The sequence below is a fragment of the Hibiscus syriacus genome, unplaced genomic scaffold (genome assembly GCF_006381635.1).
Source record: "Hibiscus syriacus cultivar Baekdansim isolate YM2019G1 unplaced genomic scaffold, ASM638163v2 tig00110503_pilon, whole genome shotgun sequence".
Taxonomy (NCBI): Eukaryota; Viridiplantae; Streptophyta; class Magnoliopsida; order Malvales; family Malvaceae; genus Hibiscus; species Hibiscus syriacus.
In genome coordinates, this window is record NW_024062764.1 from 5,776,792 (window position 1) to 5,848,880 (window position 72,089).

At 32.6% G+C, this 72,089-nt stretch overlaps 4 protein-coding genes across 6 annotated transcripts; 1 reads left to right on the plus strand and 3 right to left on the minus strand.

Annotated features, from left to right (window-relative positions):
• Window positions 1–789: 789 nt before the first annotated feature.
• Window positions 790–4,528, minus strand: LOC120129540 (phosphatidate cytidylyltransferase 1-like). Its single transcript, XM_039147006.1, has 12 exons — window positions 4,460–4,528; window positions 3,913–4,075; window positions 3,318–3,571; window positions 3,083–3,234; window positions 2,682–2,823; window positions 2,424–2,580; window positions 2,119–2,166; window positions 1,945–2,034; window positions 1,668–1,796; window positions 1,503–1,559; window positions 1,312–1,395; window positions 790–1,167 (listed from the first exon to the last, which is right to left on the minus strand). Exons 2-12 carry the CDS (start codon window positions 4,012–4,014, stop codon window positions 1,078–1,080), a joined length of 1,305 nt encoding a protein of 434 aa, XP_039002937.1. The 5' UTR covers window positions 4,015–4,075; window positions 4,460–4,528; the 3' UTR covers window positions 790–1,077.
• Window positions 4,529–17,628: 13,100 nt separating this feature from the next.
• LOC120129666 lies at window positions 17,629–22,182 on the minus strand. 2 transcript variants are annotated; one of them, XM_039147120.1, is made up of 6 exons: window positions 21,540–22,182; window positions 20,053–20,395; window positions 18,446–19,797; window positions 18,242–18,355; window positions 18,001–18,148; window positions 17,630–17,919 (listed from the first exon to the last, which is right to left on the minus strand). In XM_039147120.1, exons 1-5 carry the CDS (start codon window positions 21,942–21,944, stop codon window positions 18,020–18,022), a joined length of 2,343 nt encoding a protein of 780 aa, XP_039003051.1. In that variant the 5' UTR covers window positions 21,945–22,182; the 3' UTR covers window positions 17,630–17,919; window positions 18,001–18,019. The 2 variants fall into 2 exon arrangements, with proteins under 2 accessions (XP_039003050.1, XP_039003051.1); XM_039147119.1 differs by having other exon boundaries at window positions 17,629–18,148.
• Window positions 22,183–26,893: 4,711 nt separating this feature from the next.
• LOC120129829 (heterogeneous nuclear ribonucleoprotein 1-like) lies at window positions 26,894–30,271 on the plus strand. 2 transcript variants are annotated; one of them, XM_039147234.1, is made up of 5 exons: window positions 26,894–26,986; window positions 27,094–27,209; window positions 27,446–27,672; window positions 27,967–29,159; window positions 29,819–30,271. In XM_039147234.1, exons 3-4 carry the CDS (start codon window positions 27,451–27,453, stop codon window positions 29,152–29,154), a joined length of 1,410 nt encoding a protein of 469 aa, XP_039003165.1. In that variant the 5' UTR covers window positions 26,894–26,986; window positions 27,094–27,209; window positions 27,446–27,450; the 3' UTR covers window positions 29,155–29,159; window positions 29,819–30,271. The 2 variants fall into 2 exon arrangements, with proteins under 2 accessions (XP_039003165.1, XP_039003166.1); XM_039147235.1 differs by having other exon boundaries at window positions 27,451–27,672.
• Window positions 30,272–39,994: 9,723 nt separating this feature from the next.
• Window positions 39,995–42,381, minus strand: LOC120129830 (40S ribosomal protein S8-like). Its single transcript, XM_039147236.1, has 5 exons — window positions 42,275–42,381; window positions 42,113–42,185; window positions 41,494–41,824; window positions 40,294–40,463; window positions 39,995–40,201 (listed from the first exon to the last, which is right to left on the minus strand). Exons 1-5 carry the CDS (start codon window positions 42,276–42,278, stop codon window positions 40,126–40,128), a joined length of 654 nt encoding a protein of 217 aa, XP_039003167.1. The 5' UTR covers window positions 42,279–42,381; the 3' UTR covers window positions 39,995–40,125.
• Window positions 42,382–72,089: the final 29,708 nt, after the last annotated feature.

Consider the following 72,089-nt stretch of genomic DNA (forward strand, 5'->3'; position numbering starts at 1 on the left):
AACGGATAGTTTAGACACTAAATATGTTGTCATTTTACATCTATATAAAGCTCATTTTAATGTCGTTAATGAGGAAACAACTGAGTAATAAAAAAACCTAATGTATTAAGTTCAGTGAGGACATTGAAAAGATTTAAAATACAATGAGTGAAATATGAGAAAGAGTAAAGTTCAGTTACCAAATTTATAATTTACACTTAAAATTTATATAATATTATATTTCTATTTAAAATAATTTAATAAATTTAATTTTTTATAACTATTTTTATTAATTTAATTTTTTAATTTTTTTATGTTTATTTTTTCTTGTTTTATATTTATTTATTTATTATATTTTAAGTAGAATGTAATTATTTAATCATCGTAGTGATTCGATTGACTTATTTTCTTTAAAAATATTATAAAGAAAAGTTAAATTGATTAAATTTTTAGATATAAAAAGGTAATCAAATTTTTAAAATTAAGATCAAATTAATAAAAGAATATAAATTTTAAAATTAAATATATATTTATCTAAGATAATATTAACGTTTATTACAATTTTAACAACAATAGCATCCGATTTCCTTAACGATTAATAATATTTTAGTTAATTTTTTGAAATAAATATTTATTTATAACCAAACTAACAATGACTTAGGTCAGGTTAACCGTCAATTTACACAGTTCGTATATAACAAGAAACATATTTGATAACAAGAAACATATTTGAAGCACATGTCGATCAAATTCATATTCAAGACAAGTTTGAGGGTCTAAAATGCAAAACTCCAAACTAAAAGGACTGTATTGTGTTCCATTTTTCTGCCACTGAATTTGCATTATAAACATTAATAGATCCATTCTAACCATTGCTCCAAGAACGCCATGTCAAACTAACCCTGAAACCTCTATTTACTTTCATCGAATACTAAATCCGTTTGACCTCGAAGACGATATCGATCGTACAAGAGACCTCCGAAGATCGTAATTGAGTTGTACCGACCATCATCCGAGACGGGAAAGGTGTGCAATTTTCTCCTCCAGTCCAAGAAATTTTCAAAGCAGGAAATTAAAGTGCATTTGTCTAAACTTTGTTCAGTATAGTTCAGGCATTCTCTCCTGCAATATTTGCCCCAACTTCTTATATAGAATTTGCTGCTCTTCCAATGTAAGGCTGCGTAACACCTAGAGAACACGAAAAGAAATCATAAGATCATATTCGGTTTTCGTACGAGAAGATCCGCCATGTTCCCGAGACTAGGAAAGAAAAAAGGGATATGGTATCTTTCGAAAAGATCTCGGATATGATGAGAAGATCGAAGGGTTTACCTCATTCATTATCATCTCAACCGTGTAGTCTTGGGGAACAATGAATGACTGATGATAGATGTATGCGAAAACAGCCATTACCATCTGGAAACAGGTATAGAAATATTTAAACTCGTATTAAGCTGTTAATCAATGCACACGAAATGACACGGTCGTGTTTCGGAAATCAAGTCATACAGCTAGAAGCTTGCCTGGCAATCCATTCTGTCGGTAAATCCTCCATGTCCAGGTATACTATCGCCAAAATCCTGCACCGCCGGAGAAAAGGTTGGTCAAGAAGGTACGAACGGGTATGGAAAAGTGCATTAACTATCCCGTTTTCCACACATTTTCAAACAACAAACGAAGCGTTGCACCTTAATCTTAAAAGCTCTCTTGAAACCACTTGCGAAAAAACCTCCAAATGGTGCGATAATCGACGCAAACAAACTTAGGCATAAAGCATGCCACTGAACTGGCAAAATCGCCACCTCTTTCCAGTGCAACTGCGACATGTTAAAACCAAATTACCAAACTGATCGTGTTTTGTTGGACGGATTAATACATAAATAAAACTAGCAAAAATCGATAACTAAGAAACATTTATGTAAGAGTTAAAATAGAATCAAATTCTCCCATTTCTCGATCACTCACCACCCATCCAGAAATCCATCCTGGCAAAGGATAATACTCCGGCTTAAAAAGTGGACCAGGATCACAGTGAAGCCAACCAGTTGATAAATCCTGCATGCATTTCAGTCATATGGACATTATCATTAGAGTATCCGCCTTTTTTATTTAAAATGAATGCATTCCACGGTGAATTACCTTCCTCGGACATGTCAACCATTGATATCGACCAAAGACATTTGCAAGCTGCATAAAAGATTCCTAGTAAATAACACCGATATATCATGGAATGAAAAGTTGTTCAAAGATTCAATCTATCTCCCTCTGATCTATAGGCTTTCGAACATTTACAAAATTTTGTTTTCAGTTGATGATCATGTACATCGGTTATCCTCGGATAATCGAAGTACTAGATTAAACCGGCTGATTTTTTTTATTCCCTGTATCATGTGGCAGAGTCAAACTACCATTGATGGCGCAAAGGATAGTGTAAAAAAACTTACCACAAATGCCGAGATCGTAGTTGCAACTGAAGCCCCAATGAAACCCTCCCATGTTTTCTTCGGAGATAGCTTGATCAAAGGAGTTTTCCCGAAAAAGAAACCAAAGAAATAAGCGGCAACATCATTGACAGCAATTAGTGATGCCGGGAGAAGGAACCTGAATAAAATCCAAGGCTTGTTTTGATTTCAGTAATGGGAAAATGTATAGCAATCAGTAACCAAGCTGTTAAAGACTAACTAATGAGATTTGCATGTTACCAGAAAATGCCTTCAAAAATGTTGGCCACGGTAAATGCGGACTGCGTGAAGACAACGATGAGAATCATGTGTGTCCATGCAAACTGCCCAAATTGATATTTATACATCTTCTTCTTTAGTGTAAGAATGAACCACATGACACCTGAATCCGAAACAAAATCGAAACCTTCTCAATCGGTGGAGAATATAAGATAAAAGCAACTTAAGACTATCACGAACCGACTCAAATTCGGTGGGAAAGAAATATAACATGAAACTTGAAGTTCAAGACAAACAGACAAATTAATCAACTCCATCATGATTGAAGGTAAGACGATTAAAACGAAATATTTGTTAATGGGCTTAAACGTAGAAAGAACATGTGTGCACTACTTATTTTCAAGGGCAAAATAAATACGAACCTGCTATGTATAAGAAATAAAAGATAAACATCTGATACTTGATGAGCTTACTAACAAGCCTATAGAAAATTTTATCCAAAGTTACTGTGTTCACAAGCTGGTGACTGAGAATGCGACCGTATACAAACAGCATAGCTGTGAAATAAAAGTGCCTGCACGGGCATAAAATTCCACCAGAAATATCAGTCTCGAAGATGCTACCGCAATATCGAGTTTGCGTTACGATTTTTCTTACCAGTTCAAGATCCTGAAACCCGGCAGGCGTTTATCTTCATGAGCTCTTCTGAGTAGACTGAAGAGCTCACTCGCCATGAATATTTGGATAACAACCACCATCGCCAAAATATAAAGGTGCCCCAAATAGATAATCAAGAGGAAGCCCCCCAGCATCCACATAGACGAGGATGCACGTATCCACATCGATCGATATTTGTTGTGATCGTTGATGAGCAAATGATCTCCGTTCGTTTTGCTAATCTCGACATTAAACTGACATCAAAGAACAGCACTCTTTCATATCAAGCGAGCACATCCAAACGTGCCATAGATGTTCAAACGTCGATTAAGTTTCGAAATCCATAATACAAGCAAAAGAGATTGATCAAAGAGCAAGTCACAAAAAGGGAATAAACCTTGATGTTCATTCATTGCTTACTATGTTACTTATCAGTGTCACCAAGACTCTCCATTTTCTCTTAAGGCCCAACTCGACAATTCTGTCATTCGCCGGACATCGAAATCGAGTATACACCAAAGTCCGGGCAACATAGCAACTTATTGGAACTAGATCAAAATCTTAATGAGGCATATATTCATGTAACAATACATACCACATTGGAACGTTTCCGGTGCCGAACTCGGGCGGAAGTAGGCGTAGTTGGTCCTCGGGCGGAAGTAGGTGTAGTAGGTGCAGAACCATGTTCCTTTTGCATTGCTCTTATCACTATACCACCTAATCTAACCAATTTTAAGACAACATAAACACCCCCAGCACTAAAAAAACACTTTTTTTCACATCAAAACAGAGAAATTTCAAGAAAATGATGAAATTTTAGCTAATGATATCATGCATTGATCACCTATTGAAAGACCCATTTCTATTCGTATTGTTTTATTAGTCTGGGATGATTACATAGTGTTATCCGTTCGAAAGAATCTTAACAAATTTACAATGAACGGTTAAACAACCGTACAGTCGTCGTGCTCGAACCCAGAATCCGTATTTTCATGCATAGAAACGGGACCCAAAATCCGACATTCTTCAAAACATAAAACGAAAATGGAAAATTCATACATGAAATGAATTGTTTACAAATGGGGGGAAACGGAAACCCAAAATCTATTGCCCATAATTACAAATAAGAAAGGGAAGCTTACAGTTTCGAATCCGAGAGTTTTTAAACGTCTTTTTGAATGCAACCCCAGAAATGTGAAGGATCGAATTGATTGAAAATAAGAAGAGAAAACAAGAAATGGAAGATTGAAGGATCAACTTCGGGCTTGCACCGATTCGTGGGAAACAAACAGAAAGTGGAGAGTGAAAGAACAATGGTAACTCTGTTTTCTGGACCCGATGAATTGGCACTTCCATGAACTGCCACGTAAGCTCCTCGAGAATCAGTGTAGGTTGTTGCCACGCGTAATCATCTCTCTCTTCCGATATCGTCCATAGTATTATGATAAGAGTAAATTAGAAACTTGGTAGTTAAACTTTAATCTTTCTCCTATTTCCCTTATTATACTTTAAATCTTTTCAATTTTCTCATTAAACTTAATACATCGTATTTTCTTGGTCACTCAACCGTTTCCTCGCTAACAATGTTATGAAATGACTTTTTCTTTATTTTTTAATGGTTAAATTATAAATTTAATCACTGAACTTTTGTAATACCCCAAAATTTGATGAGTGACTAAAATGTAAGTTTTAAAAGTTTAGTGGCTAAAGTATAAACTTTGAAAATTGTAGGGACTGAAATTTATAATTTTTAAAAGTTATATATTTTAGCATGTAAATGAACAATTTGGCCTAAAACAAGGATTTTTGTGTGAATTAGATTTTTGGTACGAGATTTGTGTTAAAAGCTATTTATCAATAAAGTTAGATAAATAATCGGATCGAGCCGAAATTTTATGAAAATTGGAAGGATGTTAGAAAAGGATTGGAAATATTATTTTCATATTTTATACCAGAGAAATTTTGCTCAGAACAGTGCAATTTTTCAGATTCGTCCGAACAGTGAAAATTTAGTGACTAAAATGAAATTTTAAAAAATTGAAGTGTCAAAATGAACAATTGAGAGATGAGAATTTTATAGTTGTTTTAATAATATTAAATTAGAGGGAAAAAATGGCATGGATGAAAATAAAAGGATTCATTAAAGGCAATTTGGTCATTTTGCAAGAAATGAATTTTTAATCTTTTAAATACAAGTGTAAAGGTTATTATATGCATAGAAAATTCAAGAAGTTCCTTCATGCTTTCTTCTTCCAGCCGTGGGTTATGTTTCAAGGTGAGAGAAAGTTTTTTTGTATCCATTTATGTTAGGAATTAAGGTTTGAACATGAAGGATAAGTCATCTACATGAAACCTTCTTTCATTTGACATAAATATTGTTATGGTTTTTGTTTAAATTCATCTTGAGTTGATGAAGGGGATATTGATTTCTTGTGTTTTAGGGATTATGAAGAGTTAAGTGATTTTAAAGAATTAGTTGTAAGAATTGATGAAGAATTTAAGGATGAAGTTAATGAAAATAGTTTAGATTTTGAATTTGGCAGTGAGTTTGAAAATTCACCAGAAATTCTATAAAAATTATTTGGAGGTGATTTTTATATATTATGTTCTTATATAAATATAGTTTTGTTTAAAATAAACGGAGATCAATTTTAATGTGTATAAAAAAGATATGATTTTTTAACCGAGGAAATGTCAGAAAACGAGCAGCAGATTCTGCACAAAACAGGTTATGTCAGTCAACTTTGAAAATTCACCATAAATTGTACAGAATAAATTAGAAGGAGTTATTTATATGGATAGATTCTTATTCGAGTCTATTTTTCAATGGAAGAAATGGAATTAAATTCCAGTGTGTATATCAATACAGAATATTGATTCTTTAAAGATAGTACAAGTTGTTTGAATATGAAAATTTTTAGAATTTAAGTTGAAATGGATTAGAAGATGAAGAGTAATGTTTAAATGTTGAGTATATTGTTGGATGCTTGGAATTAAAGTTAAATGGCAAGAGACCATTTTGAACAAATTGGAAATGTTGAGAAGAATTCTAAAGGAATTCATTTTAATGGTTAGATGGTGGAATTCGAAAGGTTCTAAAACTTTGGGGACTTGTTTACAAGTTCTTAAATAAAGAAGTATTATTTGGGTATTTTATTCAAGTGTTGGAATTTTAGTAATTAATGTACAATTATCATAATGGCGAAGGACCATTATGAATTAAAGGAAAAGTTGAGTTGAATTTTAGAAAGAATTTAAAATATGTGGTTTGAAATTATAATGGAGTTATGAGTTAGGTTGATATCGATTTAGTTATCGATTTTATTTTATAGATTTTCAAATGTCAAAATGAGTTTATGTTAGAATGATACTAATATGTAGTTTAAATATTTTGTGTTATAATTTGGTATTGTCAGATTACAATAAAACTAGCAATCCGAACGATCTGAAAGGAAAGGACAAAGCTTGTGACTAGTATTATCATATACAAGTTCTGTAGTGAGGCAAAGGTGAGTGCAGTTTATTTATTTAATTATTTTGATCGAGGATGACTTGCGATAAGTCAACCTCACATTATTTATTTCAAATATATGAATTATGTTTTGACTATGGAAGTATATCCGTAATATTGTTAATAAGTTTTATGAATGATTTTGGGTATGAACTGCCCATGTCATACTTTACGAATGTGAATTAAATATATTTCTGTTTATGATATGATTTTTTTATCAAATGATTACGAAATGACTAAAAAGCCAATTGTATGTTATATGGAGAGTCATAGGTACAATTGACATGATATTAGGTGGAGTGATTATCTGTTCTGATTTTGATATAATGTGGTGTACCGGAGTGTACACTAGTATATATATATATATATATATATATATATATATATATATATATATATATATATATATATATATAGTCTGATCTGAATGCACTTGGTGTGCATATTGTTATTTCCGATGTGATAGCATTGTGTGTGCTTATCTGTTCCGACTGATGATCTGATATCTGTATTGTGCACACTAGTCTGACTCACATATCTTATATTCTCTTAAAATATACTTTGGGCTATAAAAATGAAATAAGAAAGTTCTGAAAAGTGTTTGACTACAAAAGAATATGGACTTTTTTTCTGTCTGATCTGATTTATTATGATTTTGTGAAAATTATTAGATGATTCTTTTCAGGTTTATGATAAAGTTCAATATGAGATATCTGGTTTGAATGTTCTGAAGAAATTCAGTCTGTTTTATTTTAATGATTTTATATATTTTGATATTATATTTAATTATTCTCACCTTTAGTATTACTGCCTCACTAAGTTATATTTAGCGCGTGATGATTTTCATGCGTAGGTTCTAGTAAGGATAAGTACGATCAGTAAGGAGCTATCGGAGCACTTTTTGGAAAGACATACATATCATCAGTATCAGTAAGACATCTATGATGTTTCCTTTGACTTATAGTGGCATGTATAATTATGTCGGTGATTTCTATTTATCGTATTTATTTCTAATAATCTGTAATAGTAAACTAGAACTATTTTAGTTTATTTTACTTAGATTAGTGTTATCAGTATTTATGCATTAAAATAATATATTATGTTATTATGTTTTTTTAATATTTCATGAAAAGACATGGTTTAGTAAAATTACTGATTAACAAATGAATTTATTTTCTTGTAATAAAGAAATAAATTATAGTTGAGATATACTTTAAAAATAGATTTTTAAAGTTAGAATAAGAGTGTTTTCAAATGAAAAATTTTTTTAGGCAAATTTCAGTTCAGTAAATGTATTTAAGTTGATATGACATCTTTAACTCGTATATTGAGACGTATACGGGTTAAAGGTGTTACATTTATTAGTATCAGAGCTAAAGATTTAGTCGATTCTCGGCCTAAACCGAGCCTATATTATGTCGAAAATATGCACATGCCACTAGGATGTCGAAATTACTGATATGGTATGGTATGATGATTTTATTTATGATGCTGCTCCTTACTAACGTAAATTTGTGCTTTTGTTTAGATGTCGGGTTCGGAAGGCATAAAACAGGCCACCGAACAAGAGGTTCCCAAGGGAACTGGTAGTGGGAGTAATAACGAAGTAGAGCACGTACCTCAACGTCAAGGAGAGCATGTACATCAAGGAGTACCCGCTCCAGATCATGGAACTTTCTTACAAGCTCTAGAGGCTATACTGGCTCGATATCAGCCGGCAGTAGCACCTCCTCTTCCTCCGCCTCCACCTCTTCCTCCAGTTTCGAGAATATCAGTTCCGAAAGAATTAAAAAGTTTAGGAGCTGTAGAATTTAAAGGCGAAGCAAATGAAGGCCTAGTAGAAGCAGATATATGGTTGAATAATGTGAAAATAATGTTGGACAGTCTTCACTGTTCCGATGATGAAAGATTGGAGGGAGTAATTTCATTATTACGAGGTCAGGCTCGTATATGGTGAACGAACGTGACGACATGTGTTCCTCCAGATCAGATCATATGGCGGTTTTTCTTAGAAGCATTTCAGAAGAAATATATTGGAGAGCAGTTTATTACTCAGATGAAGCATGATTTCTTTAATCTGATTCAGTGTGGTAAATCGGTGTACGAGTATGAATGTGAGTTTAATAAACTTGCTCGATATGCCTCAGAGATGATTCCCACTAAAAGAGACATATTTCAGAAATTTATTCGAGGTCTTCGTCCCAGACTCAAGGAACTTCTGTTGGATGCAAACTTGACTACTTTTCAGGAAATAGTGAACAAAGCAAAAGATTTGGAAATGGCACAAAATGAGAATCTTCTGATAGAGCAGAGACGACAGTCTAAAAGATCTGGAGCATCATCATCTTTTCAGTCTAAAAGAGGTCGAGGTTCTGGTTATCAATATCAAAATAAAACTGAAAGTGGTGCTTCTAGTCGTAAATGATTTGAGGCAAAACAAAAAGGCCGACAGACTCATATGACAGTTTCAGGAGCCAGTAGATCAGCTCGATCACAGGATCAGATATTGCCATGTCAGTATTGCGGTAAAAATCACCCTGGAGTTTGTAAAATGAAGACTGGAGCTTGTTTCCGTTGTGGAGATACCAAACACTTTGTCAGAGATTGCCCTTTAATTGGGGAGAGATCAGAGCATACAGAAAGGTCTGTAGCAGTATCTCAGAGAGGAGGTAGAGGCAGAGGTAGAGGGAGGGGATATTCTGAGACAGCCTCCCAGTCCGACGTTCGCGCTCCAACGAGAATTTATAACATCAAGACTAATGATGATTGTGACGACCCAGAGATCATAGTAGGTACTTTCTATCTTTATGATGAGCTTGTATTTGTTTTGATTGATCCGGGTTCTACGCATTCCTATGTTAGTTCAGAATTAGTTAAAAATAAGAATATTCCGTTAGAACCCATAAATAGTGATATGATAGCTATAAATCCACTGGGTCATAGTACTAGAGTCACAAGGATTAGCAGAAATTGTCCGCTAAAGATTCAAGGGGTTATATTCCCCGCGAATATTTTGGAGTTACCGTTTGATGAGTTTGAGATTATATTGGGCATGGATTGGTTATCTCGGCATTATGGTTGGGTAGATTGTCGCATGAAGCGATTATTTATAAATGATACATAGGGTACCGAAATAATAGTAATTGGAGAAAAAGTGGGGTTTTTGCCTAATGTAATATCAGCCTTTACGGCAATGAAAATGATAGAAAAAGGTTGCACAACTTTCTTAGCAAATGTGCTCGATACCCAGACATCTGAAATTCGATTAGAGAATATTTCGATAGTTCGAGAATTTTCAGATGTATTTCCTGATAATTTACCCGGATTACCTCCTGATCGAGAAGTAGAATTTAAAATTGAAGTTTTCCCGGGTACATCTCCTATTTCAATTGCTCCATATAGGATGGCTCCAACGAAACTCAGAGAACTAAAGGTGCAATTACATGAGCTATTAGAATGAGGTTTTATTAGACCGAGTGTATCTCCTTGGGGTGCACCAGTACTTTTTGTTAAAAAGAAAGATGGCTCGATGCGATTATGTATAGATTATCGTAAACTGAATAAGGTAACGGTAAAGAATAAATACTCTCTTCCAAGGATTGATGATCTGTTTGATCAGCTCAAAGGTGCTTCAGTATTTTCGAAAATTGATCTTCAATCAGGGTATCATCAGCTAAAGATAAAAGAGGAAGATATTCCAAAGACGACATTCAGAACTCGATATGGTCATTATGAGTTTGTTGTGATGCCGTTTGGACTAACCAATGCTCCAACAGCATTTATGGATTTGATGAATCGAGTCTTTCAGTCGTATTTGGATCAATTTGTGGTTGTGTTCATTGATGATATTTTGTTGTATTCTAAGACTATAGAAGAGCACGACACACATCTCTGTATCGTACTTCAGACATTACGAGATAAAAAGTTATATGCTAAATTATCAAAATGTGAATTTTGGTTGTCAGAGGTGGCCTTTTTGGGTCACGTGATTTCAGCAGAAGGAATTAGAGTAGATACTAAGAAAGTACAAGCGGTAGTAGAGTGGAAACCTCCGAAAAATTTTTCTGAAGTCCAAAGTTTCTTGGGGTTAGCTGGATATTATCAGAGATTTGTGAAGAATTTTTCAATAATTACATCTCCACTTACCAAACTACTTCGAAAGGATGTATCATTCGTCTGGAATGAAAAGTGTTAAGAAAGTTTTGAGAAGCTTAAAAAGATTCTGACTGAGGCACCGGTATTAGTACAGCCAGAGTCAGGAAAAGATTATGTAATCTACAGTGATGCATCCCATAATGGTTTGGGATGTGTTTTAATGCAAGAAGGTAAAGTGGTAGCGTATGCTTCAAGGCAATTAAAGACGCACGAACGGAATTATCCGACACATGATTTGGAGCTAGCAGTTGTAGTGTTTGCTCTGAAGATATGGCGTCACTATTTATATGGTGAGCGATGCTATATTTATACAGATCATAAGAGTTTAAAATATTTTCTCACTCAGAAAGAGTTAAATCTAAGGCAAAGGAGATGGATTGAACTTCTTAAAGACTATGATGTGATTATTGATTATCATCCTGGGAAGGCTAATGTGATAGCTGACGCACTTAGCCGAAAAACCTTTGCTGCTATGAGAGAGTTAGATGCACGACTATCAATGGAAGATGATGGTGCATTGATTGCAGAATTGAGATTGAGACCTGCCCTATTGGATCGTATCAATGATCTTCAGAATAAAGATAAGAAGTGTTTAGATAGAATGGAGCAAGCAAAGAAAGGAGAAATGACAGATTTTGAAATTAAGTCTGATGGATGTTTGTATTATCGGAATCGAATTTGCATACCCGATGATGAAGAACTGAAGAAATATCTTCTTTCTGAAGCTCATTATAGTCATTTGACTATCCATCCAAGAGGAAACAAAATGTATCAAGATTTAAAGAGTCGGTATTGGTGGGCAGGTATGAAAAGAGCTATCACTGAGTTTGTTTCTAAATGTCTAACCTGTCAGCAGGTAAAAGCAAAACACCAAGTACCTTCGGGGTTGTTGCAACCTATCTCAATTCCTCGATGGAAATAGGAACGAGTTACCATGGATTTTGTGACAGGTTTACCTTTGACACCTAGTAAGAAAGATTCGATCTGGGTGATAGTGGATAGATTGACAAAGACAACACATTTTATCCCAGTTCGAGAAGATTATTCTATGAACAAGTATGCTGAGTTATATATCAGAGAAATAGTACGACTTCATGGAGTAACCATTTCGATAGTTTCCGTTAGAGATCTAAGATTCACTTTGAGATTTTGGAAGTCTTTGCATGAGGCATTGGGAACCAGACTAAATTTTAGCACATCTTATCATCCTCAGACAGAAGGTCAATCTGAAAGAACTATTCAGATACTTGAAGACATGCTAAGGGCATGTGTTATTGATTTTAAAGGATCATGGGAAAAGTATTTGCCTTTAGCAGAGTTTGCTTATAATAACAGTTATCAATCAAGTATCAAAATGGCTCTTTTTGAAGCATTGTATGGAAGAAAATGTCGAACAATACTGAATTGGTACGAATTAAAAGATCGAGATGTAATTAGTCCAGATCTAATTAAGGAGGTGGAAGACAAAGTGAAAGTAATCCAAGATAATCTCAAGATAGCAACCGATAGACAGAAATCTTATGCTGATTTAAAAAGAAAAGAGATTGAATATCAAGTGGGTGATAAGGTATTTCTTAAGGTGTCACATTGGAAAAAGATTATAAGATTTGGACGAAAAGGGAAATTGAGTCCAAGATTTATCGGGCCATACGAGATTGTAAAGAGAGTTGGACCAGTAGCTTATCAGTTGGCGTTACCTCCAGAGATGGACAAGATTCATAATTTATTTCATGTATCAATGCTTCGAAGATATCAATCAGATCCTTCACATGTAGTTACACGGGAGAAAATTGAGATTCAACCAGATTTATCATACGAAGAGAAGCCAATAAAGATTTTAGCACATGAAGTCAAAGAACTAAGAAATAAGATGATTCCATTAGTAAAAGTTCTTTGGCGGAACCATAAAGTTGAAGAAGCAACTTGGGAACGAGAAGAAGACATGAAGAAAAATTTTCCTCATCTATTTAATTCAGGTAGGTAAATACATATGAAAAATTCGAGGACGAATTTTATTTAAGGGGGGAGGAATTGTAATACCCCAAAATTTGACCAGTGACTAAAATGTAAGTTTTAAAAGTTTAGTGGCTAAAGTATAAACTTTGAAAAGTATAGGGACTGAAATTTGTAATTTTTAAAAGTTATATATATTTTAGCATGTAAATGAACAATTTGGCCTAAAACAAGGATTTTTGTGGGAATTAGATTTTTGGTACGAGATTTGTGTTAAAAGCTATTTATCAGTAAAGTTCGATAAATAATCTGATCGGGCCGAAATTTTATGAAAATTGGAACGATGTTAGAAAATGATTGGAAATATTATTTTCATATTTTATATCAGAGAAATTTTGCTCAGAACAGTGTAATTTTTCAGATTCGGTCGAACAGTAAAAATTTAGTGACTAAAATGAAATTTTGAAAAATTGAAGGGTCAAAATGAACAATTGAGAGATGAGACTTTTATAGTTGTTTTAATAATATTAAATTAGAGAAAAAAATGGCATGGATGAAAATAAAAGGATTCATTAAAGGCAATTTGGTCATTTTGCAAGAAATGAATTTTTAATTCATTTTTAATCTTTTAAATACAAGTGTAAAGGTTATTATATGCATAGAAAATTCAAGAAGTTCCTTCATGCTTTCTTCTTCCAGCCGTGGGTTATGTTTCAAGGTAAGAGAACGTTTTTTTTTTTTTTTTTGATCCATTTATGTTAGGAATTAAGGTTTGAACATGAAGGATAAGTCATCTACATGAAATCTTCTTTCATTTGACATAAATATTGTTATGGTTTTTGTTTAAATTCATCTTGAGTTGATGAAGGGGATGTTGATTTTTTGTATTTTAGGGATTATGAAGAGTTAAGTGATTTTAAAGAATTGGTTGTAAGAATTGATGAAGAATTTAAGGATGAAGTTAATGAAAAACAGTTTAGATTTTGAATTTGGCAGTGAGTTTGAAAACTCACCAGAAATTCTATAAAAATTATTTGGATGTGATTTTTATATATTATGTTCTTATATAAATCTAGTTTTGTTTAAAACAAACAGGATCAATTTTAAGGTGTATAAAAAAAGATATGATTTTTTAATCGAGGAAATGTCAGAAAACGGGCAGCAAATTCTGCACAAAACAGGTTATGTCAGTCAACTTTGAAAATTCACCATAAATTGTACAGAATGAATTAGAAATAGTTATTTATATAGATAGATTCGTATTCGAGTCTTTTTTCAATGGAATAAACATAATTAAATTCCAGTGTGTATATCAATATAGAATATTGATTCTTTAAAGATAGTACAAGTTGTTTGAATATGAATTTTTTTAGAATTTAAGTTGAAATGGATTAGAAGATGAAGAGTAATGTTTAAATGTTGAGTATATTTTTGGATGCTTTGAATTGAAGTTAAATGGCAAGAGACCATTTTGAACAAATTGGAAATGTTGAGAAGAATTCTAAAGGAATTCATTTTAATGGTTAGATGGTGGAATTCGAAAGGTTCCAAAACTTTGAGGACTTGTTTACAAGTTCTTAAATGAAGAAGTATTATTTGGGTATTTTATTCAAGTATTGAAATTTTAGTAATTAATATACAATTATCATAATGGCGAATGACCATTATAGTTGAGTTGAATTTTAGAAAGAATTTAAAATATGTGGTTTGAAATTATAATGGAGTTATGAGTTAGGTTGATATCGATTTAGTTATCGATTTTATTTTATAGATTTTCAAATGTCAAAATGAGTTTATGTTAGAATGATACTAATATGTAGTTTAAATATTTTGGGTTATAATTTGGTATTGTCAGATTACAATAAAACTAGCAATCCGAACGATCTGAAAGGAAAGGACAAAGCTTGTGACTAGTATTATCATATACAAGTTCTGTAGTGAGGCAAAGGTGAGTGCAGTTTATTTATTTAATTATTTTGATCGATGATGACTTGCGATAAGTCAACCTCACATTATTTATTTCAAATATATGAATTATGTTTTGACTATGGAAGTATATCCGTAATATTGTTAATAAGTTTTATGAATAATTTTGGGTATGAACTGCCCATGTCATATTTTACGAATGTGAATTAAATATATTTATGTTTATGATATGATTTTTTTATCAAATGATTACGAAATGACTAAAAAGCCAACTGTATGTTATATGGAGAGTCATAGGTACAATTGACATGCCATGAGGTGGAGTGATTATCTGTTCTGATTTTGATATAATGTGATGTACCGGAGTGTACACTAGTATATATATATATAGTCTGATCTGAATGCACTTGGTGTGCATATTGTTATTTCCGATGTGATAGCATTGTGTGTGTTTATCTGTTCCGACTGATGATATGATATCTGTATTGTGCACACTCGTCTGACTCACGTATCTTATATTCTCTTAAAATATACTTTGGGCTATAAAAATGAAATAAGAAAGTTCTGAAAAGTGTTTGACTACAAAAGAATATGGACTGATTTTTTTCTGTCTGATCTGATTTATTATGATTTTGTGAAAATTATCAGATGATTCTTTTCAGGTTTATGATAAAGTTCAACATGAGATATCTGGTTTGAATGTTCTGAAGAAATTCAGTCTGTTTTATTTTAATGATTTTATATATTTTGATATTTTATTTAATTATTCTCACCTTTAGTATTATTGCCTCACTAAGTTATATTTAGCGCATGATGATTTTCATGCGTAGGTTCTAGTAAGGATAAATACAATCAGTAAGGAGCTATCGGAGCATCTTTTGGAAAAGACATATATATCATCAGATCAGTAAGACATCTATGATGTTTCCTTTGACTTATAGTGGCATGTATAATTATGTCGGTGATTTCTATTTATCTATCTAGTAATTTAAATATATATTTATCGTATTTATATCGGAGCATTAAATTTTTTTGTTCAAAAATAAAAATAAAAGAAAAAAGTCACATCATAATGTCATTAATGAGAAAATGACTGACGAAAAAAAAACTCAATGTATTAAGGTCAGTGAGCAAGTTAAAAAGATTTAAAATACATTGAATGGACTAAGAGAGAGAGTAAAATTCAATTATTAAATTTATAATTTACCCTTGCTTTAATTACTAAAACTAGATATTTTATTAGAGTTGCAGTTGTTAATAAATATATATTTAAATTACTAGATAGATAAATTATTACTCTATTTTTCCCTAGTCGATCGGATCGAAGGTTTTTCACCCTCCACTCAAACCTAACCTGACCCGACTTAAACTTATGTAAAACTTTACTTAAATCCAATCTGAACTTAATTTAAAAAAAACCAACCCTATCGGGCTGGATCAAGTCAAAACCCATCAATTTTTAGTAAAATTGTTATCCCTTTCATCGTTAAGTGGTTTCTCCAGTCAAAAAGATAATTGAATTACTCTTCTTCTTCTTTTTATGTTCTTTAATTTAAATTTATCAAAAAAAATCTTCTAATCTCCTCGAACTATAATTGAAGCTAAAAGACAATTTTTTTTTTGAAATCTCATTTTTAATCGTGAAATCATCTAGAAATGAACTATATTAATCTTATAGTTAAATGGAATCTTCATACCGTTAAGATTAATCGAAGATCGTTTCATTAATTAAAAAATTGATTTTTTTAACCGTCAATTTAAACTTTGGAGTTTGTTTGAAAAGAAGAGTTTCTATTTAAATTTAATTATAAATATTTGCAATATTATAACCATATACAGTATATATATATATAATTTACATTTACCATACAAAAGTCGAATGAATCGATTCAGACTTCGACTCAAACTTGATCTACTAATTACTAGAAATTTTGAGTTATTCAAATTGTATTTTACAACTCGATTTGAACTTAAAATTTATTCAAGTTGAGTTTTTAAAATTAAAATTCGAAGTTAATTGAAATCTAATTTTTTAAAATTGAGCAGAGTTTTTCCACCCCTAATTGAACGTGTCACGTTAGATTTTTCTTAGGATAAAAATGTTCTATTATTTAATTTGAATAAAAGTTGAACCAAACCAGCCAAATTCAAAATAACTCCTGCACAAAGCTAGGCACAAACTACCTGTTTGATTTAATTTAAGAGTTACAATTAATTGTAGTAAAGTAAATTACACCATAGGGTCACTCAATTATCAACAAAATTATAAATGTCACTAAATTTCAAAAAGTTATAAACAAATTAATCAATTAATACTCCAAAAATGGCTTGTTTGTAACCTATTAAAATTTAGTAACTCATTTGTAATCATCTAATATTTGAGTGACTTGTGATGTAATTTACCCTTTAATAATATCATTTTCCTTTTCCAAAAATGAGTTCATATAAAAGTAAAGGTTGAAAATGTTTTAAAAGCTAAAAATTATAGCTGAAATGAAGAAATTACTATGTTTAATATAAAAATAAATGCTTAAACTATACTCAAAATTGATTTATGGTATTTAAAGAATTTTTGTTAAAAATAGGTACCTAATATTTTTTCTGTTATACTTTTTTAAGGTTACACGTGTTACTTAACAATTTTTTAACAATAGGCATCTAAAAGTGTTACAAAAAACTCGTTTGACATCTATTTTTAACGAAAAATTCTTTCGACACTAAAAATCAATTTTGAGTATAGTTTATACGCTTATTTCTGCTAATCAAAAGTATCGGGTACACACATCTATCTCTGGGACTACGACTACATATGATAAAAGCAAATAGCAAGCAATGATGCTCAGATGGGCTGCAAACCTTTTATACCTGTGTTCGACATAAACGGTTACGATTCCGGAAAACCACAAACAAAATCGATACGTTACTATGTTAACCTGATCCGAGTAGCCGATATAATTCGCTACGTCAACAAATCATGTCATGCTAAGTAACGAGATGCATAACTGAATTTAACTCGATATCGTCTGAAAGCCTCCTTGGAATTCATCGTAAAGCCATCTGCAGAATGAATGGTTGCAGCGTTAGTCAAATTCCGGAACGTAGTGTGTTTTGCACATGCTGCCGAACGAACACACATACTTGCATAAGAAAATTGCCCTTAATCCTTCATTTGCTTCAATTCCCGACCGACTTTGCCCTCTTCTTTGAATTTGGTAGCAGGAAGAACTTCACACGGGCATTGAATCGAGCTTGCCATTACAGTGCTATCGTTATTAGATTCATATACCTACAACGAATAGAAGGAACGATCGACAAATCATCAGATATTATTTGCTACTATGAAACACAGCATGTAACTTAAACATGCATGAAGGATTACCTCACTGGTTTCAGGAGCGCATGGATGGGCGACACCCTCCGGCAAATCACTAGGACAGTAGCATCTTTTGACGACCACCCACTTCATCCCAGTTTTAGCATCCTCCCACATTGCCTGCAATGAAGATCCAAAATTTTGAAGTTGGTCCGTACGGAACATTGGAACCGGTAGTCCCCTCGTATAAATTCTTTTGAACATGCTTACCTGAAGCTTAGACGGTATCAGTTTATCCTGGCCAAAATGAACAAGAGCATGATCATGAACTTTATATGTTACGCCGTCAATGCAACAAGACTGGTAAAACTTTTTCTCATCCACAACTTGAAGTACGTCACCAGCCCATTCAACAGCACGCAAACCATCAGAAGAAAACTCCGGATGCCTTGAAATCTCAGTATTAGCTTCGTAATTTGCAGTAGGATTCACTTGTGCAGCTGCAGCATCTTGTTCGGTTTGATCAATCTGTTTAATGAAGTCAATATCTCCTTCTGAACCTTTCTCCAATTTTTTAACTCCAGAACTTTCACCATGGCAATCATTTGAAGGAATTTCGGCACTGTTTTGCTTCTCTGTTGGAATATCTTGATTGATATGTGAAGGCTGTGAATGTTCTGCCTTGTCGTTGATAGTGTTAGATGATGTATCCACAGTATGTGATGTTGTAGGGCCATTTCTTTCTTCATGCTTAGATGATTCAGTCATTTGAGAAGGTTCTTCGGCTTTTTGAGTTACCATGCCAACAGGAGTATCACATACAGCCTCCGAAGGTTTTGTTGAGTTCGCTTTTGGAACCTTAGAACCTGATGCTGACTCAACATAGTTGCTGTCAACCGTAGTGGACACAGCAGGAGTCTGCAACGCTGAGCTTCCGTTTTCAGTTACCTTCTCATGATTGATCAATGGACCCAGATTTTCCACTTTCGTCTCTGAAGATGACAGAACTTCAGCTGAGCTAGAAGGCACTTTGGGTACATTGATACTTCTCATGACACGACCGTATTTCAGGGGCAAAGGCTTCCCGTTGCAAAATGACAAGCATCTAGCACAGTGCCACTCACCTCTAGGTATTCCCTTCGGCTGCAAACATTTCAAGTGAAATCCTTTCTCACATGCATCACAAAGCAGCACGTTTTCGACTTCATTAATGGTAAGTTTGCACGTTTGGCAAGTCACAGCCTTATTCGTATACTCTCTAGAAGGAGGAGTCCAAGTAGGGTTTGCGGGAAGCTTAGGTTGTAACAACTTTTGAACAATTCGAGCGATTTCACTGTGATTATTAGTAAACGGAGGAGCTTGCGTAAAGTTCACACCTTGAACTGGCTGGTGCACACTTCGAAAAGTTCCGGTTGCAGTTTGAGTGATGAATGGTCTAAAGGTTTGATCTCTCACTGCTTGAGGAGTCATCTGTGCCATAGTTGAACCAGTACTTCCTTCAACCTTGGTCGGATTATGAGTAAAAACCTTGTTCTCTTGCCCAGATTTAGCTAATGCTGCAGGTTGAGCTTGCATAGACCAAGCGGGAGCATTCGTGAGTGAATGGCTTGCTGAAGAATTAGCTGAAACAGACAAAATTAACATGAATCTGGAGGTGATGCACAGACAAAGACGCTTAAATGTTCAACAGAACCAACTAAATGATAGAATAGTACCGAACTACCGATATAGGAGCAAAATTTTGGGTAAACAAACCACAGTATTATAATTTGCTAGACTATAGCATTGATCATCTAATATCTCCCAAATAATACGCAAACAGGCCCATCAGTTCTTCTGCTACCACGAGACGAAGACCCGGCTGAAGAGAGAATTACCTGGAACATGGGAAACGTAAGAAGCCACGTTTGATACTCCATCCAACTTAATTTGTGGTCTCTCGACCCTGGGATACGCAAACGAAGACAAATTTCCTAGATGGCCACTTGGTACCCCGGTGGACATTGTAGCCATTTTTATGTCGCCGGTGGGCAATTGATGCTGTAATGGAGTTGAACCTGCTGCTGTAACAGAAGATACAGTCGCATGAATTGGTTGATCTGATGGTAAAACGCGAACTGTGTGTGTAGCTCCACGGTTTTCAGCTGATCCACCAACATTAGTTTGCACCGACTGAGGTACATATGTAGCAGGAGTAGTGAATTTCTTCGGTTCTTCCATCTGAAAAGCATTAAGGTAATCGAACACTCAAATTCAAATATATGAACTTTTCCATCATTTAACAAAAAATATTCTTTAGATTAAATCGAGCTACATCCGCATAAACAGCTAAGAAGTTGGCAAGCACATAAATCATGGAAAGAAGCATTCACAAACCGAAATCCAATATTGCATTTTTAAACATCATAAGAATGCTACAAAATTTAAGAAGCAAAGAAAGTGTCCTTCAAATAGCATAATTAATATAGCATTCTTGCAAAAAAAAAAAACGCCATCAAGCTGTTCAAGAAGCTCAATATAATTTTACACCAACACTTGATTTTCTTCGAAGTACCGTGTTCGAGAAATGTTCGGTATAGGCAACCACTTTAAGTCATGTCCATTAACCTAGAAAGTAACAACTATGCCAAAAACAACATCCGACAAAAAACGACTAAAAGATGCCAATAGTTAGTAAAATCCATGTATATATCTACTTACTATGAGCAATTTAAACAAGATTAAACTTTTCAAAGATTCACACAAAACCATTAATCCTCAAGAATTCACTTTTAAGACCAAGAAAGCATCGATTAATCGGATAGATTGAGACGTTCAACTTTCCTGTTTACAAGAAAAACTTAATCCCAGGACAAATACTTATACAAAATATAATGTTACACCAACACTTAATTTTCTTCAAAGTACCATGTTCGACAAATGTTTGGCATAGGCATAGGAGAATGATCCTCCAAATATATGAAGAATCAAATGCAGCTTTCAATCTATACTTAGCAACCACTTTAAGCCACGCCCATGAACCTAGAAAGTAACAACTATGCCGAAAACAATATCCGATGAAAAACGACTAAAGGATGCCAATAGTTACTAAAATTCATGTATATATCTACTTCCATTGAGCAATTTAAACAAGATTAAACTTTTCAAAGCTTCACACAAAACCATTAATCCTCAAGAACTTACTTTTAAGACACAGAGAAAACATCGAATTATCGGATAAATTGAGATGTTCAACTTTCCTAATGACAAGAAAAACTTAATCCCAGGACAGATACTCATACAAATTGCAACAAAGAAGAACAAAATTAACGTCCACCCTATATACTTATCGCCAAAAAATATCTTAAATTTAAAACTTTTTTACCTTCATTTTAGCAAGCAGGACCTTCTGAGAAATCGACATTCCCGTACCCCTAAACCCTAATCTCTGCTCTCTGAGCTTGGAATTAAGCCCCAACTCTTCAATCGCATTCCCTATCGCCTCCCTCCGAACAATATCCTTGGGCGCCATTTCCCCGCACATCTGCGCCAACGTCTCACGCGCCTCCAACATCAACGCCATCTCAGCCGCTGTAGGATCCCTACCTCCTCCCCTCATCTTCCCCATCGTCGACAGCACCAGCACGATCTCGGTCACCCTCTTTAATCCCCCGTGGCAGTGCCGCTTCTTCGAACCTGAAACGTCCCCGTTCTCGATCCCCCGTTTCTCCCCCGCCGTCGGAGAAGGCTCAAACGCCGCGTTTCCGTCAACAGCCACCTCGGGATCCATTGTAAACAAATATTAATCGAAACCCAATGCTGTAGACTCGCGAGAGAGACCGAAACCAGAGAGAAAGGCCGAATGGGCAATCAAGGGAGCTGTGGAACTGACACAAATTAAAATAAAATAAAATCAAAGGGGGGCATTTTGGCGGGTAAATTGTGGGAAAAAGAGAGAGAAATTTTTAAATTAAAAATCTTTACTTTGTGAAAGGAAGGAAGGGATCGGAGTCAGGATTGAAACAAAGAGATTTTGAGAGCGTCGAAAAAAAATGGGGGATTTTTGTGATTTAAATCGAACCGGGTGGCTTACTCGGATCGGACCGGATATGGCCAATTGGGGATTTTCTCTCCGGCTAAATTATGTGTTTAGTACATAAATTATTATTTTTTTTATCCATTTTGGTATCTAAACTTTTAATATTTTTAAAAGCATACATAATATTTAATTTTTATTTTGTTTTAATATCTCTTCGTTAAAAACTTATCATGTGATTTGCACTTAGGGTGTTCGAAACGAGATACCTGAAGTATCAGGTACCCAGTTCTTTGGGTAGTATATTTGTTGGCATGTGACCCGGCCCGTTAAATCCAGGTACCTGATAGTCGGGTAGCCGAAAAATCGGGGTACTCGTATTTTCGGGTCACGAGTAACCGGTTCATATATTTTTTATTTCATTTTTTAAAAAAAAAATCACATACGTAATACATACAAATTTAAAAGTTTAAAATACACAATCCATACACAAAAATTAGTGATTTGAAGTTAGCTTTAAGGATAAATATTTAAATATATAGATATATATATTAAAGTTTATTTTTGAAAGAAAATATTAAAAATATTAATATTGATAATAATTTTTTATTTCGAACCTCATATTGACAAAGTAATAAAAAATTTTTGAAAATTTTGAATAAATAATAAAAACCTAAGAAAAATTTAAGAATTTAAATTTAATTTTAAGTTAAAATATTAACAACCTAAAATAAAAATATAAATTAAGATAATTATATATATATATATATATATATATATTAAAACTACTGAGTCGGGTCTGGTACCAGGTTATAAAAATTTCGGTCTAGACTCAGCCTAATTACCTGATAAAATTATGGGTCTATTACCCGACCTAGTCAGGTGATTTTTTTCTAGAGAATTACCCATTTTTTTAGGTTTGGGTTGACGGGTCGGGTCAACTGGGTTGAATATTTTTTAACAATAAATATCATGTCACAAAAAATATTAATAAAATAAATTAGAGTGACTTGAAAGTTAAGTAATTAAATTGAAAATTTGTAAACTTTATTACGAAATAGGAGTGAGAAGATAGTTGATGGATGAATGATGTAATTTATCTATAACAAATATAGTGTTGTTAAGTTTTTAACAGTGAATTATTAAAATAAAATAAAAATTAAACGTTGGATAATGATTTTATAAAAATCAAAGGTTTAGGTGTTAAAATGGATAAAAACTAATAGTTTAGATATTAAACGCGTATTTATCCTTTCTTTTAATGTGAATTTATGGGAGATTTATATGGTGAGGTGGAGGCTTTGTGGTAAGGGAAATTTAGGGGTGTAAACGAGTCGAGTCGAGCTCGAGTATTACTGAGCTCGATTCGACTCGAAAACTCTGAAATGAAATTCGACTCGAAAACTCGTGAGCTTAAAATTTTTAAACTCGACTCGAACTTGAAATTCTGAATTGAAGCTCGTGAGCAGCTCGAAATGAAAAAAAAAATTCTTAAACTTAACTCGATTGAAGCCTTAAACTCAAACTCGAACCTGAACCTTAAATACATGAAAATCTTACTGTATTTTTAAAAAAATCAATACATAAATGTTAATATTATTAATAATTTATATTTTTTAAAAATAAAATCTTAATATATTATATTTTTGAGCTGTTTATGAGCTTTTCGAGTCGAATATCAAGTAGCTCGTTTCGGCTTGTTAAGAACTCGAGTCGAGTCGATAATTAGCCACGTCAGGAAACTAAAATAAAAGGGTAAAGTGTATAAATAAATCACTCGATTATAGACTATTACTTTATTGAGTATACTAACTATTAAAAGTTATAAAATGATCCCTAAAGTATATGGCATTATTTTTTTAGTCCCTCGACTATTAAAAGTTATAAAATAGTTACCTGACTATTTATATGTTCCAAACTTATATTTTTTCATTAAAAATTTGACAGTCGTCTGAGTTGAAAGTTAACCTATTGACTGAGATACAATCTTAGAATCGTTTGGGTTATATTTTGTGGACCGTCTGTCCGAGCTAGTGCTTGACATATTATGTTGTCGAGTCAATGCTTGAAAACAATGATTATTCCGATAGACATCATTAAATATGAGTTTATTGTATCTCATTCAACAAGGTAATGTCCAACTCAGATGACCGACACTTTTTAACATAAAATGATGAGTTTGAATATATGAATAGTCGTGTGACCATTTTGTAACTTTTAATAGTCACATAACTCAACAAAAAATACCATATAATCAAGGGACCGCTTTATAACTTTTAATAGCCAAAAAATTTAATAAAACAACACTTTATAGTCAAATATCATTTGTGTACTTTAGCAAAAAAAAAAAAAAAGAAGCTCCTATAGTAAAAAGGTAAAAAAATTACTTTGTTAAAAATATATAATGCGACCCTTTTACTTTTAAAATGTGCATTGTAGAATATATATTTTGATAAAATATTTGTTATGATATTTATAGTTTAGAAAAATGCCCAATACTTTTATACTTTTGAAATTTTATTTGGTACATGTACTTTCACAATATGTTTAATGTGACATCTGAAGTAATAATTCGCGTATTATTATGATACTGTAAAGTTTCAAAATTTGGCCTATAAATTATAATTGTGAAATTTGGGACCCAATTGAAAATATGTAAAAATAATAGGATTAAATTGAATCAAATATGAAGTTTGGAGGATTTAAATTGAAGGGAGATAAATATAATGGCTTAATTGAAAGAAATTTGGGGACTTATTTGTAAGTAACGAGATGTTTATTTTGGGAAGTCTTAAAAGTTTAAGGTCTTATGTTTAAGTTGACCCTTTTATTTCGTGTAAGGAGTAAATAAATAAAAGGGTAAACTACATATTTAGTACCTAAACTATTGATTTTATCCTCTTTAGTACCTAAACTTTTATTTTTTTTCAAAATCATAATTAACGTTTAATTTTTTCATTTGAGTACCCCATATTTAAAAACTTAATTCGTTCAGTACAACTATCAATTTTGGTGTATTTTAATACCTAAATTTTGAGTTATTCAAAATTACGTGTTTTATTTTACAACTTGAATTTTTTTTTTCAATTTTATGTGAGTTTCTTTAATTTGACCGACCTAACTTGTTTGACTTGGTTTGATCGAGCTGACATGAGTCAACTTGAGTCAACATGTATACAATAAAATATACTCAAGTTTTAGAAAGGCTTTTTTGGTATAACCACCTCTATTTAATTTATTAATCAACTAATTTAAATTATATATTACAGAGACGAGGGTCATTATTCTAACCTAATTTACTCCTTTCGTAAATATTAATATTTGAACCCTAAACCTTAAAAAATCTAATATTTTATTTCATTAAACCAATTGATTTAAATATGTGTCAAATATAAAAGTTCAATAAACATTCTTGAGAAAATAAAAATATTGAATCGTAACAACACATATCATCAATTAATAAATTAACATAAAATTCATGATTTTTATATTCAAAACTAAATTTAAATTGTAATGTCAGTTCCATCACTCGTTCTTCATATACAACAAAATTTAAATTAAACATATTTGATGTAAAATTGTTTCAATAAAAAAATAGGACAAAATATACAAATGATCCCTGACTATTAGATAATACTTTGCTAATTTTCATGATTATTAAAAGTTAGGAAATGCTCATCTGATAATAGAGCGTTGTTTTGTTGAGTCCATCAATTATTAAAAGTTACAAAATGGTCGCTCGACTTTTTATTATGTTCAAAACTCATATTTTTTTGTAAAAAATCGATAGTCGTCTAAGTTAGACGTTAACATAATTATTGAAATATGATAGTTATTTGAGATTTTATGATCATATTTTATCATATCACGATCAACAAGTTAACATTCAACTCAAAACATCATCAGATTTTCAACAGAAAATGACAAGTATGGAATATAATGAATAGTCGAGTGATCATTTTGTAACTTTTAATAGTCAAAGGACTCAACAAAGCAATACTCTATAGTGAGAGAATTATTTTATAACTTTTAATAGTCGAGAGACTTAATAAAACAATATCTTATATTATACAATGGTCCTCCAAGTACTGTTTTATTAAGTCCTTCAACTATTAAAAGTTAAAGATGCTCCTTTGATTATAGAATGTTACTTTGTTGAGTCCCTCAACTATTAAAAACTACAAAATGGTCACCTGACTTTTCATTGCGGTCCAAACTGATCATTTTCCCTTAAAATATTGACCGTATTTTGAGTTAAACGTTAACTTGCTAAATGTGATATGATAAAATATGATCACAAAATTTCAAACGACTATCATATCTCGATCATCATGTTAACGTCCAACTTTAAAAACCATCAATTTTCTAAACGAAAAAAGACGAGTTGGAACTTAATGATAATTGGATAATCATTTTATAACTTTTAATAATCGAGATATTTAATAAAATAATATTCTAACCAAATGATCATTTTATGACTTTTAATAATGATATAAAACAATATCGTATAATCCCATAGTTTGTATACCTTACCCAACATTTTAATTCTTCGATCCCAATTTCTATCTCCAATATATATATATAATCTATCTTTTGTATAGATTTCTCCTCAAAATTCCGTTTCTTCTAATGTAATTAAAGATATAGAAGACAGTAAAGAGAGCGTAAAGATAGAACAAATCTTTTTAAATAAAAAAGGAAATGAACTAAGCTTATCCTCTGTTTCCATTGTCATCATTTTTCATCTAACATCTTGATTTATTTTCCATTTTATAATCTGGGTTGTTTCCGATATGGTAAATTTTATTGTCTCTCTTCTCTGTTTCGTGATCTTGTTCTACACTTGTTCCTTTGTCTCGATTCACATAATTTGATCTCAATTTTGTATGTTTTTCATTTGCAGGGATTTTGGGTTATTTTCTGATTGGTGCATGAAGTTTTTTCAGATGATCCTAGATTGGATTTGACAGCTACCCAGTTTGTCTTTGATCGGATTCTGTCTATAATTCATATAGAAAGGTCCGTTGTTTCTTTTGATATTCATGATTGATGGTTGTCATTGTTCGCATTTTGATCTGTTGATGGATCGTTTTTAGCTGCTGGTGATGATTTGATGATTCATGTTTTGATTTTTTAAGTTGTGCAAGAATTTGATTTACTGAATTGTTGTTGTTTGAGTTCCGATTGCATTTGAATCCGATTGTGCCGAGAAAAGTTAGGTTTTTAGATTTAAAAATGGTGATTGATGATTGCAGATTAGATGGAATCAGATCTTGGTAAACTCTTCATCGGTGGGATATCTTGGGACACCGATGAGGATTGTCTCAAGGAGTATTTCGGGAAGTATGGTGAAGTGGTGGAGGCGATGATAATGAGAGATCTTGTCACCGGTCGTGCCCGTGGCTTCGGTTTTGTTGTCTTTGCTGACCCTGCTGTTGCTGAGAGGGTGATTATGGATAAGCATATGATCGATGGTCGTACGGTGAGAGCCTTGATTATGATTGTGTATATTGGTTTCCATCTAAACACTGCAATGAAATGTCTAGAGGGAAGGATGTTATTTTTTTTAATTAGTTTGAGGTTTGTGATAATCATAGTGACTTAAAATTTTGACATTTTTCTGCTTTTATAGGGTCAAAAAGTAATGTATTTCATCTATTTCCAGGCATTGATTTGATATGTTTTTTGTTTAAGTAGATTTCTATCTAATTGTTAGGTAGGGAAAGAAAATACTATGCAATTGTTTGATTAAACTTTCTGGCTCATCAATTTTCAGGTTGAGGCAAAGAAGGCTGTCCCTAGGGATGACCAAAACAATTTAAACAAGAACATTGGTGCCATCACTAGATCTCCTGCTCCTGATCGCACAAAAAAGATTTTCGTGGGAGGTTTAGCATCTACAGTCACGGAGAGCGACTTCAAGAACTACTTTGATCAGTTTGGTACAATTACCGATGTTGTAGTGATGTATGATCATATCACGCAAAGGCCGAGAGGGTTCGGCTTCATCACTTATGATTCAGAGGAAGCAGTAGACAAAGTCCTTCATAAAAAATTTCATGAACTCAATGGGAAACTGGTTGAGGTCAAGAGGGCAGTCCCTAAAGAACTATCTCCAGGCCCCAGCCGTAGCCCCGTTTTAGGATATAATTATGGTTTGAATAGGGCTGCCAACATCCTCAATAGTTTTTCTCAGGGATATAATCTAAGTCCTCTAGGAGGCTTCGGAGTCAGGATGGATTGTCGGTTTAATCCTCTTACTAGTGGCCGAATAGGGTTTCCTCTGTTTAACACTACCGGATATGGAATTGGTATGAATATGGAACAAGAAATGAACCCAAGCTATGGTGCGAGTTCCAACTTTGGCAACAGTCTGGGGTGTGGGCGGATAATTAGCCCCTATTATAGTGGGAATCCAAACAGGTATAACACTCCTATTGGTTATGGTGTCGGGAGTGGAAGAAATTATTCTAATTTGAGCTCTCCTACTCGTAATGTCTGGGGAAATGGAAGCCTTAGCAATCCCACAAATGTTTCTGTTCCTGGTGGTTACTTGGGGCCTGCAGGTGGGAATTTTGGTTCTTTGGGAAATAGCAGGGCTAATTGGAGTCCTTCTCTGCCTAAGCAAAGTGGAGGTGATGCTTCTGGTTACACCGGTGGGAATTCTGGTTATGTGAGTACCTATGATAGCATTGGTTTGGCAAGGGCAGGATATGGAAGAAACAGTGGAACTGTTGCAGCTCCGATATCATCATTTGCTGGACCGACTGGTAATTTTGAGGGGCCCTATGGGTATCTTTACCCTGGTGGTTCAGTTTATGGCGACCCAACTTGGCGGTCTGCAACTCCTGACTTGGATGGTTCTGGCTCATTTGGGTATGGGCTTGGCAATATGTCCTCAGAAGTTGCTGCAAGAACACCCGAGGATTATGTTGGAAGTTTCAGTGTTGCTATTACAGACTGATAGAGGTAATATTCTCTTTAGTTTCATGAAGTGGACCCTTTAGAAATAGCTTATGAATTTAGGTCACGACTACTCTAGATTCAGCGGGATGGAAACAATTACTTTCAGCCCTAAACCCTATTAGCCTTTTTAAAACTTTTTTCTGGCATCTGATTAGCAGATCAAGTCGTAGAGGATAAAGATGAAGTCATTAGTATATGTTTGAACATCATAGAGTCCGGAATTTATAACGGAGCTCATACCCTTTTCTTCTTCTTCAAATTTGTTTTACTTTCAAGATGGAGATACTACGTGTTTTGCCTATTTGATTCGAAAGTACTCCGAAGATCATCTTTAGTCATTTTTCATGTCTGATTTCATTTTCCCCCAAGTAAAGCCAACTAGATGTACTATTCTTGTGTTACCATGACAGAATCCATCGGTTTCACTTCATCTAACCTACAGTGACAGAATTTGCTTCTTTTGGCACCCCTTTGAACTTGATAATGTCATTAATAATTCGAAAGAAATCAGTTGGGAACTTCAACTTTAAAATTTGACTTTATATGTGGACCAGAACTTCAATAATACGAGCATTTTATATGCTGATATGTTAGACCTTGAGAGGGGAATGCCAGCTTGCTTCCTTTTCGTTAATTCGCCTATTTGTTTGTTTCATATGCAGGAATTGCTGCCTAGGAGATCTGATATTCGGATATCAGAAGTAATAATGTAGGGTGAATGAATTTGTGAAAACAGGCTTCATTACTATGTCAGCTTACAAGGAAATTGATCGTATAGCACTAACGAGGGTTATTGATTTGATAATACATTCGAAGCGAGCAGTTTACAAGGGATTTTCTGTAAGGTTTGAGATCCGATTCGATTTGATTTTTTTGTTCTATTTTATTTTGGTAGCGAATGTTTTAGGTTCCTTTCTTGACATTTGAGTGAGGTGTACAATCAGATTGCGGGATATACACTCCGGAAGATTGGTTCCGATTAATACACCATGCATCCCCGAAAAACTGTACTGGTAGTGGCACATCAAACAATAGGTTATTAATATTTTCTCCGGTTTTTCTTTATATAACTCTTTCAGCTGCCAGAATGCCTGGCTGGGTTGCTTCTTCTTGTCCCTACGTTTTCTTCATATTATCCGGGATCGTTTTTCTCATAGATTTTAAGGAGTTTCTGTTCAAGTTTTAAGTGTGAAACATTAGATGAATCTCTCTTTCGGTAACCTTTTTGCTTTTGCGGATAAGCTTTCCATGAACGCATTCAACATCTCTCTGTTCTCGTTCATATTGTGTCATATACGGAAAATTGTTACCATGCTGCATCAATCACCATTCTAATTGTGTTCTTCACATATTCGTTCTCAGTGGCTATTCTTATGTTACTCAGATTCGGAGGTGCAATATCAGATACGATATGCGTCCGTTATGAGTATGTTCCATATTTTTAGTAACTTTTTTATTGTATTTAAAGTAACATACTTTCGTATCCATGTCCGAATATGTGACGGCGACTCGTGTTTAACACGAGCAAACGGAATATGTCTTGCTAGGGTTTTCAGGATCACTTTCATTTAAAAATTTACTTTTATGGTGGACAACCAAAAGAAGATGCTACCATGTATTGGTTATGGTCCTCTCCCTGCCTTTTGTGTGAATTTTTATGGCATGTTGTCCCTTTCCTTTGATAAAGAGCATGGGACTTGGTTTTATGCCTTTTATTATGTGGATTTTAGGAGGCACTAACCGCTCGACTTTTTTTTGGTACTCTAGTCCTTCAGCTTGGCAATTTTACCCATGTTGATCCCCAATTTTTTGGGTCCACATTATTCTTGAAACTTGTAACTTGTAACTTGTAACAATTCCTAACTCGGTCCCTGAACTTGGATTTAGATATAGACTAAGATAAGATAGAATTAAAGTTGAGGGACTATATTAGAAAAAAATGGCCAAGTTCGAAGAGTAATGTGGACTAAAGAGGCCAAGTTAGAAAAGGAAGAGCAAAAAGACATCAAGGTTATTGTACTTTTGAAAAAGAATCCAACGTTTTTGAAAAAGACCACATTGGTCCACATTTGAAGATGCAACCAGAAAAAATGGCCAAGTTTGAAGATTAATGTGGACCGCATTGGGTTGTTCTGTAATTTTATTTGGGGAATGTATATAGTTGAAAAATTGTTTTTGACAGAATTTAAATTTATGTTATATGATTATTGTTTTGTGTTATTATAAAGTGTTTTAACCTCTCATGATTAGGGATGGGCATGAGTTAGATTTTTTGTTGACCCGACCCGAGAACAATGATAAATCCACCTGAAATCTGACCCGACCTGCATGAAACACGATTTCACCCGATCCGATATATAACTTAAAAACCCGACCCAACATGATTTAATTTTTCATTTAATAAAATATAATTATAAAATGAAAACACAAGAAATCAAATAAATTATAATACAGAATCGAACTCTTTTACAAATAAACTGGAAAAAGTAGAGTGTAAAATTAATTAATAAAAACAGAAATAAACATATTACAATAAAAGCAGTATGCAACACAAACAAAATATCCAACAAAATAAAGCTTAAATATGTTCAATTCAGAGGCTAAAGATGCAAAAGGATGAAGTAAAATTCAATTCAGAAAACAATCCCCTAAAGAAAAACAACATGCAACATACATCTCCAGACTCCAATCCATAATTAAAATACATGTTCACAATTAAAATTATAAACTCATACTATACTTAAATAAGTTCAAAGTTCAAACATAATTATAATAAAAAGATACATAAATATAGATGTCCAATGAAAAAATCCTTCATTATCATCGGCTTCACAAGTTTACATTCTTCAATCTTAGCTAACCACTAAAATCCTATAAAATAAAATTATAAATTAATATTTAAAAATAAGATTATAATAAAAGTAACAAATATGAAATTATTACTTACAGTTATCTCATCTTGTTCGATTTCATCATCTTCATAAAAGTTCCATTCATTTGAATTTGATTCTTAAACATCGTAAATGAAAATAAAATTTAATAAGAAATAATGAAAAAAATATAAGTAAAATAATTAAAATTACACGATAAATATGTTTGTACCTTCTTCGGCTCGTAACCAATTTTGACAACATGCCAAAGCTTCTACAGTTGATGGATGAAGTCTATTACGTTGTGCATTCACCAATCTCCCCTATACTAAAAGTAGACTCCGAAACAACAATAAAAACCAGAATGACATAAATCTCTTGCAATAGCTTGCAATATAGGAAATTGTGGCCCAATTATCTTCCACCAAGTCAATATATTAAAGTTTGACATCCTATAAATAACATCCACTTCTATGTAACGGTCTAACTCAGATTTAATTTTTGTTTTCTTTTGTCTCTTCCTTGAAACATAAGCATCAAAGTCACATGATTACTCAAATCAACTGGAACACTATCCAAAGATGCAATGTTGAAGGGTTGAGGTTCATTCTTTGAGGACATCATTTTTTCTTCATACTCTATGACCAAATCCTAACATAGTTGCACAATACTTTTAACTTCATGTTCAGCAGTAACCCCATAAATATTTTTAAAGTAATACTCCAACAATGTTGTTTTGTACCCTGGGTCTAAAAGTGTGGCAACACCCATGATACCATTCATATCGTTCCAATATTTCTCAAATTTCTCCAACATGCATTTTGTCATTCTTGAAATAATGATATTATTATGTGTAATCCACTCATTCAATGCCACCCTAATCCTACAAATACTCAGAAAATAAAGATTTGGTGTCGTAAATTTTGTACCTGAAAAACCTTCGTGATCTCGTAGAATAAATTCAGCTTATCACAAATCACCGATGCAAAAGCCCAATCATCATCAGTTGGCAAGTACTTGTACAAAGGATCACGATGTAACTGCACATAATGAGCAAAAAAATCCTTATAAGATAAAGTTGTTTGGAGTATCAAAAAGGTAGATTCCATCATGTTCTAACATTAGAACATAACTTTTTTGTATTTGAAATACGTAATTGTTGTATCTCCTCTTCAAATATTTCCCATCTTTTTGGAGTAGCACTCCAAAAAAGAACACTCTAACAAATTCTTTCTATTCCATCTCCAATCACATTTAATCCATCTTTAACAATCAAATGCAATATATGTGCACAACAATGCATGTGGAAAAAGTTTTGTTAAGCAACAACGAATTACCTCCTATCCTATCAACCAACAACTTAATGACACCATCATTTACACTACAATTATCAATTGTAATAGATGTGATTTTCCTATCAATATTCCAATTTAGGAAATATTTCATCAAACTATAAGCAATGACATTAGTGGTGTGTGGAGCTGGTATATATTCAAACCTAATTAAACAACAAATAAAATGAATTAGTTTAAACATATCGAAACATAACTAATTATATAAATATATTTAAACAAATACCTTATAATGCGCTTTTATAAAGTCCAAGAGCTATCAATGTAATGAGCAGTAACAACCATATATCCTTTGTTTTGGAGATATGAAGTCCACATGTTAGTTGTTATAGCAATTCTTCCTTCATTAGCCTCTAACTTTGACAATATCTTTACCTTCTCCTCTTCGTATAAGTCTAAAATATCACGTTTTATAGTCTTTTGAGAAGGCATTTCAAACATAGGTTGTAGACTAGAACAATACTTTTTAAAATGTGAATGATCCACTATCGATAAAGGATATTCATACATTATTATCATCTTCGAAAGCTCTTTCCTTGCCACATCTTGATTAAATGAGAAAGCCCCTATTGTCAATTTTCCATCTGACTTCTTTTGATTAGCTACTAAGACTTGTTGTCGAATGTCTACTTGAACTCGCTTCTTGCACCTTTTCAAATGATCAAGCAAGTGACTTGTCCCATTCTTAGATTCACTATTGATTTTTTTGTTGCAATGATTGCATATTGTCTTTCGCTCATTGTTGATCTTTTCTTTTTTAAAGTGCTCCCATACGGCTTTAGCTTTAATGAAGTACATTCACTTGACACATTATTTTCAACCACAACATTAGGTTGATTTAATGTAGGAACTGAATTTCCTTCAGAACTTGGTGATGGACTTCCCTCGGTTGATAGTTGTAGAGAGTTAAAAGTAGGAGATGTGGATGAAATGGAATTTTACCAAATTAGACATTTACTGTACAAATAATGATAAAGACACCAATTAATATCTTAGCAAAAAAATGAAAATTGTGACGGACATTCATTTCTCCTAAACTTAAATCAAAAGTTGTAACTAATGTATACAAATAATGATAAAGACATCAAAAATGGCAATTAATAGTCACAATAACTTAACTACTTAAGTGATGCTAAATTGCAAATATTAATTAATATCTTATTAAACAAATGGTTTGTACAAGTAGGTAGTAAAGAAAATGGTTTGTTAGAGTAGAGTCTTAAATCCCTTTTAGTCCTTGAGTAGCCCTCTTAAATCCCTTTAAGTCCTTTTTACCTGTTCTTAAAATAAAGTTTTGTAAGTGTTTTTCGTTGTGGATGTAGGACATAGATCGTAATAGCGTAGCCTGTTGTACTTTCAGAGCATTTTGGTATTAGTTAAAGCGGTATATTGATATCTGAACTAGTGGCATTTGGTTTCCATTCTAGCCTATCAACATCCTGCATTCATGGAAGCTCTGTCTAGTAATTATAATACTCGATTTTTCTGTTTCCATTTATTATAATGAAGGTTGCTTCATGTTTTAAGGATCAATGTGACAATAGGAACTGAGTTGCAAGACAGCATAAGATGAGCATCGACATGACATTGATGGATCCAGTCCTGAAAATCTATTTGAAGCCTCTAAATCTTTCTACAGAGAGAATCACATTCATTATCTCATCAAATGATTGCTTATAAATATTAAACACATTTTACTAACGCTACTGTAAAAGGCCATAACGATTGTCTCACATCTCTTATTGTGATATTAAGGCTACAATTAGCTGCAAATTTAAGCAGTTTCTTGTTTGCAAATCGATCTAAATAACACAATAATGACTTAAACCCTACTATGCGTAAACCTCGAAGATTAAATTTATCAATATACAATCATGAATTTTTAGAATCAATGTTTACTAAAATCGTACTAAAAATTGAAGTACTTACCTTACTAAAAATTGAAGTTCTTATACTTTTAAGCTTTGGTTGGCTTGTTGTCGATTACTGGGTATTGACTCTAGAAGAAGAACCGATTACTGAGTACTTGAGAATAAATTGAAATTTGTAAAATTTAATCTGGAGCAGGAAATGAGTACGAATTTGTGAGAAAAGGAATTAGGGTAAATATCTTGAGGAAGAATGCAGGATCGACGAGAAGGATTACAAAGGGAAACTAAAAACTTATAAATAAATAAATAAATAAAATAATACATTAAGTACTCGGGTAGGATCAGATAGGATAATTTTAACCCTAAATCTGATTCTGACCCGAACCCAAATATTTTAATTTAAAACCCGAACCCGTCAGGTTCAGGTCTCATTCCCATCCCTACTCATGATGCATTACAAGCATATATATCTCATTGTCATTTTAAGTTAATTATCAAATATTCAAATTGAATGAATTCTATTTTATAATTAATTTATAGTTATTATTTTTATGATATAAAAGAAAATTTCTAGAATAAACATCTCACTTTTAAATACACCACTAATACGATGTAATGATATACACTATTAATTAAATTATTTTTATTAAAGAAATATAAATAATTTCAAAGACTTATCTGCAATTAATCTTTTATAAAAGTTTAATTTTAACTTTAATAAAAATATAATTAAATTTATCATCGATTATATCAAATTTACCGTTCATTATAATTTTAATATTTTTTAATAAAATAATACTTAATTTAATTATATTCTTATTATAATTATAATTATAATTAAATTTGTAATAAGGTGTTAATCACGAATAAATCTTTCAAATTTTGAATATTTTTCATAAAAATAATTTATTCAGTGATGTGCAACGATGTATAAATATTTTATATTTAAATAGTGAAAATAAATTTAAAATATTATATAATAATTATTACAGCACAAGTTGAACCCTAAATCTTAAGGTGTTAATAAAAATTGTTATCCACTTACATCATATTGGTGAATTTGATCAAAAGATTGATCATTACAAAAGGTTTAAACCTTAAAACCTTTTGTTGAAATTTTACTTTAGAAATAAAATACTATTATGATTTTTTTTTTAATAAAATAGTTTTAATTATCTAAGTTAACACATTTATTTTTTGTAATTTTAAATAGTTTACTAAAGACTTAATATAAAAATAAGTCCACAAATTATACCACTTTTTCTAAATAGGTATCTAAACTTTTTTCAATCAATTCAGATGCCTAACATTTTTAACGTCATCATTTTAGTTGTTCGGACTGTAACTACTGTTCTGCGTTAAGGGACATATGTCGCATTTATAAAATTAAAAAAAACTTAAAATTATAATTTTTAAAAGAAAAAACCCAAAATTTTATAAAGTATAAAAACTCCAAAACTTTTAAAATTTTAGTTTCAATCCCTTTGTCACTGTAGGCCGTCACCACCATCGTCAATCGACCGACCACCCAATGACGTGTGATCGACCAACCAACCATGATAAAAAAAACCCTTTGTTTTCACAACGGGCCCGAGCACCCAACTATTATGTAAGTGCAACATTTTGCGAATGTCGATTTCCACCTCTATAAATGATTTTCGCTACAATTGAAGGTTGGAGTAGGGGATTTCGACCATTGGATGTTCTTTCGGCCATATATCGTTGAAATTTTGGTCGATTGACTTTGATGGTGGATGCCAATGATGACATATGGATTGAAATTGGGGTTTTTAAAATTATAATTTTAGAAAAAAATGGATTTTTTAAATATAATAACATTTATTTAAAAAATTCAGAATTATCAAAATGTGACACATGTCACTTAACGAAATTTCTTGACGACGGTTAGATCCAGACACCTAAAATGGTGACATTGGACACTTGGATTCTTCGGAAAAAAATTAAACATCGATTTGAAGAAAACGGTATAATTTGAAAACTTATTTTTATTAAACCTTTAATAAATTTAATAAATCCAAAGCATTCAATGTTACATTTTTTTGGCCCAATAGGGCACCACTGTAATTTTTTGGCCCAATAGGGCACTACCATAATTATTTGGCCCAATAGGGTACCTCAAAAATTAATTTGAGATCTACAACATTTTTACAGTCCAAGGCGAACTCGTCACATTGAGGTAAAGAATTCTATGAGATATAATTTTTATATTCTGGACCCAATATTTTAATATTTCTTGCAAAACTCGTCACCTCGAGGTGACAAGTTCTATTAAAAAATTATTTTTTCCAGATTATTATGCGAATTTAATGTTGGAAAGAAAAAATACACAAGAACTCATCACATCGAGGTGACGAATTATGTTAGAATTTTTTTTTGCTCTCCAAAATGTGGTCGATTATGTTGAAAAGAACAATAAACTATGAACATTATATTAGATTTTCAGAAATGCACATTAGCAAGAAAAAAACTACAAACTTAAAACTTTAACATAAGGACATAAATAGGACTATTTCAATCAATAAAGTCTATTCTTGATCAACATAAAGATTATCGGCATGCTTGATATCTTGGGAGATGTGGACAATGCTTCCTATTGTGGCCCTTCACCTCCATAGTGGCCACATAGCTTCGACAGACCTTGCTCTCTTTCAGGGTCATCCATATTAGTATGAATTCGATTAGATTCAGGGTAACCCCTCAACTTCCTTCGTAATTGCGGATTGAGCAACCATTCTTCAGAGACAATAGGTGGTCAATATACATCGTTCGGGAGATACCTAAACTCGTAACTATATATTAAAATAATGACCTATTTCACCAACTTTTCAGTGTTCATTTAATCATCTTCAACAACTATTAATATGCGTGATTCGAAAGCTATTTTACTTTGTTATTGAAGCAAAAAAAAAAAAAAAACCAGAACACCTTCAATCTTTCACTTCCAAAGCTTGAGTTTTTTTTCAAACATGTCAACTATTTGTTCAATTGTTTTTTACGAAACCACGTGTTTCCCAAAATACATTCAACTACACGAGTTGAAGTTCAGTATAAAAACAAGAGTTCTACTCGGCAACAATAGAAGAGTATATTCTTTATATTATAAATTTCAACTATCATGCACGAGGTTTTATCTAAACGATGATGTAGACATTTTTAGAATGATTGAGACATATTACTATCACTCTTTGTATAATGTCGATTTGTTTGTAGAGTTCGATGATCTCGACCTTGCTCGTACCATTGAGGATGTTGCTTCCAGCTCGAATATCCCACCAACTCAGACAAATGATCAAGAAATGAACATAGATGATGGAGACCCAAAAGCGTGGTTCCAATTTATACGTGAACGACAATAACAAAAGGAATGGGGAATTGAAGAACTTAAGCTTACCTCTAAAGAGTTTACTGATTACGAAGATTAAAACTTCTTAATCAAAACTGCTATGTCAATGATTTTAATCTTAATCTTACCTCTAACGAGTCTACTCATTACAAGTTTGGGGACTTAGGGATGAAATTAGAATATTCAAAAGTTTAAGGATTAATTTAGAATGAGAATCATAGTTTAGGGATGAAATTAGAATATTCAAAAGTTTAAGGACTAATTTAGAATGAGAATCATAATTTAGGGATGAAATTAAAATATTCAAAAAATTTAAGGATTAATTGAATGAAAATCATAGTTTAAGGATGAAATTGTAAAAATTCAAAATTTATTAGAGTTAATTCTATTATATATCCCAAATTATAATTTTTTGCATAGCAAAATTTTGGTTTAAGCACGAACTAATTTGTTTGTGTGATTCAAAGAATCGTTATTTCTAAAAGTCGCGAGTTCAAGTATCAACAACTATAAAAGAGTTTGAACTTTATTGCAATAGTTGAATATATTTAATACATATATTACTTTATAATCAATTTTTAGTTAATTTAAATATATTGGAAATAAATAAAATATATTTTATTTCATTAAAATATTGTATCCTTTAATCTTTAATTTATGTTCTTAACTAATTATTATAATATATCATTCGAAATATTATCCCATACTTATATCCAATTAAGTTTAAAGATGAGCTTAAGGAAACTGAAATTATCCCTTTAGCTTATATCTCGTACTTATATTTGAATTAAATTCTTATTTACTTTTGCAGATTAATTAATGTCCCAGGTCTTAATATTTTTGGCTTTTTAAATATTTTAAAACATTTTGAAAAAATACATGACAAGTTATAAATATACTACATGAAAATATTAAAAAAATAATTAAAATTTAATCGATTAAATTTCTAAATTCAAGAGTCTAATTAGATAAATAAAAAACTTTATAGTTTTTTTTAATATACTGACCCAACATTTCATTTCAAAGTAAAAAGACGCATAAATGAAAACCATTAACTAATAAATAATTTATTCTTACCGTAAAATAAAATATTGAAGGTTAAATCTTCAAAAAAAATCAAAATAATTATTCGATCAAATAGAGACATTTTTACTCTAAAATGAAACATCGGGATTAAAATATTTCTAAAAAACAAAGACCAAAATGACTGTTTGATAAACATGGCATTGCACCAAATATGAACGAAGATTTAGCAAAATAAGAGGATTTAATTTGTCGTAGTGGCAACTTAGCTCAACTATTTCACTTTCAGCATATCTAACAAGTTGATCATTATAACCAAAATGGCTTGCTGCATTCATAAAGTTCAACATCATCGAACTTCAAACATGAAAAACATCATCGACACATTCAAACTAAAAGTTCAAAACATAATCATAAACGTTCTTAAAAAGTAACAAGGCAAAAAAAGAGATTCTGATGCGTAAGACGAAACCTCGCATAACAAAAATTTTAGGCAGCCCCCTTCCCCTTCTTCCTCTGGAGCTTCTTCGAGTAGAATTCCAACTCTTTGCCTTCCAAGATATATCTGCCAAACCCATTTGAGAATGATAATACTTACAATGGCGAAAACATCAGATATGCGTAAAAGTGAGAGGAGAGAGAACTTTCGAGACATACCCATCACAACGGCCGCACTGACCAAGCCTTGAGGAGATACAAGCCAACAAACGACCACTTGCAAATTGATCCTCGATGTGTGGGTCAAGCTTGCGATCCTGCTGACGTTTCTCCAGCTTCCTTTGAACATGGTTGCTCTTTTTCGTCTCCTCAGTGGCCGTTTCACCTTCCTATAAACAGAAATACCATCATTAAGCTCAATCTTGCCGAGGAGAAGCACGGAATCCAACTGATATGCTTATGCTAGCATGAAAGAAATCTATGTTGCGCTGACAGTCAATTTCCTTAGATGTATCAGTGACCAGTAAATATCTAGCAGACATGGGTATGGAGGTCCAAATCTCTAGATATATAACAAAAGTTCGGCATACACATGTCAAACACATACTTGTATCAAACACTTACCTCAGATTCAAAGCATTAGATATAGGAAAAACATCTCACATATAAATAGTTGTTGTGCCCCACTAAAGATCCTTCACACACACCATCCTCGCCCTTCACAGCTACCGAAGGACCCTAAAACACCTCCAGCACCTCAAAATTCCAGAAGAGGCAAAGAGAATCTCTCGGGATGAACAATCCCAAAGAACTAAATCTTGGGAAACTATGACTAGCTGATATGACCCTTGGCAGGCCCACATGATCCAGCAATGTCAAAATAAATAATCAACTTGCCACACCAGCCTAAACTACCTATCATGTCAATCTAGGAATAATTATTATAGACCTACGTCTGACACCGACACTAAGGATCAATATATAAACTCCCATAATGGGAAGCAAGGGGGCTTCTGGCTTTTTGGTTCACTCTCTTTCTCGCATAACCAACTCTTTTATACTGAGAAATGACTGACCACTGATATTCGGCTCTATGCCCACAGCCAAAACCAGTAGGGGTGAACTGCCATTAGCCGACACAAGCAACCTTGTTCCATCAACAATAGTCATATCATATGCACATACAGTTCAAAAGTGAGGGTAAATCAGTAGCAACAAGTAGAACCACAGACAAAAACAAATGTTCAATTGCAGATAAACTAAAATCAGCTACTTACAAAAAAACTACACACTAATGTGGACAAAATCAAGGTTAGCACAAACCAAATAATTGCTACTAAAACAATAAATTCATTCCCTAAGAGTCAATCTATTGAAGTATTATCAATGCAAACAACACATAAACAATAAACACACAACCTCTCCTTCTTTCTTGGCCGCTGCGGTTTTCTTCTTGCGACCGACTTCAACACCATAGTGCTGGAGATACCACTGCTTGAACGGAGCAGCATCAACTTGAACAATAGCACTCTTCACCAGAGTTTGTGTACGAACTAACTCGTTGTTCGATGCATTGTAAACCACATCCAAAACTCTGGTCTTACGAGTCACTGACTCGCTTCCCCATGAGTAATTCCCCGTGTCAAGTCTCAGAGCTCTCCACTTCACATTTCCACCACGAACCCTAATCCTCCTTACAGTTTTGTTGCTCGACAGCTTCGTGTTCGCCGGTTGCCTTCCGAGTTCATACCTTGAAAGAAAAACCAACAAAAAATTAGCAAAACACATACATACTAATTTAAAACAAAAACAATTAGACAACACAATCAGGGATTTAAATAGTGGCTCGCTATCAGAAAAAGGAAATTATATAACAGTAGCAGTGCCCTCCAAAAATGTTATTATACCCACAATGACCGTGATAATATCCACTACGTCCGCAATAACGATAAACGGGAAGCAACAACAAAAAAACACGACCGAAACCGTAATTTAAAACCCTGAACGCAAAAAATAAAATAAAGGGTTTGTTTATTACTTTCTCTTCTTCCTCCAAGCCTTCTTTTTACCACCAGTGGCACGCCTCTTGTGCATCGAATCACGAGATATACCTGCAAAGAAAATGAAGATAAACTCATTAAGCAGAAAAATTACATGATTTTGAAGGGTTAGTGACGAATTAGAGGGATCTGAGAAATACCCATTTTGGATGAGGGAAATGTTCAAGCCTTCTTTGGGGCTTTTTTGAAGCTAGGGTTTGAGTGGAAGCACGGCAGCCACGGACGGGTATGTGAAGCTTTGCTATATACGAAAACCCTAGCTAATGGAAATTATATTACTACCCTAATTGGATTTCGTTTATTGTATGGCATAGTAGTCATTGAATACATTACGCCTTTAAACCCAAAAAAGGTGGTTGGGTTCTTGATTTAGGCCCAAGTAGTATGGAGGTTTTTTTTACCAATAGGCACCCACCGTAATTATTTGGCCCAATAAGACATATCAAAAATTAATTTGGGATCGAGGTGATGAATTTCATAGAATATAATTTTTCTATTTCAAGCCTAATATTTTAATATTTCCTGCAAAACTTGTCACCTCAAGATGACGAGTTCTATTAAAAAATTATTATTTTTAGATTATTATAAGGTTGGAAAGAAAAAAAAAAACACATGAACTCATCACGTCGAGGTGATGAGTTCTGTTAATTTTTTTTTTTGAAAAGAAGTAAAAATTTAATACATTAGATTAGACTTTAAAAAATGCACATTAGGAATAAAAGAACTACAAACTTAATACATTAACAACATAAGGATGAAATTAGAACAATTAAAAGTTCTGGCACTAATTTAAAATGAGCGTCATAGTTAGATATGTTATCAAATAGAAAGTCGATGGAGTTGCAATGCAAGATCGAACATGCTTGCTTTGTAATTTAAAAGAAATGTAATGCTTTTTCTTAATTTATTTCATAAAACAAATGCATCTGCATGAGAGTCGATGGAAACAACAATAATTCTTATGAAAAGTGAACAAATGAGAAACAAATAACAATGTGATAACATGATACGCATTCAAAGTTCAAGCTTCGGATAAGGATTACTTACAGAAACAGCTTGAGAAGCCATGTTACATCACATGACAACTAAATTCGGGGGCCAATCCCGTTCTCGCCTTGTTTACCGATAACCTCGAAAACGATTTTGTGCCGAGAAATTTACTCCCCTTCACTCAAAATGGGGTCGTGGGATCGAGTCCCACGGGGTAATTCATAATTCGGAAGTCTCTCACGGAAACTGCTCTCAACCTGACGTTGGGGCAACCTACTGTCCTACCTCCCCTTATCCCATTACATATAGGAATAAGGGTCAGCTAATTTTTTTTAATTTGTGCAAGATATACGATCGCCCACCTGTCGAAGCCAAAGAACTAACATTACAAACTAGCAAGACACCAATGCCGGGTTACTTGGACTCGAGTGAGAATGTCACGAGTGTCGAACATGAGTATTTTAGGAATAACAAAGAGTTCTAAGCAAACATAGTACGAATGTGCTCAATGCAGGACATAGGTCGTTTGTATGAATACTATACATGCACTCGAGAAGGAGTCGAGAGTAAACGCTAAGAAGCAGATATTAAGTTGACGTGTCTGAGTGTGTCGAAGGCAGCAACGCTGAGTAAACCGGTTTGATGTTCTTTTAAATGAAAAAAACCAGGACTTCATCATCAACCCTATGAATCTTACCTTATTCTACAATCATTATTACAACAATCATAGAAACCATGCAGCATATTAAGGCACTTAATGGAACTCAGTCATCAACAAGGTGATCCATTCGGTAAATCCATAGCTAAAGAACCTAACGAACACGATACACAAGATATTATTCTCGTTTCATGACGAGTTCTTAATATACGCCTTCGAATTAGGTCTTAGTAAAGGTATTCATTCTTTATATATGAAATCATTCAAATTCAGAATCCTAGGAAGAAAAGTTGTTCCTCGTTGCAGAACCAAAATTTTCGAAGGACAGCATAGCCAAAAGAATCCCACAGGTGATAATCATCATGCATTGGAGATTTCATATTCTAATACTTTACCAAGAATATCGATATGAAAGTCGAGCTAATACAGAAGAACGATAAAAAGTAAAACGAAAATATACTTGCATCATCCAACAACAGACCGTTGCCGTAATGACCAGTGTTAGGTGGAGCCTGCATAGTAAAACATAGAAACCAGTTTTTCGACGAGAACGAGGAAAAACTAGCGAGAATCACTCTTATCGGGCAGGAAATAATGACCGAAGAGACGAAAACATTCTAGTAAATAGTCTAGATGGCAGACCGGCTATTGTATAGCAGAACATAGTACCAAATAACTAAAATTCAGTCGAATCAGTTAGCTAGATCATCGATCTTTACCCAGTGGCAGTGTATTCAAGGGCATAAGGAACACTGTGGGTGCTAGATTCCTTATATTGGCCGAGGCACACAAAAAAGTAACCGGTAAAAATCCTCGCCCGAGCATAATGTAAACAAGTGTATTGTATGTGTCCGTGTTTACTTGTAAAATTGGGCGAAACATGAAAAATTTTCTTTTCCTTGCACTGGTCAATATGATTCTATATCTATGGTTGAAGCATATTATCCCCTTTCTTACCAATAATATTACAACTAATGGAAAAGTTTTCTCGGCACACGTTGCCTTAAAAAAAGTGCATCTTGGCACACCAGGCGTGTGCCTGATCGGAGCAATGGTCATGCTCGGAAAGGGTCTAAGGCTTTTCTGTTATCCGACACTAAGGCGCAATGCCATGACGACACAGCCCGATGCAATGAGATATGACAAGACTCATTCCGGTTTAGAGTAAACAACCACAACTAGGGGTGTGCGTTCGATCAAGTCGTATAAAAAAATTTCGAATTATTTGAGTTGACAAGTATTATTTTATAGCACAAACTTAATTTAAAATTTTTTCGAGTTGAATTGTTTGAGTTTCTGTTAAATTTTTTTTGTAAATATTTATAATATTATGCTACTATTTAATTCCAATTTAAACAATTTTCTAGAATTGTCATCACTGTTTTTCGCCCCAGTGGGGAAAAAACCAGATCGACTTAGGGGTTTTTCTTCGAAAAGATTTTGAAATGTGAAGAGTCACCACCAATCATTTTAAGGTGCGATCGGAATACCATAAAAACTGTGTGATTTTAATAAAACGTTTTATTTTTATCAAAATACCAAGTTTAGGGTCTACGAAAACCAAAAATAGGTTCATGAGTCAGTTACGTGTGGTTTAGAATTAGCACCCTCACAGCGCCCAATATCGGTACCTAATTTATTATCCTATATTTAAAATTAGAAATTTTGAGTTCAAACATTTTTTAAAAAAAAATTTATTATGGATGCACAGTTGAAAAGGGTATTCGTTTATTAAAGCCAATAGCATTTTCCCCCTAACATGAATGCGGGAGATAAACTATTGTGCTCAATAACAAGACATTGGCTCAAGATTTTTGAAAATCATGATGCGCACTACAGCAAAAGTGTTCTATAGCGGCGTTTCTAGCAGCGTTTTAAGGGCAAACGCCACAAAAGTTAAGCATGTCGCGGCGTTTACAATACAAACGCCACAAAATGATACTTTAGCGGCGTTTTTCAAAAAAATGCCGTAATAGAGTGGTATTTTAGCGGCTTTTATAGCTAAAAAGCCATAATAGATTTGTTTATAGTGGCATTTTTTCAACAAACGCCGCAACATAGTGGTAATTTCGCGGCGTTTTTATACAAACGCAGCTATTGTGTTGTTTATAGTGGCGTTTGTTCAACAAATGACGCTATAGATAAGTAATTTAGCGGCGTTTATGAAACAAACGCCGTAATAGAGTAGTTATTTAGCGGCGTTTGTATAACAAACGCCGTAATATGTTGTTTATAGTGGCGTTTTTATAAAAACGCCGCAAAAACATGTACAATAGTGGTGTTTGTTTAAAAAACACCGCAAAAGGGTCAATATATGCTCCACACATTTCTTTTTCCCAATCCCTAAAATCATTTCAACGCTACTTCCCTAAAAAAGATTTCTCTGGTACAACAACGACCCTCACACGATTCCAGCCGACGTCGTCTTCTGTATGTCCCGACGACCAATGAAGACGACGTTGGCTCTAATGAAGATGTACAATAGTGGTGTTGTTAAGTATTTTTATGCAAAACTTCTGTCTTAATTAAATGAATGATTGTTGTTAATTACATAAAACTACTACATTATAGTAAATTTAATTTATGTAGATTAGGATTATTATGTTTTTAGGAGACTTTTTTTATTAAACATTTGCTCTCTATTTTTATTTTATTTTAATTTTTGGATTGTATTTAAATGTTCATTTTTTTTTATTTTTTTAATATGCGGTTCTAATTAGTTTATGGATATTAGGATTATTATGTTTTTAGGATACTCTTTTTATTAAAGGAAAAAATTAGGGGAAAAAAGGCTACAAATTTTAAACATATTGCGGCGTTTAAAACCCAAATGTCAAAAAATGAAAGTTTGGCGGTGTTTTTAAAAAAAATGTTGCAATAGGGTTACTTTATAATGGTGTTTTTACTAAAAATGTCGTAATAGGGTTAGCTTATAGCGGTAGTTTTTTATTAAACGCCGCAAAAATACTCTTAATTTAGTAGCGTTTGTGAGAATCGCAATAGTATTGTACTTTAGTGGCGTTTGTGACCAAACGCCGCAATATCCATGTATATTTGCGGCGTTTATAGAAAAACGTCGTAATAATTTTATCATTTAGTGGCGTTTTATTAATAAACGCCATAGTAGTGTTGTCCTTTAGGGGCGTTTTTGTAATAAACACCGCAGAATTTTGGTCCCTTAATGGCATTTTAATATAAACGCTGCTATTGTCCATCGTTATATCATATATACACAATTATGCCCATTCCATAATTTTTTTATCCCTAATTTTCTATCGATTGGCCGTGCGTTTTCAGCAAATCGGCACCACTCACCACCGTCGAGCCTCTACTGACCAACGTTGCGACAACACTCATCATCGTCCCGCCGCCGATCATTTTTTTTCTTTACCTGGTTTCTGTTGTTTACCCTTTACCGACAAAGCTGCAGCCGTTCGGTGCTATCGTCGCCTTCACCGCCACTCCCATCAAAATCTCCACACTGTTCCGAGTCAACCAGCTATCCTCGCCTCCAGCTCTGTCGTCCTTTGGTGGAACAACTCGGATTGCTTACTGAGGTTTTAACATCTTTTTACTCGAAAGAAAACAATTGATTTTTTTTCATATCTTTTGTTTATCTCCTCTTGATTTTTATCTTCTCGATTATTTTCCCTTTAGATGTCATTTGAATTTGATCTCCCCTTGAGGATAAATCCCCTTTAGAGATTTCCACAATCGTCCCTTGGGCTTGAATGGAGGAAGCTTGGAGTAGGAATTAAGTAGAGATTTGTAATTTTCTTATTTGAATTTTTGTGTTCCAAGATTCAGATGCTCCAATTCGAAAGAAGGCACTTAACCTTGTATACTTGCTGGTGAGTGAAAGCAATGTGAAGCCTTTAACAAAGGAGTTAATTGAATATTTGGAAGCAAGCGATCAAGAATTTAAGGGAGTTCTTACTGCCAAGACTTGTTCCATTGTTGAAAAGTAGGTTCTTCTTTTTGTTAGTCTTTCTATACTGTAATATTTGTAATTTTCTTCTATGTTCTTTATGTTCTTGTCTCTGTTCATAATTGGTGTTGCACAATAATTGTTTAATGCTTCATGGGTTGCGTTTTATAAGTGGAATTTGTTTTCGTAGATGTTGATGTGCTTACAGTTATTGGATTTGAAATAGTTGAGGGTTTAGTTTCTTCTTATATGTCTGTGTTCATTCTACAACCTAGAGCTAATTGAAAATTTTGGTTTTGCATCCTCAAATTATCAAGATAATCTATCAGGCCCTATAGAAACCTCATCACAATGTCTTATCAATACGATTTCCAATACCATTTGTTTTAACATTTTCATGATACTTGTCAATACATAGGATTCAATTTAATGAGTTCTTGGTCGTATTTGTCTTATGAATGCATGTGAGGAATCCATATGTCATATGCATGTATTTATATGTAAATTAAGCTTATGATAAATGTAAATTAAGCTTAGGATATATAATTACGATAAATTAAGATTCTTTGTTTCCTAGCCAAGAAGCTCAGATTTCAAATTCTCAAATTACTTTTATACTGACTAACAATGAGGTTCATGATGTTAATCAACATGACAATGATGACCAGGTTACAAATAATTGTATTTATCAGAATGGATCGAATACACATGTACTATCAGAGGAAATTCCACATGTGATTGTCCATGATAAACTTGTTGAACATGTGGCACAAAATAATACTACCGGAAAGTGCCTGAATTGATTGACCTTGCTTACTGCAAAATTAATGTCAGGCCTTGCATTAGATATATGTTGAAGAGAACCTATGATCTGCCTGTATTGTGTGTGATTCGACATTATCTTGGTTTGATTGACCTTGCTTTCTTACGTCCTTTCTGTAGGTCCATTTACTTCGTCTTCTTATTTTCTGCTCTAAGACTTGAAGCAAATCCTGTTGCTGAAACGTAAAGTATTTTCTAGGTTTGTCCATGATACTCATTAAGTAAAGTACTTTTATATTGCTTTAAGATTGTCAAGTCAAGTGTACTAAATTATTCTTGGCGTCGCATAGTTGACTAGGACTTAAGTGGGTTGTCATTGGAATTCTAACTTCTAACAATGATGCATTTCACTGAGAAATTATTGACTACGACTTAAGTCGGTTGTCCTTTTGTGTTATTCTTTTTCTTTATTTTTTCAACCTTTCGTACATTTAACATTGGGTTTATATTTCGTTCTAAGTTCTTAATGGCTCTCTCTGTAACAATGAAACATGAGTTTGTTTAAATGTAAATGCTACATTTCGATGAAACATAAGTGTAAGTATTTAGTTCTATAGTATGCAATTGTATATAAATCTCGTTATAATTTTTTATAAATTAATTGAGATACACTTGCTCCCATAAAATTTTATTAATTTAAAAGTTGTATAATTTAGGAGTGATTAGTTCTATACTATGCAAATATTATTATGCACTAAATATGATAATTTAATGCTTCTGTTTAGGTTCTAAATTTATCTATATTATTAGCAATTAACATTTGAAATTGAAACTCTAGAAATACGAAATTGATAAGAGTTGGATGGATTTCTCAAGAGTAAGCGTTGAATATCGAAATGGAGTCCAAAACTTTCTAAATTTAGCTTTTCTCAATGCAAGCCAAGAAAATATGATTCTTTGCCCTTATAAGAATTGTGTGAACATTAATTGGCACATTCGTGAAGTTGTGTACGAGCATCTAGTTGTTTTTGGATTTGTTCGGGGGTATAGAAAATGTATCTTTCATGGAGAGTTTGTATCAGATAGATATGCTTCCATGAGTTATTCGACTTATCATTCTCATTCTCCCCATCCAACTTTTAGAGAAGATGAAATGGAAGGGATGCTATGAGATGCATTTGATATGCACAATCAGCAGCCGTATGTTACAAAAAATTATTGTCAGGATGATGTTAATGATTTCATTGAGACGAGAAGAATTGGATGTGATGAAGAGCCAAATGGAGAAGCGGCAAAGTTTTACAAGTTGCTGAATAAAATGAATGAACAACTTTATGAGGGATCAAAGTTTTCAAAGCTTTCTTTCTGCATTCGTCTTTTCCACTTAAAATGCCTGGGAGGGTGGACTGGTAACTCCTTTACGCAATTGTTGGAGTTACTAGGAGAAGTGTTTCCTTATGCAAAAATCCCTCAATCATGCAAAGATATGAAGAAAATGATAAAAGATTTGGGTCTTGGATATGACAAAATTCATAGTTGTCCGAATGATTGTATGTTGTATTGGGGTGATCGAAAAAATCAGGACTCTTGCCATGTATGTGGAAAATCTCGATGGATGATTAGGGAGGCAGAAAATGTTACTGAGGATGAAGCTCAAGCACGATCAAGAAAGAAACCGATTAAGATTCTACGATATTTTCCTCTCATACCTAGGCTACAAAGATTGTTTATGTCCTCCAAGACTGCTGAGTCTATGAGGTGGCATAATGATGGCAGAACCGATGATGGATTATTATGGCATCCAGCGGATTCTTTAGCTTGGAAGTCATTTGACAACAAGTATCCAAGTTTTACGAGAGATCCTCGAAATGTCAGGCTCGGTCTTGCAACTGATGGGTTTAATCCATTCAAAATCATGAGTACTTCGTATAGTACTTGGTCTGTTGTACTTGTTCCATATAATTTTCTTCCCTGGATTTGCATGAAACAATCATCTTTCATCTTATCCATGATAATCCCCGGCGAGAAAGACCCTGGAAATGATATTGATATTTACATGCATCCACTAATTGCAGAGTTGAAACAATTATGGGAAGGGGTCGAAACGTACGATGTGTTGACGAAGGAGAACTTTAATTTACGCACGACTTTATTATGGACAATTATGATTTTCCCGCGTATGCAAATTTATCGGGTTGGAGTGCCAAAGGTCGTTACGCTTGTCCTTGTTGTGCAGTAGAAACATGTTCGAAGTGGTTGGTTAATGGAAAGAAGTTCTCTTATATGGGACATCGTCGGTGGTTACCTGATAATCATAGATTTAGAAGTCAAAAGAATATGTTTAATGGTTATGAAGATTTGAAATGCTCCTAACCAAACAACCGGCTCTCAAATATTCAGAATATTGAAAAATATCAATTTTACTTATGGAAAGATGAATCAACCAAGTAGTGCACGATCAAAGAAAAAGGCAAAGCAAGTCAATGAAGAGGTTGAAGTTGACGAACAAACTGTTGATGAGTCTGATGAAGAGGATGATCCAAACGAGGTAGACTTGTGGAAAAAGAGGAGTATATTTTTCGAGTTGCCTTATTGGAAAAAGCAGATTTTGAGACATAATCTTGATGTAATGCATATTAAGAAGAATGTCTGTGAGAATATTATCGGGACCATTCTGAATGAAGGAAGAAAATCTAAAGATAATCTTAAGAGTCGACTTGACTTAGTGGACATGGAAATTTGACATGATCTTCATCCGCAATTACGTCCAAATGGAAGAAATTTCTTGCCGCCTTCTATTTTTTCTCTTTCGAAGAAAGAAAAAGAAGTGTTTTGAACAGTGTTGAAGGATATAAAGTCCCAGATGGGTATGCATCAAACATTTCTCGATGTGTCAGTGTTAAAGATCGAAGACTTTATGGTTTAAAGTCACATGATTATCACATATTAATGCAAGATTTACAGCCAATAGTTGTTTGTGGTTGTATGTCGAGTAAGGTGACGTCTTGTATCATTGAACTTTCTAATATAATGAAAGCCATATATGGGAAAGTTCTAATGGTTGAAGAACTTGATAAACTACAAGATCGAGTCGCCTTGACTTTATGCAACTTGGAGAAGATATTTACACCTTCATTCTTCACAATTATAGTGCATCTTCTAATTCATCTTCCTCACGAAGCAAGAGTTGGTGGTCTAGTTTTCTATCGATGGATGTACCCTATAGAGAGGTGTTATTTGAATATCACGTTTCAAATTACTACTGAAATCACGTTTCAAATTACTACTGATTATACCTCTCACTCAAATGTATTTATGTAGTATGTTGTTTTGTGTATAGGTTCTTGGGCAAGTTGAAGTCCTATTATCGTAATAAGCGTTATCCGGAAGGATCAATTGCTGAAGGGTATTTGGCAGAGGAATGTATGACATTTTTCTCTAGATATTTGGAAGATGTTAAAACAAGATGGAATAGGCCAAATCGAAATGATGTGTTAAGTACTGATGACTTACCTCAACATTATTTCTTTGGAAGTTATGGTCAACCATTAGAGAAAGTTGAAATTGCACACTTAGATGACACGTCTTGGGTACAAGCACACTAATATGTTCTTTTCCATCATGATTCAATAGATCCCTTTCGCACGTAAGTCTTTCGGACCCAATCCTAATGAAATCTCTTTATCTTTTATATTTATCAATTTTTAACGACATAATATTCTTTATAGTGAGTTTAAAGAAGTATTGAGATCTCGAGCACGCTTCTGAAGATTAAATCAGCGAGAGCTACATAAGTTATTCACAGAAACTTTTCATGAATGGTTAGGCCAGATGGTAAGCATTTAAATCTTACGGAACACTTATAAATTATATACGTCTTGCTTTTTATATCGACGTCAATGCAAATTAATTTACCATTCATGTGTAATAGGTTTGGAGTGGGAGAGAAGTTAGTGAAGAAGTTAAATGGCTTTCTCAAGGTCCGAATAGAATAGTTAAAAGATATAATGCCTTCCTCATTAATGGGTTCAAGTTCCACACAAAATCTCGTGAAAGATTAAGAAGGACACAAAATTGTGGAGTCGTAGTTACTTCATCAACTAGAAGTTATGCTACTGTAAGGGACAATAATCCGCAGGAGGGAGAGGTCGATTATTATGGAAATCTTACGGACATTATTCAGTTAGATTATTATAGAAAACGAAAGGTTGTGTCGTTTCGGTGTGACTGGGTTGATGTAAATAGATGTATAAAAAGAGATAAATTTGGGTTTACAATGGTGAATTTCTCTCGATTAATTCACACGAGTCAACGTTTGATGGATGAACCATATGTATTTTCTTCTCAAGTGAAACAAGTATTTTATTGTCACGATCCAATGGATGACGATTGGTATGTTGTGCTTCGAAATACTCCCAGAGACTTGATAGACATCGGGGATGAAAGTAGAGATGACATTGAAACAAGATCAGAAAGTTTTCCTCTACTACCACAAAACTTAGATGAAACTATCAGTAATACAACACAATTTCAATGGGTTCGGGAGGATGTTGATGAAGATGTTTATGACAACTGACATTATATAAGACTTTTGTATGATTTTATATCTTCATTTATTTATTTATAATGTTATAACCTTTAACATGTTATCTTTCAATATATTCATTAATTAATTCATTTTTTATTACTCATGTTTGTTTATTATAGATATCATGCCGAGGAGAAAAATAAATAATTTGCAGGTTGTTCGAGCTTCTGAAGACCATGAAGAAAGAAATAACGAGGAATCGAATGCACCTGAGTCTTCCGAAGTTCCAAAAACTGTTGAAGAAGACGTAGAAATTCAAAGTATTCTTCGAAACATTATTTACTACTTTGTACATTTTCAAAACTAGCATTTAATAATTTCTTATATAGTTGAAAATTCTGGAACGCGAAAGACTCGAGGATGTATAACTTTGAAGGAATTATACCAACTTCCTCCTGGGCATCGTGTCAAAGTTTCAAGAAACGACGTCGGTCAACCTATTGGCCCAGAATCAAGTCTTCTAGCAGGTTACTTAGGCATAGTTGGACATAATGCGAATCTGTTATCGATCAATTACGAGTCATGGCGCGAAATGCCTAATAGTAACAAAAATCAAGCGTTGGATTTTGTTAAGGTAATAATGTCATTGTAATACATACTCTATAGAAATTCAATACTAATTTATACTTACGGTGCACACTTATATGTTGTATAGGAGAAATTTTCTTTAGAGGTCTCTGACGATTATGTGAAGCAAATGTTAGGGAAGAGATGGAGGGATAACAAGAGCCCCTTAAAGAAGAAATACTTCAAGAATGATCTCAGCCTTGAAGAGAAGTTGCAAACAGTCCCACCAGGAATGCTTAGGTACCAATGGGAAGATGCAGTCAGATTTTGGAGTTCACAAAAAGGACAAGTATGATGTACTTTTCATAAATAATTGTAACGAATTGTAAATCATCATTAAAAGTGGTTGTTTGACATTGTAGACTCGAGAGCATATTGGTGTTGCCAGCAGGCAACAACAAAAGTTTACGTACACAGCTGGATCGAAGAGTTTTTCTTGTATAGCTCATGAGGAGGTATTATAGATTATTAAAATAGTTTTTTTGTATTCCATGTACATACTAACTCATAGTAATTATATTATGGTACATTGTAGGAAAATACCTCCAGTTCTAAAGTTGGTTGAATCCAACTCTTTGACATGACACATACGAAGAAGGATGACACTCTTATGATTGCTGACGCTGCAGAAATTATGGTACGTTTTTTGGGTAGATGTTTTAAATTTACCTGACTTTATTTATATTTGTACCATGACATTTTTTATTTTAATTAATTATTCACTTTATTAGGAAAAATTGAGGGAGAAAAAGGCAGAGTATCATGTTACTGCTTCGAGTCAAGGTATTGTTAATGATGATGACATTGAAAACCAAGCTATTAATAACGTTTTGGGTCCTGAAAGATATGGTCGGGTGCACTGTCAGGATCATTCGTTACTCCCACCAAATATTTTGGATCCAGTTCATCACAGTACATGTCATCACATTCTCGATCTTCCCACCAAGAAGTTTGTCGTTTAAAAGAAAAGTTGGCTGAGATGGATCAACAAATGGCTAACTTGAAAGCAGAAAATGAAGCAAGGAAAACAGAGAGAGTAGCAGCAGAAGCAACCAGAGTAGTAACGGAAGCAGAGAAAAAAACAGCGGCAATACAGAGAGAAGCAACATATCAACAGAGATGTGAATAATTTGAAAAACAACTCAATGATATGATGCTGATGATTCAGAAAATGCAACCTCATAATCCATTATCGTAGTCTCATTTATGTTATGAGCATTCTACTGAACCTTCTATAACTGAACTTATATTACGTTAATGAAAACTTTTATTTATTATATTTGGATTTGATGTTGTTTGTTATGGATATAGATTTTGATATTATTATTGTTTTGTTTGTTAGATAATGGAACAGGTTGAAAAAATAGTTTTGGGGTAATCAAGCATAATTTTTTGGATTGTTAAATTCTGTGTTATTTAGTGGCGTTTATAAAAAAAATGCCACAATATACCATACATTTAGCGACGTTTTTATCCTAGAAACACCGCTATATACAGACATGTACCGACGTTTTTAGCAGAAACGTCGCAAAACATCAAACCTACTGCGGCGTTTTAGCGAAAAACGCAGCTAAACATCATAACCTATTGCGATGTTTGTCTGAAAAATGCTGGTAAATATTAACACCTATTGCGGCGTTTTTATGACAAACGCCACTAAATATCAACACCTATTGCGACGTTTGTTGACAAATGCCGCTAAATATCAACACATATTACGACATTTGTCTGAAAAACGCTACTAAATATCAACACCTATTGCGGTGTTTTTATGACAAATGCCGCTAAATATCAACACCTATTGCGGCGTTTGTACAAACGCCGCTAAATATCAATACATATTGCGGCATTTTTTGTGAAAAATGCCGTGAACTTTAGCGGCGCTATTTTCAACGGCGTTTGTCTTAACGCCGTATGTGTTTTTAGCGGCGCTTATAAATACCGCTAAAGGTATAAAAAAATACCGCAAAAGCCTATTTTGCTGTAGTGGCGGTTTTGAAAAAGATGTCAACCTATTTCGGGAATCACCAGTAGTCACCCATGAGCATACTTACAGGAGATATACTATTGACTCCCTAATAAGTGAACATTGTCTTATTTTTGAAAATATATGCAATCAATTAGTTAATCGATTATAATCCTATTTATACTAGGTGAGTTTTTGTTAAAGGATTTCTAGCCTAAAATTGTCAAATTATGTAATTAAAAATCTAGAGTCCTAAACCTAAAAATGTAGGTTCTAATATTAATCCTATTTGATTTTAACTTGTTATTAAATCGAATAATCGAGATGGTCCTTTGAGCATTTAGGCGAGGGTCAACTCAGATTACTCCCTAAATTAAAGGGACGAGATTGCAATCTAACCTAAAGTGGAGGATCTAATTGTTAACCTAATCAATTATGTTAATTTAAGGACTAACCAATAAATCAAGACTCTAACAATTATTCTAATTGACTATTAAAAATTAAGGGATTAAACTAAATAGGCTTTAAAATTAGTTAATGATTAATAATTTCAGGATTCGAACAATCGACTCGAGTAATCGGGAATTTTATGCGAAAACTCAAATTGAATTACTACCTAATTAAAACTAAAGTAAAACCCTAATTATTAAATCAAATTATGTATTAGAAGATCCTAATCTAAGGACAATTTCTAAAAACTAATTAAAAAAACTAGAAATACCAATTAATCATACCAATTTAAATGAAAGTAAAAAAAACAATGAGACAATTTAAATGTAAACAAGAAATAAAATGAACCAACTAATTAAATTAAATAGCAAAGAGAACACTAGTATTGCAAAATTCAAATAATAAAAAACAAATTAAATAAATTAAACTTAAAGAAAAAAATTAAAATTATAATACAAGGTGAAATGCAATAAAAACATAAGGCCTAGAATGTAACGAATATCACAAATTGAGGATCAAAATTAAATTAAAACATAAATACTATAATCAAGGATCAAATTAAAATAAACAGAAATTAAATAACTAAATCAAAACAAATTAAAAAAACATATTAGTGACCTAAATGCAAACGTGCACTAAGGTTAAGATGACTAAAGCATGATTGTCCGTTTTTATAATCACAAAATGCACTAATAAATGAAAATGCAAAAATTACAAGATCAGACCAACAAAATTAAATTAAAATAAAACAATCACTGTAGTGACCAAAATATAAAAACACATGTAAAGTACAGGGATTAAAATACAATTCTACTAGTATTTTATTTCAGTCAACATTATTAAAATAAAATAGAAAATCACACAATAATTACATAAATTTTGAGACTAAAAATAAAAAAAACGAGACCAAGGACTGAAGTGTAAAAATACGATAAAAATTAGGGACTTGTGTGCGATTTACCCCTAAAATTTTACTATAAAGGCCACTTTTCTCTTTATTTTTTCATTTAACCCCTAAAAAAACTCTCTTTCTTCTCTCAACTCTCTCTTTTCCCTATCACCGACCGAAAACCAAACCACATCAAAATGACGTCGCCGACCACCACGTCTCTATCCTGACCTCCGATTCGGCCACCACCCACGGCGACCAGAGTTCCTAAACCAAAGCCCAAATGACTCTATTCACTTCGATCTACTAACCTAGACCCTAAACAAAACCTAAAAAAGATCCTAAAACCTTCATACAAGACCCAACTTGTAACATCCCAAAAAGTGGGCTAATAACTAAAATGTAAGTTTTTGAAACTTTGTGGTCAAGTTTGAAAAATTTAAAAGTTCAGGGACCTAATTGAAATATCTTTGAGCAGGATTGAATAACAAAGTCTGAAATATGAAAGGTTATAAGGGTCATTTGATAAGAAATGAATTAAAAAAATTATTTAGGTGTATATATATCCATGCGGAGAATGAGGAGGAAAAGACAAAGAAATATCTGGAGACATTGGTTCAGCTCTCTTCTTCTTCTTCTTCTTCTTCTTCTCTTCCCGTGACTCCATTGGTAAGGTAAGATGATCTCAAGTTAAAGTTTCCTTTCATTTTAAAGTTGGTTTTGATTCTTGAAGTGTTAGGAAAGCTTAAGGAAGTTTAAAGAGAAGTAAAAACTAAAAGATTCGCAAGTTATGGGAGATTGAAATTAAGGGGGTTTTAAGTGAATTGTTGGGAGAGAGTTTGTAAATGGATTTTTAAGTCATATTTGACTTGTCATCAGTCAAAATAAGAGATTTAAGAGGTTTGAGAGAGTTAATAACAAAGTTGAATATTTGAAGTACTGAGAGGAGTTCAAGGTATGGAGTTTATATAAGTTTTGATAAATTTTCGGGCTAAATGAGTGTATTATGGGCAAGGGGTATCGGTACTGGATAAACAGTATCAATACCATAAGGTAAAAGTGAATTAAATCTTTAAGAAGTATCGATACCGAAGGAGTAGTAACGATACTAGGGGCATCGATAACAATGTTTAAGTATCGATACTATTTTGAGAGATGAATTCCAGTATATAAATAGGGTATCGATACTGAAATATAGTATCGATACCACAATAAGGAAGTATCGGTATTGTACCTTGGGTACCGATACTACTCGTATGGAAATTGTGAATTAAGTACTTTGTATAGCTTATGTTATATACGATTGATTAATAGTAATTCAAATTAAGACATTCATATCATTATATGTATCGTGTAGATATCGGATGGAAGCAGGTATCTGACGAGTCATCGGGATAAGATTGATCAAGTAAGAGATAAGAGTTATAAGTGTTGCTGTAATTAATGAGGCCAAGGTGAGTGCATATCTATATTTATACGGTGTTTATAGAAATAAGACTTGCGATGAATCTATTTCCAATGTTTTGGTTGTATGATTCCATGAATATAAGCATATTATTAAGATGGTTTGTGGGGGTACTTGAATACAAACATAGATCTATATATTAGATGCATGGTTATCCATGGACTATTTGTTATATGTTATAATATGTGATCATGATCGATGTGGATATATGATAATAAGATATAAACTATGTGAATATGATATAAGTGAATACTTGCCTATGTGACATGCTAGGTGAAAATGAACTAAGTGAATATATGAAACTAGGATATAAGTGATGTGATATAACATAAGTGATTAGGTGAAACTGTGAAATAACCTATATGACATTGATCTAAGAGACTATGAAAATGGGTACATGAGTACATGCATAAGTTTATATGTTATATGCATTGTTATACATAAGCTATGTGATACATGTTATTCTATGTGATATATGATTTATATGAACATATGAGAACAAAATATAAGCTATGTGATATATGATCTATGCGATTACATGAACATAAGATACAAACTATATGACATAATCTACGTGATCACTTATCTACATGAAATAAGATATAACCAATAATATAAATGGTAATGCCCATAGTATGTGTTATGAGAGCTAAGGGTATAATTGCGTACCAAAAGTCGAGGGTTCTACGCGGTCCTTCGAGACATCTATGTGATCCTTCGGCACAATTCTACGTGGTCATTCGAGACATTTCTACGCGGTCCTTCGGGACATTCTATGTGGCACTTCGGTCCAATTTATACGAACTGTGATGACATTATTTGCGCACAACCTCAATGCACTCACATACCTTAAGTTCTTAGAAGTGTACCATGGGCTATTAAAAGAGATAATATAAATAAATTGTATGTTTTGTTGTGTATTTTGCTTTGTGAAATGTATTATATGATGTTTACGAATGTTAAGTACTAGATTATATGATAAAATGGACTAATGATAATGATAGTTGTGTTGATGATGATGATGATATGTATAAATATGCATATATGTTGTTGTTATATGAGATATTCTATGGTTTCTTGATATGATGTTATATATATATATTAAGTCGACCATGGACTAATAAATGAAATAAAATGAGTGAACCATGCATTAAATTATATATGAATACTGGTTAAATGCATGATGATATATGTTCTGTTTGATTAAATATGTGATGTGTTTGTATGTTGTGAAAGTACGTAGTTACATGTTCCAATATGTCATTTATGCATTTTATGCCTCACTAAGTCCTCGACTTAACGTGAGTGTTTCACATGCATGTATAGAGAAGAAGGAAGAGCAAAGCTAAGATCAGACAAGATAACATACCCATACAAGAAGATCAGATCAAAAACAATGTATATATTATGTTATTTGTTTAATTAAAGTAGTTGGCATGAAATTTAAAGATTTGAATCATATATGCTCTGATAGGTTTTTGTAAAACCAATTGTTTTTATTTAATACAAATTATCTGGATTTTATTTTTAAATGTGAAATTAAATGTTCAGTACCTTGTGAAAGTAATGGATTTGAAAAGTTAATGTGACACATTGGATTCGTATATGGGTCGGATATGTTTTGGGGGTGTTATACAACTCTCAAGATTTCTTTGACTCTTCGACTTATCTCACTGGTGACCTCCCCGACGAACCGAGTTCCCCAAGGAAAGCTCTATATACCTATAGGTAACCTATTTTTTCTCACTTCTTTCTATTTTTTTTATTTTTTGAATCGTATAAAAAAAATTTTGAAGAACGAAAAGAAAAGAAAAACCACATTGAGAGTTTTTTTTTCTTTGTATTGCTTTCCAAAAAATGAGGAAAAATCCCCTTACACTTTTGAGTTTGGGTTCTTATACCCGGACTTACAGAGATAAATAAAAATCTAATCCCTACTTACTCCTCTAACTGTCATTGTATATGACGTTCTGCGTTTTTTAATGCCCCGGATTTTTCAGGGTTTGGGTTGGATTTAATTTGATTTCTTATTTTTCATTGTGTTGTTGAGATGATGACGATGGAACAGTGAAGGTGGCATGCTTCACGGGTGACGGGAGGTGACGCGGTAGCGGATCGGAGAGAAAAAAGTGGCGGTGACCGAGAAAAATGAAAGGTTGGTGCGTGTGGCTCACGCGCTGATGACGCGCCGGTGAGGCTCCAGTGCCGGTGGTGATGCGCCTGTGAGGGGAACCTAAAAGCCACCTTTTGAATGATTCAATCTTAACCATGGGATCAAATCTAGATCTAATGGTTTAGATTCATTTGTGCTTCTTCACTTGGATGGGTGACGTGACAAGCTCCTAGCCCTTGGATCTAACACTCCATCAATGACTTACATGGGTTGTGTTTGTTTGACAAGGATTGAAGAGATGACGGTCTTTGGATGAAAGCTAATCAAGCGATAAGTTCAATTTGTGTTTCTTTACATGAATTAGTGATGTCATCATTAAATACACCTCAAAAATAGCACCTCAATTAAATGTTTTTCTCCATTTAAAATTTCAAAAAATATCACCCAAAAAAAATGATACATTAGGGTCTAAACATTATGCCCAATTTTATAATAATAATAATATTTTATAATAATACTAATATTATAATAATAATATTTAACGGTTAAAAAATGGTGATTACAAGAATCATATACACTATATATATATTTATAATTTTTTTCATATGTAATATACATATATCATACAAAGTCGAGAGACTTGACTCAAACTTGAAAAAACCAATCCACAAATTACTAAAAGTTTCAAGTTATTTGAGTTCTATTTTATAACTCAACTCGAATTTGATTTTTTTCGAGTCGAGCTTATGAAATTACAACTCGAAGTCATTCTGAGTTGAGTTTTTTTCGAGTCGAGTCAGTCGAAAAGATCAATTTTTCGAGTCGAGTCGATTTTTTCTCACCCCTAACCACAATTAGAGGTAAGTGTTCGATCGAGTCGATACAAAAAAATTTACGTTAGTCAAATTGACGAGTCCTATTTTACAACTCAAAGTTGACTTAAATTTTTTTCGAGTCAAGCAGAGTTGAATCGAGTCGAATTTTTGAGTCTTTGTTTAAATTTAATTGTAAATATTTATAATATAATGATATTATTTGATTCCAATCTAAATAGTTTTTTTTATAAACATATACAATACATATATATTTCTTCATATTTTCTTCATATATTATATACATATATCATACAAGTCCCGACTCAAACTTGAAAATCAATTCACTAATTATTAAAAATTTTGAGTTATTCGAGTTATTCAAGTTGTATTTTACAACTTGATTTGAACTTAAAACATTTTCGAGTCGAGTTTATGAAATTATAACTCAAAGTCAATTCTCTCGAGTCGATTCGAATAAAAAAATCGATTTTTCGAGTCAGATTTTCTCATTCCTGAGCACAACAGAAAGAATTCAGCATGGGTTTACAATGACAACTAGCTATTCTTGCAAGTTACATTACCAAAATTAAAGCATATTTCATTGATATGTTCCAATCAACAGATACTGATTTAAGCTTAATTATACTAACATCCAATCAGATTAAGAAAAGTGCAAATTTAAACCTAAAAAGAAGAAACAAATTTCAACTCTAAAAAAGAGTAATCGTCAAAAGAACAATCACAGATTAGCAGATGGACCTCTGTTACAGCAGATTCTGGTACAAAGCGATGCGATTATCCCAATCGCAGCCAAAATTAGGGTTGTTACCAAGATGCCCATATTCCAGATTTCGATTTTAAACAAATTCTCCTGCAAAAAAAAAAACCTTGGATCCGAGAAAATGGAGATAATGCGAGAAAATAACCTTTTGTTTATGAGAAAATAAGGTGGCGATTGGTTCGTTAGAATCTCTTGGAATTAGGAGGAATTAGAATCCAATTTCACCATTTTCCCATGTTTGGTTCAAGTTTTCAAATGAGGAATTGGAATCCAATTCCATTAAGGGAGGGAAAGCAAATTCCATCCATAATATGATAAAATTGAAATCCTTTGGAGGAGAGAATGTGAAATTTGACCATACTACCCTCATCAATCTTTTGGTATTCGGGTCGGTTTTTTTTAAAAATTGGGATCGGGTCGGATTTTTTTTAGTTTGATATTCGGGTCGGGTCGGGTTTTTTTAAAAAATCGGGATCGGGTAGGCTTTTTTTAAAAAAATTTGGGTTTGGGTTGGGGTTTTTTAAGTGTGATATTCGGGTCGGATTCAGGTTTAGGGTGAGAAATACTCGACCCAACCCGAAAAAGAAATATAATTTTACCTTATATATTTAGGAATAATTACAATAATACCCCTCTATATATAATTTTTTTTCGATTAAGTTACTGTTTTTATGGAATAAAAATAATTTTTTATTGAATAAAAATAATTTTTTATTATTTCGGGTCGGGTCAGGTTTCTAATTCATATATTCGGGTCGGGTCGAGTGAAATTTTATTTTGGTCGGGTCGGGTCGGGTTTCGGGTGTAGGTTCCCTTGTTATCGGGTCGGTTCGGGTAGACCAAAAACCCAACCCAACCCGACCCATGGCCATCCCTAATTGGGATGATTTTAACTTATGATGTTTATTCGTATGATTTTTATAATTTATTGAAATGAATAATCAATCAATAAATGAAAATTTAATATTTTTTAAATTTTTATAATATATTACTACATGTAAGTTATAAAACAAACTAAAATTAAACAAAAAAATAAGAAGGGTAATTCTGTTATTTTACATTACTAAAATCAAATTCATCTGACATGTCAACGAACCAAACAGAATATAGAATTAGATTCCAATTCAATTTTCTGCCAACCAAATATGTTTCAGATTCCAATTCCTTCAGTTTCTAATTCCTTCACAAATTCAAATTCCCTCAGAAACATTCCAACGAACCAAACGTCACCTAAAAGGAATTGGGATCTTTAAGTTTGGAATTGGAGATCGGATGCTACGTTTTGTTGAGGTTTTAGTTTGGTGAAATACAGATATAGTCCTTAAGTTATAATTTCCATATCGTTTTAATCACTCTACTTTCAGATATTATAAAAGTGCCATCACATTTTTTTGAACTATTATAAAATAATAATAATAATAATAATTATTATTATTATATTTAGAATTTTACAGACTTAGCTATTCAAACTTGAGTACTTTAAAAAGAAAAAAAATCTTTTTTACTACTAAAATCGCTCCATAAGTTCATCATCAAGATATTATAACGATTTTTTTATATTTCAAATAATTTATTGTGTGAAAGGAAAATATTTAATAAATTTTAGTATAAAAATAAAAAAATATTATTATATTTTAATAAACCATCTAATAATTAAATTATTTTTATAAATAAAAAGTAATATTATATTTTTTATTAAAAATATATTTAATAAATTAAATCTTTTAATGATATTATAATATCATATCAACAAACTAAAATAAAAGTAATTATCAAAGAGTTAATGTGGAAAAATTAAATTGAAAAAAAAATATCATATTTAATTTATAAATTAAATTAAGAAAAATCAAATTCAAGGGCTGAAAATTATTGCATCCATTTATCTGAGACAAGTTTAGTGTTTGTATAATAATAAAACATTTTTATTTTTTTGTGAAAAGAGAAATTTAAGTAAATATATTAAATTGTTTTGTACATCACTATGGAAATAAAATATATTAAATACATTTTATGGGGAAAATTTATAAATTTTAAAAAAAGTAAAACAAAAATTTAAAACAAAAACACTAAAACTACAAAAAATTAAAAATAATTATAAGGTGTCTATCAAAGTAGCTCAATAAGTGTTGAGCAAAGGAGATAACAACAAGTGTCAAATAAAAACTTATATAATGTTGTAGTATAATTATAAATTATTATGTTTAAAGTTTTATTTTTATTTACAATTTTTTTGCATATACATGATATAATATAAAAATAAATTAAAATATAATTAAGATATAATTTTACAATAGTTATCTCAATTTCAATATTTCACCTAGGATTTTTAGATATTAATATATACATTTCTCTATTAGAAATTTTGGCTCTCTAAATTTAAGCTCATGCTAAATCATAGTGGAAATAATGATTGAAATTGTCACATATATTATTAATAACATTTTCTTATTATAATTATCATAAAATTATTTATTATAAAACATGTCTCTAAATTTAAGCTCTGAATACTATACCTGGCAAATTTGATCCGAATCCGATTATCCGAACTGATTTATTCGACCTAATATCTGATATTAACCCGAATATGATAATCAAATTTGATCCGATACCCGATCCAAAATTTAGCGAAATCAAAATCAACTAGAATCGAAGTTAACCCGATCTGAAAGCAACCCAAATTAAATTTAACCCGGCCCGAAAGCAACCCAAATAGATTGAAATTGATAAAAGTTATTAAATGATAAAATTTATTTTCAATAATAAATTAATTTAAATAAAATTGATAATTTATTAAAAGTAGTATATTTATAATAAAATAATAGAAAGTTTAAGAGGAATATAAAAGAAAGAATCTAATTGTAAGATTGAAAACAGTAATAAATAAAGTTTGCTTATCTTTCTTGTTATAAAAATATTAGATTTATAATAAAAGTGATAGAAAATAACTAAAACAAATGAAATAATATTAGATTTATAATAAAAATAATATAAAGTTTACTTATGTTACTAGGCCTGTAAATGAATTGAACGTTCAATGAATCGTTCATGAACCGTGCGGCGGGAAGTTCGTTTATGTTCGTTTATTTATTAAATGAACGAACATGAACAAGATTTTGCGTTCGTTTAATTAAATGAACGAACACGAACAAAGGGGTCGTTCGTTCATTTACGTTCGTGAACGTTCGATTATATGTTCGTTTATGTTCGTTCATTTATGTTCGAACAGAAGGCAAGTTGAATATGTTACGGAAATTATTGAAGTTGTTTGGATTTCAAGAGATTGTTTTATTGAACAAATTAACTTCAAGACTTTATTATGTTCATATAGCTTATTTATGATTTTTGTATATTTTTGTCGTATTCGAATGAATTAACTCTAAAGTTGCATGTTATATTAATGAATTTTAAGTTGTTATTCTTGTTGTTTACTTTTTTTACATTCATTTGTTGGGTTCGAATAAGTTTGTTTTTTTGTGTTTGTGTTGTTTGTTTATGTATGTTTATATTCATTTATTATGTTCGTTCGTTTGTATTCGTTTATGTTCGTTTACCATTTAAATGAACGAACATGAACAAACTATATTCCTTAATGAACGAACATGAACAAAAAAAATTTGTTCGATTATTTATTAAATGAACGAACATGAACATACCTCCGTTCGTGTGCGTTCGGTTCGTTTACAGTCCTATATGTTACGATTAAAACTTAACAAATAAAGTTATGTATTATTTTTTAAAATTTAATAAAAATATTAAATTTATAATTGAAAATAAATTTTTTAATAAAAATTTATTTCTTTATCAAATAATTTTCATTATAAACTTTTATACCAGATCAATATAAAATTATGATAACAAATTCTAACACATATTATAGGATAGTATCTGTGTCAAATTATCGATTTATCACCTCTAAATGATGGTTTATTTCAAAATATTGAACGATTGATAATTAAAATTAAACCTAAATGATAAAATTAACAAATAGGAAAACATATTTTTACAAGTATATATCAATTATTCTATATATACTTGATTTTGATTAGACTCATAACTAATTCAACCCATATTGACCTGATCTAAAGGTTAACCTAAACCGAAAATCAATCGATCCGATATTGACCAGAGCTGAAATCTAATCGATCTGGTATTAATCCGACCAAAAAATCATATGATCTGATATTGATCTGAACCAAAAAACAACTGATCCAATAATCACCTGACCCGATACCCGACCCTATCCGATTCACTGTACACCCAAACTAGATCCGAACAAAATTAAATCAAATTTAATCTAGACCCGAAATTATCCAACCCGAAATGACCCAACCAAAATTTGAACCGAATGACCCGTTTGCTACCTCTACTGAATACCAATGGTGATATATTCTCAACAAAATGAGACGATACTAATAGTTTAAAATTAACAATGTTAATACAATAGTTTTTGTTAAAATTTTCACAATTTGGTTCAAGTGGTAAATAATTTGATTTCACTTAAATAAGATCTTAGGTTCGAGTATTTGTGTATGCAAAAAATTATCGCTAGGATACTCACCCACCAAAGCTATGTGTGCGACGCGGGTCGATCCAGATATGAGACGATAATGATAGTTTAAAATTTAAAATAGAATATTTAAAATTTAACAAGATTAACTTAGAATAAAATTTTAATTTAAAGATTGATATAATATAGTTTAAAATTGAAGATTAATTTGAAATAAAAATCATAATTTAAAAAATTAAATTATTTTTTAAATTTATAACACCTTTCTAATTATCCAATTTAATAAAATTATACATATTTAAAACTTTACTAGAAAAAAGATTATGAAATAGAAGTACAACGAAGGAAAAAGGTATTGGATACTTTTAATTTACCTACCGTATTAATGAGTTGTAATAACTTTTGGACAATGGCAAAAGATTTTTAATATTTAATAATTTTTGCAATTGTGTCCCTAAAGCTTTTTTAGTAACTTAAATTATAACATTTTGAATTTTATAAAATTAATTACTTTTAAATGTTCAACTAAGAATTAATATCTGTGTTGATATGATAACATTAAAAGTATAATTAAAAATAAATATGGTGAGTATGTTAATAAATATTTTCAATGTTTTGAACACATTTACAATACTATTTGTTTATATAAAACAATAGTGTTATGTTATTGAATTGGCAATTGAATAGTATTAACGTGTTAATGTCGTAAGGTTATTATTATTTTCCAAAAGGATACGTCTGATAGGACGTGCAATACTACTATTTTTAAATTTTATAATTTCTTTTTTTTTTCCTTCTGATAAGATTAAATTCCATCACCTCTCTAAAACATAACTTTCTATTTCATTTAATCTGCTACGGTCTCGTCACTATTATTCATCACTACTCTATTATTGGGGTATTTGACGTGAAATTAAACAATTAAAAGATCATTTTGATACCATGAGTCACAATATCATTATCCTCTTTTCAAAAATGCATATGATAGAATACAGTGGTGGAACCATAGCTTGGTGAGGGTGAGCACTAAATTTTCTTCAATTAGTTTCTTATTTAATTGATGGTGCCTACCTTGAAACTTTTCGTGTTTACTTTAAAATTTGAGTTTTATTGTATTAGTTACTTAATTTACGACGATGCTCACCTGAAATTTTATTTGTATCCATCCAATATCATAATTTCTCATCCAAGTACCTTTAATATTTAACATTTGATGAAATAAATTATAAGTTACATATCAAGGCTAATTCATTTATCACTAATCACAGAACTTGTAATTTAATTATAAAAATCCCTCAATTTCTTATATCAGTCATCCGAGCCGTATACATTTACCGAATATTTTTACCGCATCCATATCGAGTGTATGAATTAATTAAAAACCCAAAAGTGACCAAACATGTTCAATCATGCATTTGTCAATATCAACATGTTATACAAAGCATGAAAATGTAGTAAAATATTACATCGATTTTCGTGCAATATTAATCGACCATTAATTTCCATTTGAAAGTCATTGATCCTTAATTCAACTTCCAATAATTCCTCAAATACAACAACAACAACAATACCCTATTCCCATATACAATGGGGTAAGGGGGAGGTAGGGTAGTAGGCTGCCCCCAAACACCAGGTTTGAGAGCAGCTTCCGTGTAAGACCTCCAGTAGTCAGAAAATTAAAAAGAAAGATAAAATGCAATGCATGTATAAATAAATAGAATAAATACATAGCTGAAACATGCATCATATGCAGTCCACGTATGCGCGTCTTTAATGGGAAGTAATCCCTGCAAATAAATCTCTGCGTGAAAATCTCTGCATATAGATAGAAACGTAAGACCCGACTAAATTTTAAAAGATGAAACCTGAAGAGAAGGACACACAATAATCAACGATAGCAAGCTACAAGAAGGAATTAAGTCAAATGGGTTAAAACCTAAACTAAGGCAACACTACTCCGCTACCCTAGTTCTAAGCCTTCAAAAATTCTAATGACAAAAACGCATATAAAGTAAAAGTCATTGGAAATTATTACAAAGGCATTAAAAGGAAGACAGAGATGTTACACCCTATGTTTGTGACCCGTACTACTCAGCTACCCTAGTCTTAAGTCTCCATACTTTCTTATCAGAGGTCATGTCCTCGGTAATGGCTAAATCCTTCAAATCATATCTCAAGCAGTCTTCCCACTTCCTCCTTGGTCGTCCTCTCCTTCTGGCACCGTCAACTGTAATCGACTCTACCCTCCTGACCGCAGCCGACGGTTGTCGCCTAAGGACATGTCCAAACCACCGTAATCTTCCCTCCCTCATCTTTTCGGATACCGGCACCACCCCCAAAGACATCCTAATAGCAGAGTTTGGTGTCATGTCCCACAGAGTCCTACCACATGTCCATCGAAGCATTCTCATTTCTGCGACCTCCATCCTCCTTTCGTGATCCTTCTTGATTACCCAACATTTTGATCCGTACAACAACGCTGGTCTTATTGCCATTCTATAAAATTTTCCCTTAAGTTTTTTTAGGCACCTTCTTGTCACACAAAACTCCAGTAGCAGCCCTCCACTTTATCCATCCCGCCTTTATACGGTGTGTAACGTCATCATCTACACCCCCATCTTTATGTATCATAGACCCGAGGTACTTGAAACAATCCTTTGAGGGGAGAACATGTCCTTCTATGCATACTTCCACATCTGCATCGTTTTGGTTCCCACTGAAGTTTGAACATAAATACTCTGTCTTTTCAATATTGATCCTGAGACCTTTTCCTTCCAAAGCAGTTTTCCAGGTAGCCAGTCTACTATTCAACTCAGTTTTTGTTTCAGCAACTAGGACAATGTCGTCAGCGAAAAGCATACACTATGGGACACTGTCTGGTGTCGCCAAAAAGATGTCGTCAGTGAAAAATAGCTTACCGAGTTTGAATTTGGTGAAACAGACCCCAAAAACGGATTCAGGACATTAAAAAACGTCAGGATAGGTATACCCGGAAAAAGTCAATGGTCGTTCAATGCACAATCAACGCCGGTCAAAGTTTTGGTCAACTGTGGTCAACAGAAGTTAACGCCGGTCAACGGTCAACGGGTCGGGTCGGTCAGTCGGACCAGGTCAGGTCGGTCAAAACAGTTTTTTCTTTATTTTTTTTCCTGCTACCATACAAAGCCCACTCTCAGTGGGTGGCGCGTGAACAGTGTTACGGTGTCCGAAAAATACCCTTATGTTGTAATAAGGATAAGAATTGAATCTGGAAGTTGGATAAGAATTTTTAAAGACATATTGATATGATGAAACTACTGATGTGTATAGAAAATACCGATTTTGCTTAGGAAATCTAGATAACCGATTTCTAAACCCAAGATGACTTGTACAAATACTAGAAGTTTTGTTAATGAATAATTTAAAGTTTAGAGATTATCTGGAAAAGTGATTAACCCTATAATCTATAAATTATAATTATCCTTGTTAAGAGTTTTAATACTGAAATTATCGGGTTAGGAAATTACGAAAATTCCCTTGAGAGGTAAAAATAGTCCGAGTTGACCATGAACAAGAAAGTACTTTGAGAATTCGTACTTAACCCGATAAATTACAGATTTAATTGCTAAAATCCTATCTTTGTACAGAAAAGTCCTGATAACATGTTTGTAACATCTGAGAAGGCAGTGGACCTGAAAATCTCCGAGTTATGAGTAAACACATGAAGAATAATTTATCGATGGTGCTCTTTTGACAAAATTGTTCGAAATGACTGAAATAAATGATAAGTTTGAATTCAATAATAAGATCGGACAAAAGGAAATGATTGTAATACACTGGATATGTAAAATAACTAGAATACCCGTGGAATGGAAATGACTCAAGAATATCGCCAAGCTCAGGAATGAATAAATATCCTCAAGCTTTGAAATGAATGGAAAAACATTGAGCACCAAAATGACTAAAATGTCCTTATGGTCTAGACTAAGTAAATGTTTTGGATTAATTAAGGAATCCAAATAAACATGGGTGTTGAACTACCCTTAAAAGTTATGGAATTCAATTTTAGTGAGTTGACCAACATTAATGATATGTTAGTACTTGAATGACATATATATCATTTGAATGTATGTTCGTCTTCTCAAGTTTGGCTCGATGATAATTTTGGAAGTATTCAACTCAGTTCAACTCTAGATCGCATTCAGTACTATGAATTGGATGTTTATTCGACAAATCAACCACGAAGACCAAATTGAATGGAACAGAAGTACAATATGTATATGAAATTCAAGAACGTTTGAATTACTCTGGAAAATCCTGAAGTAACCAGAATAGACTTGAATGCTAAATGAACTAAGTAACCTCAAGGACTGAGGATTAAGTAAGTGATTGGGATAAGCCTGAAAACTCTGATGAACTTACATGATGTATCATCCCTATGGATTATAAACCATAAATCAAGTATGTCAGCATTTCATGGTATTATGGAAGCGTGGAAATGAAATAAAGACATTGGAAGAACTATTCAACGATGATTCCAAAGATGATCTATGGATAAGAATTTTTGGTATTAAAAAAAGTAAAAACCATGGAAGGACAATGAAGTTATAAAACGACAAGCATTGGTTATGAGATATATTCATCTGGAGTTGTTTGATAATGAAATCAATTGTTTGATAATGAAATCAATTGACATAGACTGTAAATGTATGGAACCTTCATTTATTCCTTATCAACTCAAGTCATATTTTGAATAACTGATTATTCCGTCAGTTATTGAACTCTTCCTATAGTGATTCTAAATTCTGACATTCTATCGGTATACTGAAGATCCATGTTTATCTGCCTGTTAAGATTATCCAGTACCTCTGAACAATATTTGTAAACTCTAGTGTGTTCCCTAATCACATGAATATTTTATCTGATTTCCGATTTGAATTCTTTTATGATACCTGACATGGATTCTGATATGATACTGACATGGATTCTGATATGATACATGACCTGGATTCTGATATGATATTTGACCCGAATTATGTTTTGATTTTTTATATATCATTTTACGGACAGAACATGTTTTATTGGGGGGTATTGTTGGAGGAAGAATACTTGCAGGTTCTTCGACTTTGTGCTCAGGGCCTTACTGGACGTGACGGGGTTGTATGGTTCTGGGGAACCTACACATTTTGTTCGTGACAGATGGGGGTAGTGTTCATATTTTTAAAAAAAAATAATATGTGTTTAAAAAGATCTGAAAAGTTACATGGTTTTGTGAGAAGACACTAGAAAACCTATTATGATCTCCTGAACCTAAACATCCCAAATATCTTTCATCTGAACTGAATACTATCTGTTATTACCTGAAATATAAATGGAACCTCTGCTCAGCCTAAAAATATGTAGACGTCTGAACCAATAAGGAAATATATGTTTATCTGTATCTGCACGTTCTTCAGCATCATCTGGTAGTTTTGTATTACTGACCTTTACAAAACTC

Bases quoted from the DNA above. Each gene is read 5' to 3' on its own strand.
- LOC120129540 (XM_039147006.1), bottom strand. From the start codon at position 4,014: ATGCAAAAGGAACATGGTTCTGCACCTACTACACCTACTTCCGCCCGA. The intron at 2,824-3,082 runs GTTCGTATTTAT...TTTCGGATTCAG, and splicing joins TTATTTCTTATACATAGCAG to GTGTCATGTGGTTCATTCTT. The intron at 2,035-2,118 runs GTAATTCACCGT...AAATGCATGCAG, and splicing joins GGTTGACATGTCCGAGGAAG to GATTTATCAACTGGTTGGCT.
- LOC120129666 (XM_039147119.1), bottom strand. From the start codon at position 21,944: ATGGATCCCGAGGTGGCTGTTGACGGAAACGCGGCGTTTGAGCCTTCT. The intron at 19,798-20,052 runs GTAATTCTCTCT...TGTCTGTTTCAG, and splicing joins TTACGTTTCCCATGTTCCAG to CTAATTCTTCAGCAAGCCAT. The intron at 18,356-18,445 runs GTAAGCATGTTC...TCTTCATTGCAG, and splicing joins TGATACCGTCTAAGCTTCAG to GCAATGTGGGAGGATGCTAA.
- LOC120129829 (XM_039147234.1), top strand. From the start codon at position 27,451: ATGGAATCAGATCTTGGTAAACTCTTCATCGGTGGGATATCTTGGGAC. The intron at 27,673-27,966 runs GTGAGAGCCTTG...ATCAATTTTCAG, and splicing joins ATATGATCGATGGTCGTACG to GTTGAGGCAAAGAAGGCTGT.
- LOC120129830 (XM_039147236.1), bottom strand. The intron at 41,825-42,112 runs GTAATAAACAAA...TTTTCTTTCAAG, and splicing joins GCTTGGAGGAAGAAGAGAAA to GTATGAACTCGGAAGGCAAC. The intron at 40,202-40,293 runs GTATGTCTCGAA...TGGGTTTGGCAG, and splicing joins CAGTGCGGCCGTTGTGATGG to ATATATCTTGGAAGGCAAAG.